The sequence below is a fragment of the Nicotiana tabacum genome, chromosome 7 (genome assembly GCF_000715075.1).
Source record: "Nicotiana tabacum cultivar K326 chromosome 7, ASM71507v2, whole genome shotgun sequence".
Taxonomy (NCBI): domain Eukaryota; kingdom Viridiplantae; phylum Streptophyta; class Magnoliopsida; order Solanales; family Solanaceae; genus Nicotiana; species Nicotiana tabacum.
The window spans coordinates 131,092,840-131,161,640 of record NC_134086.1 but is presented as its reverse complement, the minus strand read 5'-3'; the positions used below and the strand labels follow the sequence as shown (position 1 = coordinate 131,161,640).

At 37.7% G+C, this 68,801-nt stretch overlaps 8 protein-coding genes and 3 non-coding genes across 15 annotated transcripts; 8 read left to right on the top strand and 3 right to left on the bottom strand.

Moving 5' to 3' along the window:
- Positions 1-10,870: 10,870 nt before the first annotated feature.
- LOC142162297 (uncharacterized) lies at positions 10,871-13,717 on the bottom strand. The gene is made up of 6 exons (XM_075218633.1): positions 13,264-13,717; positions 12,868-13,167; positions 12,018-12,466; positions 11,425-11,447; positions 11,189-11,309; positions 10,871-10,960 (listed from the first exon to the last, which is right to left on the bottom strand). Exons 1-6 carry the CDS (start codon positions 13,715-13,717, stop codon positions 10,871-10,873), a joined length of 1,437 nt encoding a protein of 478 aa, XP_075074734.1.
- Positions 13,718-14,351: 634 nt separating this feature from the next.
- On the top strand, positions 14,352-14,458 carry LOC142162523 (small nucleolar RNA R71). Its single transcript, XR_012693773.1, has one exon. It is a non-coding gene; the product is annotated as a small nucleolar RNA R71 (small nucleolar RNA).
- Positions 14,459-28,492: 14,034 nt separating this feature from the next.
- Positions 28,493-31,605, top strand: LOC107827585 (uncharacterized). Its single transcript, XM_016654748.2, has 7 exons — positions 28,493-28,909; positions 29,617-29,735; positions 29,810-29,875; positions 29,971-30,168; positions 30,339-30,457; positions 30,697-30,802; positions 30,998-31,605. The coding sequence occupies exons 1-7, from the start codon at positions 28,681-28,683 to the stop codon at positions 31,574-31,576; spliced, it is 1,416 nt and encodes a 471-aa protein (XP_016510234.1). The 5' UTR covers positions 28,493-28,680; the 3' UTR covers positions 31,577-31,605.
- A 400-nt stretch (positions 31,606-32,005) lies between these two features.
- On the top strand, positions 32,006-39,637 carry LOC107827586 (F-actin-capping protein subunit alpha). 3 transcript variants are annotated; one of them, XM_016654749.2, is made up of 10 exons: positions 32,006-32,585; positions 32,728-32,843; positions 33,487-33,576; positions 35,228-35,292; positions 36,194-36,355; positions 37,285-37,363; positions 37,852-37,929; positions 38,838-38,912; positions 39,058-39,093; positions 39,277-39,637. In XM_016654749.2, the coding sequence occupies exons 1-10, from the start codon at positions 32,462-32,464 to the stop codon at positions 39,382-39,384; spliced, it is 933 nt and encodes a 310-aa protein (XP_016510235.1). In that variant the 5' UTR covers positions 32,006-32,461; the 3' UTR covers positions 39,385-39,637. The 3 variants fall into 3 exon arrangements, with proteins under 3 accessions (XP_016510235.1, XP_075073751.1, XP_016510236.1); XM_075217650.1 differs by having other exon boundaries at positions 38,838-39,093; XM_016654750.2 differs by lacking the exons at positions 38,838-38,912; positions 39,058-39,093.
- Positions 39,638-40,228: 591 nt separating this feature from the next.
- TRNAE-UUC (transfer RNA glutamic acid (anticodon UUC)) lies at positions 40,229-40,300 on the bottom strand. Its single transcript has one exon. It is a non-coding gene; the product is annotated as a tRNA-Glu (tRNA).
- Positions 40,301-42,453: 2,153 nt separating this feature from the next.
- LOC107827588 (putative U6 snRNA-associated Sm-like protein LSm4) lies at positions 42,454-48,281 on the top strand. 2 transcript variants are annotated; one of them, XM_016654754.2, is made up of 8 exons: positions 42,454-42,589; positions 42,807-42,843; positions 42,948-42,989; positions 43,503-43,601; positions 43,690-43,767; positions 46,385-46,424; positions 47,438-47,593; positions 47,884-48,281. In XM_016654754.2, the coding sequence occupies exons 2-8, from the start codon at positions 42,841-42,843 to the stop codon at positions 47,904-47,906; spliced, it is 441 nt and encodes a 146-aa protein (XP_016510240.1). In that variant the 5' UTR covers positions 42,454-42,589; positions 42,807-42,840; the 3' UTR covers positions 47,907-48,281. The 2 variants fall into 2 exon arrangements, with proteins under 2 accessions (XP_016510240.1, XP_016510241.1); XM_016654755.2 differs by having other exon boundaries at positions 42,463-42,557.
- On the top strand, positions 44,618-44,743 carry LOC142162503 (small nucleolar RNA snoR127). The gene has a single exon (XR_012693763.1). It is a non-coding gene; the product is annotated as a small nucleolar RNA snoR127 (small nucleolar RNA).
- Positions 48,282-48,656: 375 nt separating the features above from the next.
- On the top strand, positions 48,657-53,157 carry LOC107827587 (uncharacterized). Of its 2 annotated transcripts, none has more exons than XM_016654752.2 (13): positions 48,657-49,014; positions 49,924-50,061; positions 50,140-50,221; positions 50,646-50,722; positions 50,803-50,918; positions 51,003-51,120; positions 51,202-51,318; positions 51,442-51,533; positions 51,701-51,767; positions 51,850-51,931; positions 52,031-52,122; positions 52,457-52,600; positions 52,815-53,157. In XM_016654752.2, the coding sequence occupies exons 1-13, from the start codon at positions 48,868-48,870 to the stop codon at positions 52,959-52,961; spliced, it is 1,419 nt and encodes a 472-aa protein (XP_016510238.1). In that variant the 5' UTR covers positions 48,657-48,867; the 3' UTR covers positions 52,962-53,157. The 2 variants fall into 2 exon arrangements, with proteins under 2 accessions (XP_016510238.1, XP_016510239.1); XM_016654753.2 differs by having other exon boundaries at positions 48,783-49,014; positions 50,150-50,221.
- A 1,070-nt stretch (positions 53,158-54,227) lies between these two features.
- Positions 54,228-60,385, top strand: LOC107827589 (26S proteasome regulatory subunit 6A homolog). Its single transcript, XM_016654756.2, has 9 exons — positions 54,228-54,429; positions 54,529-54,645; positions 55,330-55,437; positions 56,064-56,447; positions 57,341-57,459; positions 57,602-57,689; positions 57,907-58,026; positions 58,148-58,288; positions 59,844-60,385. The coding sequence occupies exons 1-9, from the start codon at positions 54,313-54,315 to the stop codon at positions 59,919-59,921; spliced, it is 1,272 nt and encodes a 423-aa protein (XP_016510242.1). The 5' UTR covers positions 54,228-54,312; the 3' UTR covers positions 59,922-60,385.
- Positions 60,386-63,371: 2,986 nt separating this feature from the next.
- LOC142162296 (uncharacterized) lies at positions 63,372-65,199 on the bottom strand. Its single transcript, XM_075218632.1, has 3 exons — positions 65,133-65,199; positions 63,833-63,923; positions 63,372-63,696 (listed from the first exon to the last, which is right to left on the bottom strand). Exons 1-3 carry the CDS (start codon positions 65,197-65,199, stop codon positions 63,372-63,374), a joined length of 483 nt encoding a protein of 160 aa, XP_075074733.1.
- An 874-nt stretch (positions 65,200-66,073) lies between these two features.
- On the top strand, positions 66,074-68,546 carry LOC107827590 (translationally-controlled tumor protein homolog). The gene is made up of 5 exons (XM_016654757.2): positions 66,074-66,228; positions 67,531-67,604; positions 67,700-67,828; positions 67,913-68,070; positions 68,192-68,546. Exons 1-5 carry the CDS (start codon positions 66,201-66,203, stop codon positions 68,307-68,309), a joined length of 507 nt encoding a protein of 168 aa, XP_016510243.1. The 5' UTR covers positions 66,074-66,200; the 3' UTR covers positions 68,310-68,546.
- The last annotated feature ends 255 nt before the right edge of the window (positions 68,547-68,801 follow it).

Here is a 68,801-nt window from a genome sequence, read left to right as displayed (position 1 = left end):
TCACATTAGGCTCAAACATATAAAAACCAGATAATAAAATAAAAGCCAACTATAACTGTTATTCTAAGTTCGAATTCTAAACCCTGAACCAGAGATTCTGGGTTCTTGTCCCTAGCAGAGTCGTCAGAGCTGTCACACCTCCTTTTTACTACCCCGGGAAGGGTATAAAGGAGTTTTTCCAATTAAAGTGACATTATTCGAAATGAGATTATTTTATTTATTTTTCAGAGTCGCCACTTGGGATAGTTTATTTGGTGTCCCAAGTCATCGGTTTATTTTTAAATCCCAAATCAAGGAAAATCGACTTTATTTAAAAGTCTGCGAAACCAAAAATTCTAGATAAGGAATTCTGTTAATCCAGGAGAAGGTGTTAGGCATTCCCGGATTTCGTGGTTCGAGCATGGTCGCTTAAACTATTAATAATTGGCCTATTATCTGATTTACTACATGTTTTAAACCTATTGTGCATTTTTACAGCTTTTTAACCGTTTTACTATTTTTAGGAAAATTCAATATTATATAAAACACATCTTAAACCACGCTACATGAAATGCACCCGCGGTTCGTGACACGTTTTATTTAACATTGTTGGAAATTGAAGTCGGATCACATGAAATGTATACCCGGATTTTACCGATCACAACTACGTCACGGGAGCCGTACCGTAGCCATGATAATTTAATGTGGCGCACCTAAAGCAACTACGAAAATTCTTTTTAGTATCTAAGTTACAATATTTGTGAGGGCCATGGATGATCTAATTTATGGATGACACACCTCAACCCTTTTTTCTTTTTAAAGGAAATGTATTTAACTATAGCAACTACAAGTCTTAGCTCTTAACCTAATTTATGAGGGCCATGAGAAGTATGGAAAGTTCTTTGAGGGACTTGGACAATCTACTACTCCATAAAAATGGGCTAGCTATGTGTACTTAGTAGTATATTTTGGACGAACTTTGGCATGTAACTTAAGAAACCGGTCCACACCTCTAATCCAACTAAAATTATAGCCCATTTAATGTTCAAATTGGCATATCCTTCACAACCCATTAACATGTGAATCCATCAGACTAGATAAGAGAAGTACTGCCAAAGATAAAAGCTTAATTTTGCAATTTTCGAACTTACACTATTTGTCCTCAAATTATTTTGTTTAGCAATAAAATCAAATATAATATGATAATAAGTAAAAAATTTAGACATGCTCAAACACTCAGTAAACTTAGCCTAAAATGACAAAAGAACAAACAACTACAATAAGATATGGAAGGGAAAGGACTAAAACATAAAATATGAAATATTATTGAACATAATAGAAAAAAGAGTGAACCTTCACTAGCTGAGAATTTCTTCAATACAAAATGAGCAGAGATCTGCTAAGCTTTTGCACAAAACTGAATCGCAATCGGGACCCACAGAGGAAACCTCGACAGAGCTTTAAACTCGCCTCTCGAACTCCGTCTAACTTCAGCTGAAAGAACCAGCTTTTACCGATTTTTGGTGACTGTTTTGAGGTAATTTTAGTGGCTATTTTGACTGATTATGGGATGGAGATGAAGGCGAGCAACAGAAAGGAGTCATGGAAATCATCACACGAAGCAAAAAAAATTGCACGAAACGGAGAAGTCATTCTGGCCCACAGACGTATGGATGTAGAAGCTATCAAAATTTTGTTCTAAAATGGAAGATTGATGCGATTGAAATGAAAAGCTACCAGGAATTCCTAATTTGGTCTCTAGTGTTGTGCATGAGAATAACTCATGGCCATAGGATAGAATTAGATCAGTGGCCAAAGTTGTTCCCTTTATTTATATGTGTGTGTTGTGTAGTGCCACTGATTTTTGAGGGTGTGCGGCTGAGGTCTCTTCCATGAGAGGGATCTAGCTAGGTTTCCTTGTGTATTCGGTTGATCTCCCTAAGAGTCTAGGATCTAGGTTTTTCTTTTATTTTTGTTCAAAAAGAAGAGTCTAGAAGGGTCCCTAGGGTTAGCTTAATGGGTATTGGGTATTGGGCTTAATGGGCTAATCCTAATCGGGCCAAAAATTGGGCTCAAAGACTCCTAAAATTGTAATCCAGCACCTTAATTGACTCACTTTAATATAAGATAAAAAGACTATACAATACAAAAACTAATCCTAATTAATTAAACTAAACTATATTAAAACATGAAACTATATTTTTTTTTGTATTTTCAAGATTATATAAAGATAAAAATAAGGTACTATCTTTGTATATTTTTTTTAAATTATGAAAGGTACATGAATTAAAAGTAACTAGGTAAAATATTTTTATAATTTTCATTTTTGTTATAAAATAAAATAAAATAGTTAAAACTAGTTGAAATAGCGATATTAGGCCTAAACTAAATATTTACATGCTAAAATATAAAAAATCTTGGGGAGGGTCAAAAATCACATGTCTACAGCCGTCATTTTTATGAAAATCCTCGATTTATTAAATTATTGGTATGTTATCATTGGACCACTAGTAAGTGTCGAAGTCGACCTCTCGACTCTACTTCTTCGATATTAGACGGGATACTTACTGAGTACACGTTATTTTTGTACTCACGCTACACTTGTTGTGTATTTTTGTTGCACAGGAACATGTACCTCTAACCGCCTAATAGGTGTAGCAGCATGGATGATACGGAGACTTAGGCAAGCTGCATCTCTCGAGGCGACCCGAACCAGCATAGTCTCTTTCAGTGTATTGTATTTACTTCCTGTCCAAATCTATGTCCCAAACAGTTATTGTACTTTATTTGATTTCCTAGTGTTTGCTCATGCACTTGTGACACCGGATTCTGGGATGATTATGGGATATTTAATATTAAAAGTTGTAAACATTTTATTTATTCAGTGATGATTACCTTTTACTAGTTAAATTAAAGGAAATTATGATTCCTAAAATATCAAAATTAGAGTTTAATTAATTACTCAATGTTGGTTTGCCTGATCGAGGTGTCCGGCACCATCACGGCCTTTGATGAATTTTGGGTCGTGACAAGTTAGTCTTGCAAATGTAGCTTCCATATATGTTGTAATGATACGACTAGTCGTTTGGACTTTTAAAACTCCGTTCCCTTAAATAAAACTTCTCGCGCTTGCTTTAACTAATTTACGACTTGCGGGGATGGTTGGTTCGGGATTTGGAAGAGTTTGGAGTGAAATATGCTCATTTGATTCCTTAGGATTTTCTTAAAAGGCTAAGTTGGACTTTGGTCAACATTTTGAGCAAACGGATCCGGATTCGTGATTTGACGGTCCCGGAGGGTCCGTAGGAAAATATGGGACCTGGGCGTATGCCCGAAATCGAATTTCGAGGTCCCTAGCCCGAGTAATGAATTTTTATTAGAAATTGTTAATATGAAGTTTTAAAGATTCAAAGAAACTAATTAATGATTGATCCCATGGGTATCAGGCTCGCATGTTGGTTTCGGAGCCCGATACATGTCCAATATAACTAAGGGCGTTTCGGCTCGTTAGAGGGAAATTAAGAACTTGAAGTTCATAAGTTTGATTCAATTGGTTTTAAGGGGTTATTATTAGATTTAACGTTGTTTAGGACGTTCTGAAGGTTCGAGTAGGTACATTTCATGATTTTAGACTTGTCTGTATGTTCGGGCGGGGCCCGGGAGCCCCGAGCGTTAATCGGACGAGGCTCGAGTGAAATTAGAATTTTTGAGAAGTGCCGAAGCATCTTCTTCTGTCATAATCACACCTGCGGTTGGTTGACCACAGGTGCGAGACCGCAGAAGTGGTCCTCCTATCGCAGATGCGGCCAAGGCAGGCCAGGCTAGGAACCGTAGAAGCGGCTCATAAGCCGCAGAAGTGGTCCCAGCCCGCTTGGACCATTTTCATAGATGCGGTATTGTCCCCATAGGTGTAATAATTAAATTAACTGCTACTAGATGCGGGGGCTATGTACGCACTAGGTGACAAGAGTCTGTGTGTATCTACTATTATGTTAAGTCCGGATAGTCTAAGACCCAAAAGCATGCTCTATGTGATATTCTTGTAACTTGATGTTTAATTCAGATTCGTATAAATCATGTTGATCAAGGTAATGAGACTAGTAAGATGAACCTTATCTTCCTTGACCTTTTTAAAGAGAAATTGAATATTTCTGGAATAACTGCTTCTCGGATATAACACTATTGTCTGCTTGTTATTGAGTCTATTTATATTTTGACCGCGTTGCACATGTGATTCACGAGCAAGGTAATAGATGCATCTATGGTTCATGTCGTTCGACCCTCGGCAGTGCACAATTTACTTTTATGTTGGATCGGGTCGTACGTCCCTCGTTGTTACTAGCGCATGCTTTACTTAGTATTTTTCTGTGGACTTAGCTTCATATATGCCTTGAAATGTAAATGGATACCCACGATATTATCTGGAAAAAGAACTGTTATTCCTTGCCATAAAATATTAATTAATTGTGCTATCCATGCTTAGTATAAATTCTTTCTCATATTATTTGACCCTAGTACATATCAAGTTGACATCTCGTCTCTACTTCTTCGAGATTAGACGGGATACTTACTGGATACATATTGTTTATGTACTCATACTACATTTCTGTACTTAATTGTACAGGATCTAAGGTAGGTGTCTCTAGCTATCAGTCTGGTGCGCATCCTTGAGTGGATTTTGAGACTTCTATGGTGAGCTGCTTCCCTTCTCATGCCGTTCAGCAGCCTGAAGGAGTCTCTCTTATGTATTTTTGTTGTCTATTCTGTTTCGGATAGTAGGATAGTGTGATTCTTTTGTATATTCTACTAGTTGCCCACAACTTGTGACACCAGCTCTTGGTACACACATTAGTAGACTATTATTTTGGGATTGTATGATTATTTTTAGCTTTACTGATCATTTCTGATTTTTATTTCAACTTAAGGAATCATTGCAACTATTTTGGGTAATAGAAAATAAGAACTTATTTAGTATTTTCCACGTTGGCTTGCTGACAATGGTGTTGGGCATCATCACGATCTATTATGGAAATGGGTCATGAAAACATGGTATCAAAACACTAGGTTCACGTAGGTCTCACAAGTCATGGGCAAACCTAATAGAGTCTTGCGGATCGGTATGGAGACGTCTGTATTTATCTTCGAGAGGCTATAGGGTGTTAGAAAAAACTACTCTTTATTCATTTCCTATCGTGCAGTGGTTGGTATGCTAAACTTCCCTCTTTTATTCTATCACAGATGGTGAGGACACGCACAACTGATGTTCCATACCCGGGCGGAGCTACTCCCCCCATTACTAGAGGCCGAGGTAATGCCGGGAGAGGGCACCGGCCTAAGGTAGGGGACGAGGGCGTCCCAAAGTTATCCCAGTAGTACCACTAGCAGATCCCATGAGAGATCCTATCATCGAGGAGCAGGGAAAGGTGCCCGCAGCTGAGCCTACCCAGGTGGACTTTATGACAGCACCAGGATTCCAGGAGGTCATGGGCCGTATACTACGGTTCATGCATTCTATGACTCAGGCTGGTTTATTTCTAGCAGATCCAGCTATAACAGGCAGGAGGGGGAGCACATACCCTACTACTCAGGCTCCTGGATATGCAGTTGTAGTGTACCAGACTCTAGGTACACTACCTGTAGATGGGCCCCAGCCAGTTACTGCAGTGGTGCCCTAACTCAGACCAGCTGCGAACGGTGACCCGCAGAAGTTATTGGATAAATGGACTAGACTTCCCCCTCCTATCTTCGGGGGTGAGCGTCATGAGGATGCCCAGGATTTCATTTATAGGTGCCGGGACAGACTGCACAACATGAGAATATTGGAGTCGCATGGAGTTGACTTCACTACTTTTCAGTTGAAAGTCAGGGCCTATAGATGATGGCAGTCCTATGTTCTTGGCAGGCCAGCAGGTTCTCCTCCCCTCACCTGGGGATAGTTCACCCAGTTGTCCTTGGATAGGTATATTCCACCCTCGGAGAGGGAAGAGCTACGGTATCAATTTGGCATCTTGAGCAGGGTCAGATGTCTGTGACCGATTATGAGGCGAGGTTCTCTGAGTTGTCTCGCCATGCACTCATGATACATCCCACAGATGCAGAGATTTTTTACGGGGTTGCACCCCGATATTCGAGCTAGCATGACCCGAGAGGTGGAGATGGGTATTGAGTATCAACTAGTGGTAGAGATTGCTCGCAGGATTGAGGGGTATCGCCAGAGGGGTAGAGAGCAGATTCAGCAGGACAAGAGGGCCCAGTTTTCGGGAGAGTTCAGAGGCGCCCCAGCTAGGAGTAGAGGTCACTTTGGGAGGGATCAGCCCAGCAGACCCCCGTATTCAGCACCACCACCCCTTCCCCGAGGTGCTCCAGTGAGACCTTATTTCAGTGCGATGTCGGAGAGTTCATATCGCCCACCAGTTATTCAAGGTTACTCCAGCGGGTATTCTGGTCATCAGGATTCTTTCAGTGCTGACTTCAGTGTCGTGCTAGAGAGTTCATATCGCCCACCAGCCATCCAGGGTTCCTCTAGTGGGTATTCCGGTCAGCAGGCTCAGACTTCAGGGCAGCAGGCTATGGTACCGAGAGTGTGCTACGAGTGTGGAGATCCGGGTCACATGAAGAGGACCTGCCCCAGACTTCGGGGCAAGGCAGTGCAGTAGGGTCAGTACCCTATAATTTCAGCATCGGCTGCCTCGCCACCTAGAGGTGGAGGGGAGACTGGTAGGGGCCGTCCTAGAGGTGGAGGCTAGGTAGGAAGAGGTCAGCTAACTATTGTTCAGTCAGGTGGAGGCTAGCCAGCCGGTGCTCCAACCAGATTCTACGCCCTTCCGGCCAGGCCAGATGCATTGGCCTCAGATGCCGTCATCACATGTATTATTTTCGTCGGCAGTAGAGATACTTCGGTTTTATTTGATCCAGGGCCTACTTATTCATATGTATCATCTCTGTTTGCTCGTTTCCTGGTTATTTCCCCTGAGCCTTTGGGCACTCCTATTCATATGTCTACTCCTGTGGGTGCTTCTATGGTTGTGGATCAAATCTACCGGTCCTATGTGGTCACATTCTTTGGTTTTGAGATTAGAGTGGATCTCTTGTTGCTTGACATGATCGACTTTGAGGTCATCCTGGGCATGGATTGGTTGTCTCCATATCATGTTGTCCTAGATTTCCATGCCAAGACTGTTTCATTAGCGATGCCAGGGTTATCGAGGTTAGAGTGGAAGAGTTCCATAGTCGATACATCTAGTCGGGTTATTTCTTTCCTGAAGGCTCGGCATATGGTCGAGAAGGGGTGTTTGGATTATCTAGATTATGTTCGGGACGCCACCACAGAGTCTCCGATGATTGATTCAGTTCCAGTGGTTCGAGGGTTCGCCGATGTGTCTCCTTCTGATCTTTCTGGCATGCCACCGGATCGTGATATTGATTTTTGTATTGAATTGGCTCCATGCACCCAGCCTATATCTATTCCACTGTACCGCATGGATCCTAAGGAGTTGAAGGAGCAGCTTGAGGAGTTGTTAGCAAAGGAGTTTGTTAGACCCAGTGTATCACCTTGGGGTGCACCAGTGTTATTTGTGAAGAAGAAGAAGAAGGATAGGACTATGCGGATGTGCGTTGATTACCGCCAGTAGAACAAAGTCACCATCAAGAATAAGTATTCGTTGCCTCATATCAATGATTTGTTCGACCATTTGCAGGGTGCTAGGATGTTCTCTAAGATCGACTTGAGGTCCGGGTACCATCAGCTGAAGATTCGGGACTCGAATGTCCCGAAGACTGCATTCCAGACTAGATATGACCATTATGAGTTTTTGGTGATGTCCTTTGGCTTCACTAATGCCCCAACAGCATTTATGGACTTGATGAACAGGGTGTTTAGGCCTTATATTGATTCATTTGTCATCGTTTTCATTGATGACATCTTGATGTACTCCCATATCCTGGGGGAGCACGAGCAGCATTTGAGAGTAGTGTTTCAGACCTTGCGAGAGTAGAAGCTATATGCTAAGTTCTCCAAGTGTGAGTTTTGGCTGGAGTTAGTGTCATTCTTGGGGCATATTGTGTCAGGAGAGTGTATTAAGGTGGATCCCAAGAAGATTGAGGTAGTTCAGAGTTGGCCATGCCCTAACTCAGTGACCAAGATCAGGAGTTTCCTGGGGTTAGTAGGTTATTACAGATGATTCGTGCAGGGCTTTTCATCTATTGTATCACCACTGAATAGATTGACCCAGAAGGGTGCCCTTTTCTATTGGTCCGATGATTGTGAGGTGAGCTTTCAGAAGCTTAAGACAGCCTTGACTACAGCACCAGTTCTTGTGTTGCCTTCTGGTTCAGGGATGTATACGGTATATTGCGACGCTTCGCGCGTTGGATTGGGGTGTGTATTGATACAGGAGGGGCGAGTTATTGTTTATGCTTCACGCCAGCTGAAGGTTCATGAGAAGAATTATCTTGTGCACGATCTAGAGTTGGCCGCGATCGTTCATGCTCTTAAGATGTGAGGTTTATACACTATTGTCTGCTTGTTATTGAGTCTATTTATATTTTGACCACGTTGCACATGTGATTCGCGAGCGGGGTAATAGATGCATCTATGGTTCATGTCGTTCGACCCTCGGCAGTGCACAATTTACTTTTATGTTGGATCGGGCCGTACGTCCCTCGGTGTTACTTGTGCATGCTTTACTTAGTATTTTTTGTGGAGTGAGCTTCGTATAGGCCTTGAAACGTAAATGGATACCCACGAAATTATCTGGAAAAAGAACTGTTATTCCTTGCCTTAAAATGTTAATTAATTGTGCTACCCATTCTTAGTATAAATTCTTTCTCATATTATTTGACCCTAGTAAGTATCAAGTCGACCTCTCGTCTCTACTTCTTCGAGATTAGACGGGATACTTACTGGGTACATATTGTTTATGTACTCATACTACATTTCTGTACTTAATTGTATAGGATCTAAGGCAGGTATCTCTGGCTATCAGTCTGGTGCGCATCCCTGAGGGGATTTCGAGACTTCTACGGTGAGCTGCTTCCCTTCCCATGTCATTCATCAGCCTGAAGGAGTCTCTCTTATGTATGTTTGCTGTCTATTCTATTTCAGATAGCGTGATTCTTTTGTATATTCTACTAGTTTCCCACAACTTGTGACACCGGGTCTTGACACACACATTAGTAGACTATTATTTTGGGATTGTATGATTATTTTTGCTTTACTGATCATTTTCTGATTTTTGTTTCAACTTAAGGAATCATTGCAACTATTTTGGGTAATATAAAATGAGAACTTATTTAGTATTTTTTGTGTTGGCTTGCTCGGCAATGGTGTTGGGCACCATCATGTCCTATTATGGAAATGGGTCGTAACATATGCAAAGTGACTTTTGTATAGGTAGATTTAATATATGCAAATATGGAACTTGTGCTTCACTCTTGACTTCATGAGTTAGTCTTGCATATGTAGGTTCCATGTGTGCGAATGTGACCTTTGCAATATAGATTCCATGAATGACTCTTTTACTTTCATTCTTGACTTCATGACTTAGACTTGCAAATGTAGGTTCCATGTATGCGAATGTGACCTTCTGAATTCAGCTTTGATCAACAAGAACTTGCAATCTTCTTCCCTTGAATCTTTCAGAATTGATAGACTTATGATCACTTATTCAGTTAATATCATACTCTTGTCCATAGGTTTGCTCCTTATGTTTTTCTCCACTAATATAGGTTAAACACTGATTTTTAGAATCTTTCTAGGACTTTTCTTCGCTTGTAATGTTAGGCTTCAGACTGGTAGGATAAGAATATTTTTAGAGTGACTTCTTTTCCCCAGCTTGGAGCAAACATTTCTTGGTGTTCGACATTTCCTCCCTTTGATAACACTTTTTTTTTTTGGTTTTGTCTTTTTTTTTGTAATCTCAAATATCTTATATTCCCAAATTTTTTTCTTCCATCCTTTTTTTTTTGAAATATATACACCAATCTCTGCTTATTTTTAGCTGGAAGATCTCATGACTATATATGTATATATATATAATTACTCTTTTTTTTCTTTTTCTTCTTCTCTATAAGAGATCAAGGTGTTGAAAAAAATGGGATAAAGGCTCAAAGAAGGGTTCTAATGGAATATTTATATGTATTTGATTAGAAAATAAGAAGGCTAGAAAATGGTAAATCAAAGAGAGCCTAATTTCATTTTCCAAAAATCAGTGTCACCTATTATTTCGTCTTGAGAAACATTTAGAGCAAGTTCTAGCCAAGTTTATTGATTTTACCTGTTTTGCGATCATAATTGTTCTCAATTCCAATGATTTCCGGAGATAAAGATGCTTGCTCCTGCCTTCACAAAATCATAGATATGGAATTTACATGGTGAAGATGAAAAGAATTAATCATTGGACATATAGTAAAGAATTTATTTAGTTAATTAAAAACCTACAAATAGGATAGAGGAGAGAAAAATAATTATATATAAAGATATAAAGAAAATAGAACTTTATATAAACATATATATCTATTAATTAGATATCTATTAATTAGATTCATATATAACATATACTAGAAATGCATCAGAATATACCCCCTCCACACGTGAACTGTTTCATCCTCTTGGATAAAACACGTGATAAGAGATATACATATATAAGTTTTAATTTAAGGGGAAAAAAATTAATACTAATGTATATAAAATAAAATAAAAAATCTTTTTGTCTTTCAAATTTACAATCACAGAAGAAAGCTTGAAAGAAACTGTGGCTACACATGTTCTATGTGTAATAGACTGATTAATTTAAGACCTTATCAGTCATTTAGTCTTGGTTTAAATATAAACCAAAAATTACCTAAGCCAGCATTCGACTTTGAAACATTAAATGGTTAACCAACTAGTTACTTAGGCACACCGATCACCATGGAGTTGCTCCTGTGTAGGTGACTCTGTTTTTGTAGATGCCTTCATGAGATGCCCTGGTTGTATAGTAACCTGGATATTGAACAGATTAATTGGTTAAGCATTTAATTATCAAACCTATGTTGGACTTATAAGGCTCCCTTCCTTCACCCTCAATGACTATGGGTATGTTACTATAGCTCTGAGTTTAACGTCGTCAGCTCGACTAATTACCTGTAGAATTCATTAGTCTATCAAAGTGACCGATGAATGTTGCTCAAAATGTCCTCCAAATTACAATTTTAGTCTTTGACCATTTACCGTAAACTTGTCACCTCCATTCTTCTGTTGGATTTCAATTGCTCCATATGGAGTAACATTTGTTACATTGTAAGGACCTGTCCACCTTGATTTTAATTTTCCTGGGAATAGCCTGAGTCGACTATTGTAAAGAGGCACTTGATCTCCAATTTTAAAACTTTTTTTGTCAGATCAAATTGTCATGCCATTTTTTTGTTTTTTCTTTAAAAAGTTTTGCATTTTCATAGGCTTCCAACCTCATTTCTTCCAACTCATTAACCTGAAAAAATTTTATTTTTACCAACAGAGGCTAATTCAAAGTTTAATGCTTTTAGTACCCAAAAAGCTTTGTGTTCTAATTCAACTAGCAAATGACAAGCTTTCCCAAAGACTAATCTATATGGAGATGTTCCAATTGGCATTTTGAACGCCGTTCGGTATGTCTATAATGCATCATCTAACTTTAAAGCCCAAACTTTTCTTGAGATTCCAACCATTTTTTCAAGAATTCTTTTTAACTCACGGTTGGAAACTTCAACTTGTCCTTGAGTTTGAGCATGATATGGTGTTCCTGTTTTATGAGTCACACCATATTTTGTCAGTAATGCAGAAAATTGTTTATTCATAAAATGAGTCCCTTGGTCACTAATGATGACTCGTGGTGTGCCAAATCTGGTAAAAATATTTTTTTGAGAAAATTGCACACAGTTCGAGCATCATTTTTCCTTGTAGGTATGGATTCAACCCATCTTGACACATAATCCACAGCCACAAGGATATATTCAAAAGAATGAGAGGAAGGAAAAGGACCCATGAAATCTATTCCCCAAACATCAAATATTTCACATACCTGTATTGATTGCAATAGTATTTCATCTCTCTTAGTGATGTTACCTTTTCTCTGGCACCTATTACCTTGTGCAACATATGCTCGGGCATCTTTAAAGAGAGTCTGCCAGAAAAATTCAGCTTCCAAAACTTTAAAAGCTGTTCGATTTGCTGCATAATGACCTCCAATTGCTCCATCATGACAGTGATATAAAATTTTGTTCATCTCTTCTTCAGGCACACATCTTCTAATGATATTATCTGCCACCAAAAGCTTTACGATCTCCTTTTTCACTACTTCCTGCATTGCTAGATTCAATCTCCTTTGGGGCTGGACTATTGGCTTGTAGCTATCCTCCATGAGAATTTTGTGCATACAAACAGCTGGATTAATCCCTTTGATATCTTTTATAGTCCATCCCAAGGCTCCTTTGTGTACTTTCAACACTTCAATCAGTTTTTCTTCTTGTCCTGTAGTAAGAGAAGATGAAATAATTACTGAAAATAATTCTTCCACAAGATAAACATATTTTAAATGAGATAGGAGAACTTTGAGTTCAATTTTTGGTTGAACTTATTCTAGTTGCATCTCCTCCTCTTCAGAATCTTTTTCTAGTATTTTGGCTTCTCTTCTGATGATAGGATCATCATCTTGTATGGTGCCAGATTTGGCCAACCATCTTTCCATTAAGTCTGGAATCAATTGATCATCTTTGAATTCATCTGTAAGATAATTAAGCATGTCAATCGAAAAACATGAAGATGATGTCTCCTCTCCTGAAAATCTTAATATCTTTTGCTTATAAAAATGACTCTTTCTTCATCAACTCTCAAAATCAGTTGTCCTTGATGGACATCTATGATTGCTCTACCTGTGGCAAGAAATGGTCTACCCAAAATAATTGGTTCATCAGGACATTCCTTCATTTCAAGTACTATAAAATCTACAGGGAAAATAAATTTATCTACTCTTATGAGCACATTTTTAATTATTCCCTTAGGTTTCTTAGTACTTTGATCTGCAAGCTGAAGAGAAACACCTATGTCTTTCATTTCACCAAGATTTAATTTTCTAAAGATAGAAAATTGCATCAAGTTAATTAGAGCTACAGAATCACAAAGTGCTTTTTCAAAATATATACCTCCCAAAGTGCATGGAATTGTAAAACTACCTGGATCACCAAGTTTTTATGGTAGCTTATTTTGAAGTATAGCGTTGCATTTTTTAGTAAGCATCACCACAGAAACTTCTTCCAATTTTCTTTTACTTGACAAAATTTCTTTTAGGAATTTGGCATAAGAAGGCATTTGCAACAAAGTATCAGTGAAAGGAATATTAATGTGAATTTGTTCTAAAATCTCTAAAAACTTTGAAAATTGATTATCAAGATTTTCTCTTTTCAGTTTTTGTGGAAAAGTAATTGTCACAGGGAAAAGAGTCAATTTTTCAATATTCTTTTCTTCTTTTTTCTTGACTTCTTTATCTTCAGATAATTTATAGGGTATTTCAACATTCTTACCCTTGTTTACCTGTTGTTCTGACTGGTCTGCATATGGTTCATTAAGCTCCTTACCTGACCGTAAGGCGATGGCCTTAAGGTGCTCCTTTGGATTTTTCTCTGTATTGCTTGGAAAGGGACGTTGAATCTTTTCTGACACAAGAGTTGCCAGTTGACTTAATTGGATTTCCAAATTTTTGAGGGCTGAACCCTGGCTTTCCATGTTTTCATCAGTTACCTTAATGTACTTATACAAAAGGTCGTCAAGACTTGAATGAGATTGTTGAGGCCTTTGCTGATATGGCCCTGCTTGTTGATAATGTCTATAGTTTGGTTTCCCACGGTTCTGATTCTGGTATCCCGACGGACCTTGTACTTGTTGCTTCTGGAAGCTTTGAGAGTTCTCTGCACCATTTGGATTGCTCCATTAAAATCCTGGATGCTTTTGTGCCATTGGACTCCCAAAAGAGTACGGTTTATAACCGACAGAATGGATCTATTCATCATTATGATTGTTTGCTTGACATTTATGGTTCAGATGGTTTCCTCCACACATGTCACAAGTCTCAGATTGGCTTTGTTGTGTATTCACCTGAAAATATTCAAACTTTTGTGCCAAAGAAATAATTTGTTGTGTTAGTGTATTTAAAGCATCAACCTGATTTACCGTAGCAGCCTTCTTGATGATTACACGTTCAGATGGCCATTGGATGGCATTCTCAGAAATCTCGTTCAACAATTGCAATGCTTCCTCTGTGGTCTTTCCCATTACAGAACCTCATGCAGCTGCATCAATCACATTTCTAGTAGAGGGTTTTAATCTGTGATAAAAAATATACAGTTGCATGTGTACAGGAATGTCATGGTGTGGACATTTTCTTTACATTTCTTTTAATCTTTCCCAAGCTTGATAAACTGACTCAGTGTCAGTCTGAAAGAAATTAGAGATGTCTTGTCTTAACTTTGTGGTTTTAGCAAGGGAAAAATATTTGTTTAAAAATTTCTGAGTCATTCGATCTCATGTGGTAATGGAACCTTGTGGCAAACTTCGCAACCAAGTCTTGGCATCTCTTTTTAAAGAAAAAAGGAAATAACCTTAACTTGATAGCTTCAGGAGGTACTCCATTATACGTAGTTGTTTCAACAAGTTTCAGAAAGTCAATTAAATGATTGTGTGGATCTTCACTTGCGTCTCCAGTGAAGATGCAAGACTATTGAATTGTTTGAATCATGCCAGTCCTAATTTCAAAGTTGTTGGCTTCCACTTGAGGTTTTCTGACACTAGATTCACAGTTGAAGCGGTCGGGTCTAGCATATTCCCTTAGGATTCTGTTTGCTGGCCTTGGTGCTACTTCATCAAACTGATCCTCCACATGGACTAGTGGTTGAATGTCTTCTACTCCTTGATTCTCCATTCTTTCACGAGCTATGCTTTGAGAAAATGATGTTTGTATTTTCCTGCACAATCGAAGAGATTTTTCAATTTCTGGATCGTAACTAGCCAACTTTTTTGTAAAAGAGCGGGTCATAAACTACTTACAATTTTAAAGAGAAAAAACAATAACAATAGTTTCTGAAGCAGTACTAGTAGTTAATAAAGTAAACAAAGAAATTTTTAAAGATAACAAAAATAGATAGAAAAAAAGTACGATAATATATATTAAGTATAAGTAAAGTTGGTACTAGTAAATAATAGTAATTAGAGATTAAGTTAGAATAGTATTTGTAGATAAAAGTACTAGTAATATTATACTAAGTATTCTAAAGGAAAACTAACGATAGAAGTAGTAGGAAGTGCTTAATTGTAGATAGTGAAAATACTGACAGAAATAAGAATAATAGTAAAAATAATAATAATAATAATAAAAAAAAATTCTCAAATTAGTAACAAAATATTTAATCTGAAGTAGATGTATACCAATCCCCGGCAACGGCACAAAATATTTGATGAGTCCAATGTGTATTGGAATTTTCTGCTCGTACTCTGTCAAATTCTAATATAGTTTAAGATATCGTCCCACATAGACTGGATAATCTATGCTACAGATTTGTAATATTTTAACTACTATTTAACAGAATCAAATTGATGAAAAGTGAGTGAGATTTAAAACTTGTTATATACTTAAACAAAACAAATATTTTTGGAAGATTTATAATTTAAAAAGGAGTTGGAAATCATTGAATTCACTTGATAATATTACTATAATAAAATCTCAATTTCTATATTTATTTCTCTAAAGAATAATTACTTATTTCTAATACAATTTTATTTTGCTCACTAAGAAATAATCAATTAATAACACTCCGTGAGAATTATGTTAATTAATCAATTTAAGACTAGTGACGTTTAAACCGAAATATTTTTCTTGCTTGAATTGTGCTAAAAGAAATTAAAAACTTCGTGAGAATATTTTTACCAAGGATCAATAATCTTGCCTATAACAATTCCTTCGTGAGAATTAAAACTAAGGCAAGCAAGATTACTGACTTGAAATAATAATTTACTGAAAAATTACTTTCACACTACTATTTTATTCATCAGTTATTATATATTAATTTTTCTCCACGAGAATTACAAAATTAATATCTGAATAACTTAGAGATAAAATATATACATGTGATGATAGAGTAATTAAAAACCATCATTTCAACACAGTATGAAATGTAAATAAAAAGTTTCAAGCCAAGAATATATAAAAACTAAGATAATATTATAAAATATATCAAGCTTCATCAACTATCCGAACAAAAAGAAATTACTCCATTATGAAGTAAGAAAAGCTAAAAAAGATATTTAGAAGACTAGAAATATTTAAAAGACTAAGGAAATATTTTTACTACAAAGAAAGAAGATCAAGACTAATTCTTGTCTTACAAATATTGGATATCCTTATACAAAGAGAGCTTGCTATTTATAGGAAAAGATGAGTAGCTTTTGTCTTGTTCCACTTTTGCGAATGTGAAATCCATGTATGCGAAGTGACCTTTGTGTACGTAGATTCTATGTCACGACCCTAAATCCGAACTCGGTCGTGATGGCGCCTCTCGTGAAGACAAGGCCAGCCACTTAAACCCAATTTACCTTTTTAAACAGTTAAATAATATAAAAACAGTCTAAAACATGATATAGCAATACCAAGTAGCGAATAATGCCAATAAAGTGCGGAAGTACAACCCAACACAGTCCTAACCAGGGTATCACAAGTCACGAGCATCTAACCATACCAAATCCTCAAATGTAACTACAAAGTTTTAAATACTGAACTAAGAACATAAGGAAATAGATAGGGAGGAGCTCCGGGCTGCGATTGTCAACCGCTACCTAAAAACTCCTCGAAGATCCGTTTGAAGCTGGAATGAATCAGCACTCGGGAGCGGGACCAACTATGCTTTAATCTGCATACAGGGTGCAGGGAGTAGAGTGAGTACTCCAACTCAGTGAGTAACAAATGTAAATAAAGATTGAGAGTAAGAAAACATGTAAGGCACAAGGCATTCTATAATGAAGCAATAAAACCATTTAAAAGCAGTAAGACGGTGAAAAGTCAAGTAAAATCCTCTTTCAAGTAGTAAACAAGTAATTGACAGGTAATTAAGGTAAAGTAAACAAATAGAAGTTTGCCCCTCGGGCACAATATCAATAAATCCGCTCCTCGAGCAACATCTCAGAATAGTACCAGCCACTCGGGCAATCACATAGAATAATACCAGCCCCTCGGGCTCATTCTCACATCACAATGGGTACCCGCACTCACTGGAGGTGTACAGACTCTGGGAGGGGTCCCTTACGGCCCAAGCGCAATAACAAGCCATCTCGTGGAATCAAATCTAGGCCCTCGGCCTCATATCAATCAAGTCACCTCGTGGCGTATATATGTATCTCAGGTCCACGGCCTCATATTAGTATTAGTGTATCCTCACAACTAGGCCCCTCGGCCTTACTCAGTCCGAAAATCATCACAAGCCCCACGAGCAATAGTAAAACAGTATTTCTCAGCCCAAAATATCATTTAAAATATAATTTAAGTCTCAAAACTAAGTAAAAATGGTTGAGTAGTAAAACAGTGGAAGATAACATGACTGAGTTCAAGTAATAAGTCAAAACAGTGAGGAAATAGCAATAAAAATCCCCGAAGGGTTCAAATAGTTGGCACGAAGCCCAAATACGGCGATCAGCCCAAATCATGAGGATAGTAAATAAGTTTCAATCAAATACGCGGTAAAATCATCAATCGGGACGGACCAAGTCACAATCCCCAATAGTGCACGACCCCACACTCGTCATCAAGCGTATGCCTCACCTCAATATAGCATTACGATGTGCAATCCAGGGTTTTAAACCCTCAGAACATCATTTACAATCATTATTCACCTCGAACCGGCTAAATCTCTAGATTGCGACGCCTTTGCCCCTCGAATCGGCCTCCACGTGCATCTAATCTATCCAAAATCAGAACGAGGACGTCAACATATGCTAAGGGAACAAAGCCCAAGTGAAAACAATCAACAAAGGGCACAAATCTCGAAATTACCAAAACCCGAGCCCTGGGCCCACTTCTCGAAAATCAGTAATTTTCACATCAATAGATTCCTCATCTCCCCACGAGTCTATGCATATCAAGAATACCAAAATCGGAGGTCAAATGGCCCCTCAAATCCTCAATTTAAGGCCTCTTAAACTCAAGCCCTAATCCTCTATTTTTTAAGTCTTTTAATTCCTTTAATTTCAGCCTTAATCCATGAAATTCTACCATAGAAATGTGTTTTATGTCCAAAATCCTTACCTTAATGAAGTTTCCTTGAAATACCTCTTCCAAATCGTCCAAAAGCTCTCAAGCTGAAGTTAAAAATGGTGGAATAACTCAAACTCGCGAAATGAAATAACTTATATGTTCTGCCCAGACCTTTCCGTATCTGCGGCACATTAACCGTATCTGCGGTACCACATTTGCGGTCTACCCTCTGCTTCTGTGGAAATCACTTAAGAGACCAGATTCCGCATCTACGATTCACTCTCTGCATCGCATCTACGGCACATTAACCGCATTTGCGGTCTACCCTCTGCTTCTGTGGAAATCACTTAAGGGACCAGATTCCGCATCTACGATTCACTCTTCGCATCTGCGACTCCGTAGATGCGGCTATCCTGACCGCTTCTGCGGTCCCTGACAAATTCCTCCTCGTCCAATTTTGCGGCCATTCCAACGCATAAGCGGTGCCACACCTACGGTCCCCAAACCGCAGGTGAGAAAATACCAGAAGCAGCAAATTTTCTGCAATCTCTTAAGGCTCAAATCTTCCCGTTAACCATCCGAATTCACCCCGAGGCCCCCGAGACCTCAACCAAAAGAACAAACATAACCCAATACCTTATTCAAACTTGTTCCAATCATCAAAACGCCTCAAATAATATCAAATCTACCAAATCACATCGGATTCAAGCCTAAGTTTCTATAATCTTCCGAAAATATGCTTTTGAGCAAAAACCAAACCAAACCACGTCCGAATGACCTGAAATTTTACACACATATCCCAAATGACACAACAAAGCTATTGCAACTCTCGGAATTCCATTCCAACCCCTATATCAAAATCTCGCCTATCAACCGGAAATCGCCAAAATATCAACTTCGCCAATTCAAGCCCAATTCTACTCCGAACCTCCAAAACCCATTCTGATCACACTCCTAAGTCATAAATCACCTCCCGAAGCTAACCGAACCATCGGAACTCACATTCGAGCCCTCTAATACATAAGTCAACATTTGTTTGACTTTTCCAACTTAAGCCTTCTTAAAAGAGACTAAGTGTCTCAAACCATAACAAAACCACTCCGAACTCGATCGGACCAACCCGATACCACAAAACACGGATAACGAAGCATAAAGAAGCAGAAATGGGGGAAACGGAGCGTAACTCATTAGACGACTGGCCGGGTCGTCATATCCTCCCCAACTTAAACAAACGTTCATCCTCGAACGAGTCAAGAAACATACATGAAGCCTCAAACAGGTGAGGATATCTGCTCCGCATCTCCCGCTCGGTCTCCTAGGTAGCATCCTCCACGGGCCAACCTCTCCACTGCACCTTCACTGAAGCTATATCCTTTGACCTCAACTTTTGAACTTGACGACCTAAAATAGCTACTAGCTCCACATCGTAGGTCAAATCATCATCCAACTGAACCGTGCTGAAATCCAAAACATGAGGCGGATCCCCAATATACTTTCGGAGCATAGAAACATGAAATACTAGATGCACACTCGACAAGCTGGGTGGCAAAGCAAGCTCATAAGCCACCTCCCCAGTCCTCCGGAGCACCTCAAAAGGCCCAATGAACCGAGGACTCAATTTCCCTTTCTTCCCAAATCTCATAACACCCTTCATGGGTGAAACCTTAAATAGAACCTTCTCGCCAATCATATAGGACACATCTCGAACTTTCCTATCGACATAACTCTTTTGCCTCGACTGCGCTGTACGAAGCCTCTCCTAAATCACCTTCACCTTCTCCAAAGCATCCTGTACCAAATCAGTCCCCAATAGCCTAGCCTCACCGGGCTCGAACCAACCAACTGGAGATCTACACCGCCTCCCATACAAAGCCTCATATGGAGCCATCTGAATACTCGACTGGTAGCTATTGTTATAAGCAAACTCTGCAAGCGGTAGAAACTCATCCCATGACCCTCCAAAATCAATGACACAAGCACGCAATATGTCCTTCAATATCTAAATAGTACACTCGGACTGCCCGTCCGTCCGAGGATGAAAAGTTGTGCTCAACTCCACCTGAGTACCCAACTCTTGCTGCACAGACCTCCAAAACTACGATGTAAACAGAGTACCTCTATCCGAAATGATGGAAACCGGAACACCATCCAAGCGAACAATCTCTCGGATATATATCCCTGCTAACCGCTTTGAAGAATAGGTAGTACACACAGGAATGAAGTGTACGGACTTGGTCAACCGATCCACAATCACCCAAATAGCATCGAACTTCTTCATAGTCCGTGGAAGTCCAACTACAAAGTCCATAGTGATCCTCTTCCACTTCTACTCGGGAATATCCATCTGCTGAAGCAAACCACCCAGTCTCTGATGCTCATATTTCACCTACTGACAATTGAGACACCAAGCTACGAATCCCACAATATCTTTATTCATTCTTCTCCACCAATGGTGCTGCCTCATTACATCTTCGCGACACCCGGATGAATGGAATACCACGAGCTATGGGCCTCCTCCAGAATCAACTCCCGAATCCATCCACATTGGGCACACAAATCCGGGCCTGCATCCTCAACACCCCATCATCACCAATGGTCATATCTCTAGCATTATCATGCTGAACTTTGTCCTTAAGGACAAGCAAATGCGGATCATCATACTGGCGCTCTCTGATGCGATCATATAAAGAAGACCGAGAGACCACACACGCCAATACCCAACTGGGCTCCGAAATATCCAACCTCACAAACCGATTGGCCAAGGCCTGAACATCAACCGCAAGAGATCTCTCCCAACTAGAATATATGACAAACTCCCCATACTCACTGCCTTTCGACTCAAAGCATCGGCCACCACGTTGGCCTTTCCCGAATAGTACAATATAGTGATATCATAATACATAAGCAACTCCAACCATCTACGCTGTCTCAAATTAATATCCTTTTGCTTGAGCAAATGATGAAGACTGCGATGATCAGTGAATACCTCACAAGATACGCCATACAAGTAATGCCTCCAAATCTTCAACACATGAACTATGGCAGCCAACTCTAAATCATGAACGGGGTAGTTCTTCTCATGGGGCTTCAACTGACGAGAAGCATAAGCAATAACTCTACCCTCCTACATCAACACACAACCATCCCAACTCTCGAAGCATCACAATACACGGTATATGAACCTGAAGCTGATGGCAAATCCAACACTGGAGCTATGGTCAAAGTTGTCTTGAGCTTCTGAAAGCTCTCCCCACACTCGTGCGACCATACAAATGAAATACCCTTCTGAGTCAACTTGGTCAAGGGCGATGCGATAGATGAGAATCCCTGAACAAAACGGCGATAATAGCCTACCAAACCAAGAAAGCTATGAATCTCCGTGGCTGAGGACGGTCTGGGACAAACTCTGAACCACCTCTATCTTCTTCGGATCAACTTGAATACCCTCTCTAGACACCACGTGCCCCAAGAAAGCCACTTAACTGAGCCAAAAATCACACTTGGAGAATTTTGCATAAAGCTTCCCCTCCCTCAATCTCTGCAACACGACTCTCAAATGCTCTGCGTGCTCTTCCTGACTACGTGAGTACACCAGAATATCATCAATGAAAACTATGACAAATGAATCAAGATAAGGCCGGAACACGATGTTCATCAAATGCATGAACGCTGCTAGGGCATTGGTCAGCCCAAAAGACATCACCAAGAACTTATAATGACCATATCGGGTACTGAAAGTCGTCTTAAGAATATCTGAATCCCTGATCTTCAACTGGTGATAACCCGAATGGAGATCAATCTTGGAGAACACCCTCGCTCCCTGAAACTGGTCAAATAAATCATCAATACGAGGCAAAGGATACTTGTTCTTAATTGTTATCTTGTTCAATTGCCTATAATCAATACACATCCTTATTGTGCCATCCTTCTTCTTCACAAACAGAACCGACGCACCTCAAGATGACACACTAGGCCGAATAAACCCTTTATCAAGGAGTTCCTGAAGTTGTTCTTTCAATTCCTTCAACTCCGCTAGTGCCATACGATACGGCGGAATAGAAATGGGCTGAGTGCCAACAGTTAAAACAACAGTAAAACAGTCTAAGACATGATTAATAATACGAAGTAGCAGATAATATTGATAAAAATGCGGAAGTACAACCCAACGCAGCCTAAACCGGGGTGTCACAAGTCACGAGCATCTAACAATACGGAATCCTCAAATGTGACTACAGAGTTTTAAAATACTGAACTAAGAACATAAAGGAAATAGATAGGGAGGAGCTCCAGGCTTCGAACGCCAATAGCTACCTAAAGACTCCTTGAAGATCCGCCTGAAGCTGGGATGAATCAGCACTCGGGAGCGGAACCAGCTGCGCCTGAATCTGCACACACGGATGCAGGGAGTAAAGTGAGTACTCCAACTCAGTGAGTAACAAATGTAAATAATGACTGAAAGTAAGAATACACGTAAAGCACAAGGCATTCTATAATGAAGTAGTAAAACCACAGTAAAACAGTGGAAAGTCAGGTAAAATCCTCTTTCAGCAAGTAAACAAGTAACTGACATGTAATTAAGGTAAAGCAAAATAGAAGTTCGCCCCTCGGGCACAATATCACCACTTCCGCCCCTCGGGCAACATCTCAGAACAATAACATCCCCTTGGTCTCAATCTCACATCACAATGGGTACCCGCGCTCACTGGGGGTGTGTAGACTCCTAGAGGGGCCCCTTACGGCCCAAACGCAATAACAAGTCATCTCGTGGCATCAAACTAGGCCATCGGCCTCATATCAATTAATCCACCTTTTGGCGTACATATCTCAAGCCCTTGGCCTCAAATCAGTATCAGTGTTTCCTCACAACATAGGCCCTCGGCCTTACTCAGTCAAAAATCCTCACAAGCCCCTCTGATAATAGTAAAACGATGTTTCTCAGCCCAAACATCATTTAAGTATTAAAACTGAGTAAACATGACTGAGTAGTAAAACAGTGGAAAATAACATGACTGAGGTCAAGTATAAAGTCAAAACAGTGAGGAAATATCAATAAAAATCCCCGAAGGGTTCAAATAGTTTGCACTAGGCCCAAATATGGTATTCAGCCCAAATAATGATGATAGCAAATAGTTTTCACTCAAACACGCGATAAAATCATCAATCGGGATGGACCAAGTCACAATCCCCAATAGTGCACGACCCCATGCTCGTCATCAAGCCTGTGTCTCACCTCAATATAGCACTACGATGTGCAATCCAGGGTTTCAAACCCTCAGAACATCATTTACAATCATTACTCACCTTGAACCGGTCAAATCTCTAACTCGCGACGCCCTTGCCCCTCGAATCGGCCTCCACTCACGTCAAAATATGCTAAGGGAACGAAGCCCAAGCGAAAATAATCAAAATATGACACAAATCCCGAAATTACCAAAACCCGACCCCTGGGTCCATGTCTCGGAATTCAATAATATTTAACTCAATAGATTCATTATCTCCCCACGAGTCTATGCATATCAAGAATACAAAAATCGAAGTTCAAATGACCCCTCAAATCCTCATTTTAAGGCCTCTTAAACTCAAGCCCTAATCCTCATTTTTAGCCCTTAAATTCCTTTAATTACAGCCTTAATCCATGAAATACTACCATATAAATGTGTTTTAGGTCCAAAATCCTTACCTTAACGAAGTTCCCTTAAAATCCCTCTTCCAAATTGTCCAAAAACTCTCAAGCCGAAGTCAAAAAATGGCGAAATAACCCAAAAATTCGCGAAGGACTTTTTTAATTCATCTGCCCAGTTGTCCCGCACCTGCGGCAACTTTTGCCGCTTCTGCTATACTGCATATGCGGTCTATCCACTACTTCTGCGGAAATCACTTAAAGGCTAATTCCGCATCTGCGGTCCACTCTCCGCATCTGCGACTACGCAGGTGCGGTCCAACTACTGCATCTGCGGCTACATACTTTCCTCTTAAATTCGCTTCTGCGGATCTCCTTCCGCACATGTGGCACCACACCTGCGGTCCCCAAACCGCAGGTGCAAAAACACCAGAAGCAGCAAAACTTCGGTAGCTGCAATGACATCTCAACTTCTCCGTCAACCATCCGAAATCACTCCGAGACCCCCGGGACCTCAACCAAAAGTACAAACATAACCCTATACCTTATTCAAACTTGTTCTAATCATCAAAACACTTCAAACAACACCAAAACACCTTGGATTCAAGCCTAAGTTTCTAAAATCTTTCAAATTCCGCTTTTGATCAAAAACCCAACCAAAGCACATACGAATGATATGAAATTTTGCACACACATCCCAAATGACACAACGGAACTACTGCAACTCTCGGAATTCCATTCCGACTCCTATATCAAAATCTCGCCTACCAACCGGAAATCACCAAAATATCAACTTGGCCAATTCAAGCCTAAATCTACTCCGGACCTCCAAAACCCAATACGATCGCACTCCTAAGTCATAAATCACCCTCCTAAGCTAACCGAACCATCGGAACTCATATCTAAACCCTCTAACACATAAGTTAACATTTGGTTGACTTTTCCAACTTAAACTCCCTTAAAAGAGACTAAGTGTCTCAAACTTTGCCAAACTCATTCCGGACTCAATCAGACCAACCCGATACCACAAAACATGGATAACGAAGCATAAAGAAGTAGAAATGGGGAAAACGAAGTTGTGACTCCTGAGATGACTGGCCGGGTCGTCACAGTCGCAGTACCCGACTAACGGAAAGCGGGGGTGAGATCCTTTACTTTCTTCGGAGCCCTTCGACCTAAAAGCAAGGAAAACCACATGAGTGAAAAAGAAAAACGATATTGAGGTCGAGGTGACTAAAGATCAGAACTGGACTCACCGACCAAAGAAGGTTGGGGCCCAAATTTCTTGTTGAATGATGACCACTCACGGATCCCCACCGTGTGGGGCAAAATTTGAGCCACCCAGTCGTGATTATCGGTGACCAAGGTAGGAGTCTCCTTCTCAACTGCACCATTAAAGAACGATTAGGTAACAAAAGGAAGACAATAAACGACTAGTCAACAAAAATACTTACGAGCGAAGTTTCGCTCCTCGGGGAACCCAGTAGGGTTCGCCACCACGTGCTCAGTTTTGACAAAGAAAAAGTCGACCCAAAACCTACAATTGGTCTTATCATCCATTTTCACCACTAGTCCCTTGGCCCCTCGGTGGCGAAGGTATATTATCGTGCCACGGTGAAAGCTTAGAGCAAAAAGATGTAGCAAATGGCTGATAAAGATTCCACGGTCGGCTAGCTCCGCGTACTTTATCAACATAATGAAAAGTTTGTAAATATAGGGAGAGAGATGGGTTGGACAGATGTTGTAGCAGCAGCAGAATTCCTCCACTAACAGGGAAAGAAAAAAGAGAATATCCCACTCAAAATAGGTACACGTAAAATGCGCAGTACCCAGGACAATGAATATGGACCATATTGTTCTGGCGGGGACCAGGCCAATGAAAGTAGGGATGTTGTACTTGGCCATAAGCTCAGAAAGATGGGCCACTCCCATCTCAAATTTCACAGGCACGAGATCGTCATCATGAGGCTTCGAGAAGTCCAACCTGGCCTTGTCACTACGAGGAACAATCTTCTCTACTGTGGGAAAGTTATCATCTTTTGCAATAATGGCCTCCCCTTCATCACTAAAGGGCATGGCCACTAATATTGGAGGCGGGCTGAGAATCTCCTCAGAGATCGAAGATGCACTAGCCATTTGTATAACTATATAGGAGCAAAAGAATTGGAAGTGAAGAAGAGATAACAGTGGCGACAGAGAAAGCTGTAGAAAATGGGAACTCATAAAGAACAAGAGAGGCAGATAGGCAGGCTTAGGGAACTCTAAAGTGTAAGGTTTCGATCGAAAAGGATTCTCCCCTTATTTATAGAGAATAACGGCATACTAATCGAGAAAATCAATTGCCACACGCACTGAGATCAAAGCGACATGTTCACAAGAAATGATGCAGCGCATCGTGAAGATGCAGAATTATGACCCGTGAGGCTGTGACGTCATTCTGAACCATCATCATTAAGCGTAGCCCTCAAAGCGCCACATCACCATCTCGGCCATGACTACCACTACTAGACCTCCCCATCCAAATTTCTTAATACCGTAGTTGATGAAGTCCGTTCATCAAGGCCGACCAAAAGACGACTTCGATAAGCGAAGGGACTAACTGTATGGGCTAAAATTCGACCGAGAAAATCTGGTATGAAGAGGCGATTATCATGACGATTACGACTCGGTGTAGGGGGCTTGGCCGAGGTCGAGCAGTGATTAACGAGAACGAATTATCACGTGGCACACCTGGGCCGAAGTCGAGTAACAGGAACGGAAGCAACGGTCGGTATAGTCTTGGAACTTTCAAAGGGAATATTCCTGAATATTCTCTCTGTTGTACTTTTAGGGTTCTTTGGGAATATTCCACAAGGATATATAGAGTAAGAGAGAGAGAGAGAGAGAGAGAGAGAGAGAGAGAGAGAGAGAGAGAATAGGGGAGGGGATTGTTTTTGGGAGATAAGAACACAATTGTAAGATAAGCACTCAAGAAAAATACAAGAAACCACTTTTAGTAGAGATTCGATCTTTTTGTGAATGATTCTATTGTCATTTCCATCAAATCCAAGAAAATGTACAATATTCTCTAACGCTCGTGTCATTCAACATTGTCAGGGAAAAGAGTCATTCACCCTCTTCAATATTGGGTGAATATTCCCCTCTATTTACATTTATTGTCATTTAATATAGTCATTATTTATCATTTCTCTTTCACTCACTCTTAACTGCATCATTTAATACCCATTGGATGAAATTGGGTTGAAGGCACTTTCATGTCACTCATATAAATATGTTCAGATCTAGAGTTTATTACGTTTAACTAGGATTTATCCATTAGTCTCTTGTTTAATTAGTTTAACAAAATTGTTCATACTTTACGCATTGACCTTGTCCCCAAATCCCTCTTGCACACCTGTTAAAGATGTGAATAATATTACACACCAAAACTTTTAAAGGTGTGTCAATTACACACCGCTTTGGTGTTTGACCACATCTGCTTAAAAATTGCTATTACACGCGCCAATCAGCGTCTCACACGTGTCATAAATCGAAAAAAAAAAGGAAAAATTGAAAAAAAAAACCTCTACCCCCACCCCACTCCTCATTTTCCCAAAAGAAAAAAATACAGAAAAAACCCCACCCCTTCCTCATCTCCCCAACCCCATCATCTTCTCCACCACCCCATACTACCACCAACCCTTCCACTACAAGCACATTCTTCCTCAACTATAGATTCAATTCTTTGCCCGATTTTTAACAAGTTTTAACAACATCCATCACAGATCCTTATAAAAATTTCAAAATCAAGCTCAAACCCAAAGCTTCAAACTTGTTAACGGTGTTTTTTGAATTTTATTAAAATTAATCACCTAAATAAATTTTTATTCAACCATAACCACGAATTCAAACTAATTTTCTAGGTCACAGAACACCAAAATTAACAAGACTCGATTAAATTTTCAAGCTTTTTCAAATGGTCAATAATGGTAATTTTTACAAGACCCAATAGCTCCTCTTTTTTTTTTTCTTTTTTTTCTTTTTCTTCTTAATCATGGGCATTGAAGAGATAAAATATGAGGGGGTAGACAAAACTAGGATGGAGGTTGGGGAAGAAGACGGAACAAGGGGGGAATCACTGGGCTGTGGGTTGGGGAAGAAGACATGGGTTATATTTTTTTCTTTAATTTGTAAAAAAAATAGTTAAAAAGGTAAAATAAATAAAAAACTTAATTTCAGATGAATTTTGTAGTTTTCACGTGCCCCTTTTATGTGTAATACACGCGTGTGACACATGACAAAAGAAGTGTGTAATTGATACACTTTTAAAAGTTTTGGTGTGTAATATTATTTTTGTATTTAACAGGTGTGTAAAAAAATTTTGAGTATAAAATCTATGCGTAAAGTATATATTTTGCCTTTAGAAATCAATAATTTGAGACGAGGGAGTACCAATAGAATAATGTTAACAAAGAAAAGACTAAAGAGAAACTTCCCTAATACGTAAGAAATTTAGGCGATTGTTCTAGAATAAAAACGAGTGGCGCTCTCGACAAGTCAAGCCCTGTCGAGCTCGAAGGTATCTGCCACGTAGACTTTGCGGACCCACAAAAGATATTTAAGGAACTCCTAATATTATCCGTTTGGGCAAGATGTGCGCACTACCAACCCTGCGCATCTTCTTAAGGTAAAAGAAAAACAAACCTACTAGTCGAAACCCTTTCTTTTCGATCAGGCTACTCTCACGCTTCTCTACTCCCTCTGCATAAAGCTTGGATCAACCTCACTGCTCCACCCACCCAAAATACTCATATAATAACACATACATATAATTATAAGAGGTGAATATTGAGAATGGTATCAGGGAGGTGGATTGAAACAGGAGCGGATCTGTGGAAAGATAGGGCACGGTCCCTGCAGCTTCGTCTAAGAGACCGCCTTAGGGTCGCCGTCGATCATCACCGTCGCCGTCCTTTGATCTCTGACGGCTACTTCTCATCTACCGTCGAACGATGGGTCCAGCGCTTCAGCGATTTCCGTAGAGATGCTCTCCCTTCTTCTTCCACTTTCTATCGTAAAACAGGTCAGTTCAACATTATACGAATTTGTAAAACATAATGTGACACAACCGCATCTAATTTGATCTATCTTCCTGTTCGCTAACATCATCAGTTATGCTACACGGAAAATCTTTATACCGATTTTTCATATCTAGGATTTGCGAAATAGTTAGACTAAATAAAAAAGGACTTTGACAAAGAATTAAGGAATGTTTTTAGTTTTATAATTGAAAAATTAGGGAATGTGACTGCACTTCAACTGTATAAAACCTGTTAAAGCAATAATCTATGCTTTACGTAACCAATGCTATCAATTAACATCTAATGAGCTCATGGTATTTGCAAGGAGAAATTGGGAAAATCTACTAACCTAAATAGCAGCTACCTTAGCTGCTTTCTGCCCTTAGACTTCCAATCTCTGAGCTAGAGTTACCTCCTTGATACAGCGAACAGGTTTCTTCATATGTTAAAAGATGTGATTTGAAAGTTAATTATCTCGACTGAAATTAGTTGCTAGAATTACTCCTGGTACCAATATTTATCTACCTTTGATGAATTTAGGGCAGTTTATCCAACTTTCTGGGATTCTTTCGATATGTTAAACCTTGCCTTTGTGTCCTTCATGAGTTGGAAGGTTCTTTCCACTAAACTCTCCAGTCACTTGTACTTGCTAACCTTTGGGGATTTGAGCTCACGAAGTAGTTATAATTCTGAATCCCTATGACTGCAGTTAGCAAGGATATTGATCCAGAAGCAGATTCAGTTCTGACTCGCATGCTTCAAGCTGTGGCTGTACCTGTGCTTGGAAATGTTTGTCATGTGTTTATGCATGGTCTCAATCGTGTTCAGGTAAGCTAAAGATTTGGTGAGTTACTATTTCAGCTGTTGCCTAATTGGGAGAAATAACTCGATGACTTTTGCAGATATACGGTGCAGAAAAATTACATCAGGTGCTGGTCAACCGAGCGGAGAATAAACCTCTTATTACAGTAAGCGATGTTCCTGAGCTACTTCTAGTTCCTTGCTTTAAGCCTCGCACCCCATGATTATGCCTTTTGATATATTACTGTTTAAATGAACTCAGGTGAGCAATCATGTTGCTGCTATGGATGACCCACTGGTTATTGCTGCATTGCTTCCCCCCAGTGTTATGTTGGATGCACAAAATTTGAGATGGACGCTTTGTGCAACTGATCGGTGTTTCCGTAATCCAGCAACGTCTGCCTTCTTCAAACATGTCAAAGTTCTTCCAGTTTCCCGTGGTGACGGTATATATCAGAAGGTATTTTCTTTGCTGAGATGCTGTTGAGATAAAGTTGATCTAATATTCTAATTGTTTATACATCAGTATATATTTCTTGCTTCTCCAGTCTGAGATGTTTTCTTTGAAATGGTAAAAGAGACTGTGGAGGTTACAGCTAATTGTTCAGTCTATTCCTGCATGTACCACAGGGGATGGACATGGCTATTTCAAAATTGAACCGTGGTGGATGGGTACACATATTCCCAGAAGGTAGTCGCTCTCGAGATGGTGGCAAAACTATGGGTTCTATTAAGAGAGGCATCGGCAGGTACTCATTCTTTTTAATTAATAAGTTGTGAATTGTATTGTTATCGTTAAGTAGGTAAGTTGATATCAATAAGGATACCAGTTCAGTGGTTTAATAATTTTGTATTTGGAGAAGAAAAAGACCAAGAGACAATGTATTGATAGAACTATACAGAAACCAGGACCAGAATTAGATAGTTTTTTTTTCTCTGTTGATTAGCCCCTCGTTTTCCGGCTTATGTTTTTCTTTGTCCTTAATAGATTGGTTCTGGATGCCGACAATGTACCAATAGTCGTCCCATTTGTGCATACTGGAATGCAAGACATCATGCCTGTAGGTGCCAAGCTTCCCAGGATTGGAAAGACGGTATGCATTTTTTATTTTGAGGGTGGTGAATAGTGCAGCTACATATATGGTGTGCCAATATTTATAGTAGAGAGTAGGGCAAGTAAAGAGGTTAAACCTATTACAAATTACTCTCTACTTTGAAACATTTTCATTTCCTGGTAATTATGATTTATAATTTCCTAGTATACTCTTCATGAGCTGTAAAAACTGCAGGTGACTGTTCTTGTTGGTGATCCCATCGAGTTTGATGACTTGCTTGCTGCGGAAGAAAAGGATAATATGCCAAGAGGAAAATTATATGATACTGTGTCAACAAGAATTGGTGATCGACTACAGATGCTTAAGGCCCAAGTCGATAAACTTGCTGTCCAGGAAGCACTACAATCACAATACTACCATGACCGTGTTGGTGAACGAGCTGCTGGGATTGTGCAGCAGATTGACTGGGAAGCTCTCGGCATGGACAATTACTTGAGCAACGGGGAGGATCACGTCTCTCCTCCAAGGCAAGAACCTATTAGTGAGCAGACATTAGTTGATAAGAAGGTGGAGGAGAATAGTCAGGATAGGTACTTTAGGTTTGGCTTCTCTAGGGAAAATGGAATTGTGTCGAGAATGAGAGGTTACATGGACTCAACCGAATTAATGCTATTTTCTGCTAGATGTTTAGTTAATAGTAGGGTAAAAGAAAATTTTGGGAATACAGAAGAAATTGGCCCACTGGAGGCTTGGAACAACTTTTGGATGCCGATGTATGAGAGTCAGGTTTGTAACCGGGAGATTTTACATTAAATGAAGAGTTTAACTGGTTTTGGTCTAAATAGAGAGTTTAATTTTTGTATATTGGTCTGTGCCGCATATAGTTTTTTATACACTATTACTAACTCAAGTAATAAACTTATTAATACTGTAAGTTAAATGTCTTGTCGCATGATTTTGCTAAAAATGATATTTCCGATGAAGGTTTGCATGATCTGTTGTGTCAAGGTAGGCCTTGATTATTCTTCTCATTTGGCCTTCTTGTTCAAGTTTGGACGTTATCGTTTCGAGTTTCTGCCACTTTGGGGTCCTACGGAGTGTGGTCATCTGTCACTATTTAGTACCGTAATGCTTCCTACTGGTTGAAGCCAAAATTGACTCTTGAAACTTCTGGGTCAAAATAATGTAATTCAACGGATCAAAATGTTATATTAAATTGAAAAATTAGGCTAACTCTACTAGGACTATTATTTATTTGAGAAATTTTGTAAAAAAAATCTGAAATTATCTTACAATGCATTAGAAAAAGAGTTAATCAATCAATTTGAATATGGTGAATAGTATCATTTATTGTGGATGTTATCTCATGAAGATCAAATTGGCCATAAGTTGCAACGGAATATATTTCTGAAAGAAAAGAGGAGTAATCCAACGGTTAAAATTACCTGAAAGAGCAACAAAACATGCATCCGACGGTGCTCTGAACAATCAAACTCGAATGAGACCCCACAGTCACCTCAGCTTTGCCTTTACAGATTTATATCCGGGGAGCAGCAGGGATAAAAATGGAAAATAAGAAAACTGGTAACTCCACTTGAATTTACATTTAAAAAGAAAAGAGAGCGACTCTGGTGGGGTTAATGGTATCTTCATTGAATTCAATGGGGAAGAATATCTGTTAGTAATAAGATTGCTAAAATGTTAGAAGAAGAGGAAGATTCTCTGGAATCAGAAACTGAACTCACCGATGAACAGAAAATTGAGATTGCCAAATGGTTCCTTCTTAACTCCCCCGCCGGCGAAATTCAGTACGTCGCCAAAGGTCATTTTCTTCTTTTCTTCTCTTTCGTTTGCGGATTTTTAGCTTTGAAGGTTTTTCGTGATTGAAATTGTAACCGCATTGGTCTTCGTTTGCGATCGGCGGTTTATTGTTTTTTTTGAGTTTTATTCGGTTTGATTTACAGATGTTAGAGCGATTTTGAAAGACGAGAATGTATATAGGAAAGCGGCTGAGGAGGCATTCCCTTCTTACAACAAATCTCACTTGATTTGTCTCGAATTGCCCAACAGAAGTGGCGATGTAAGTGTCTCTCTCTTGCTTTCTTTTGGTTTGCAGTTTGTTAGATCTTTGAGAATGTAATTTAGGCTAATCGTGTCCTTCAACTTGATAATTTTAGCTTTTGATGGTTTTCAGTGGTTGAAGATTTGTGAATGAAGTTTAGCTAAGTTGTTGAAGGTTTAAAAATGAAATATTTTGTAAGCAATACTTATTGTGCTGTGTTGTAGTTTTCCTTAGTTGAAGGTTAGAAAGTTGAAAGACTGAAGGGAACGATAAAAGTTATGCTTGAGAAAATCATTTGTCTTATTGTCCATTAAAGAAATAAGATTACTCTAGTAATGCTCCAAATAAGGCTTTTAGGATAGAGATATATTCCATGGTACTCGGCAATGCTATCCACGAAAGAATTGTGTTGTTTGTTGAGCAGCATGTTTATGTATAGGTTCTCTACATTTGTACACCACTTGTATAGAGGGAATTTCCACCACTTTTCAATAATCAAAAGAAGAAAAAACATTTTCCAACGAACTGTTCTTTATGAAGTCTAAGATTTTGTTCCGCTTTTCTAAAAAGACAGTAAAATGCTTCATGGATGTAGTAATGACCGGTTGGCAGATATTTTTATTATCTTGCTATGTAAAGTTGCTGCTCACTGCATTTGCAGGTATTGGTTACGTCTTTTGGTGAGGTTGATAAGGATGAGTATCTTGATCCTCGCACTGCCCAGGTTGCCATAGTCGACCATGTCAAGCAAGTATGTTGTTTAGTTAGTATATAATGCTAAACGTAACTTTTGGATTTAGTTGGATTTTTTACTATCTGGTGTATTGACATTCATCTTGTTGATAAGATTATAAGTTTTCATTGGATGAGCCACCGAAGAGGTGCCAATTGCCTATACAATAACAGATATACAACAACTCCCATGTGCCACCCACAAGCTACCTTGGAAGTGCAAAACAATCGAAACTATTTACTAAGATCTACATTGACATTCTAGTGTTTGACTTTCTTCTTATTGCAGAAGTAGAAATAAAGCCACACGGGGTTTTGGGGTGGGGGACAAGACTTCCAATTTCACTTTTCTAGTTGATTTATGCAGGCTAATTCGCATGCGGGTTTAAAGAAGCTAACTCCCCTAACCAAGATAGAAGCTTTCGTGTCACTTTTTTGCCTAAAACACAAAAGCACCAAGAGTGGTGCTGCAATTTAGCCTCAAATGAAGAGGAAAGGAAGAAGTCACTGTAAAGGAAGACGACATTTACCTTTTCCATTGAGTCTTTTAATGTCCTCAATAGCTACATGATATATAAGTTTAAAGTTTCTAATGAAGGGAATCCTTTTATGACTTCTATTATCTTTTCTTTTTTCTAATTGTACAAGGTCCACCCTCATATCTCCTATCAGCTGAGAAGATATGACTTAATAAATGATCAGCTTAAGTGACAAAGAAAAGGTTTTTTTTTTGTTTGATTTTAGGGGGTGGGGTGGGGGTGGGGGGTGGGGGGTGGGGTCTGTAGAAGAGGAAGGTATGGATGCTAGGTTTGTAAAGGATAAGTATTTAGTTTAGAAGGTAATTCACCAAAGCAAAATAATATGGACAGACATAAACAACCTTGTAGAAGTTAGATACTGTTAGAATGGTAGGATGATATCCAAAAATGTGCTTATTCTAAAAGAAAGGAAAAAGAAAAGTAAAAAGAACAAGACAAAGAGAGAAAAGAAGAAAGAGATGCTTCATATAGTGCTTTGGTATACTCGTTTTTATGCTGTGCATTAAATATCTCCACATAATCTGGTTTTATGCTCATATTTGTTGATCTATAGTTTAGTTCTTTTAACATCTTCTGGCTGGTTGGAACTTGAATTATTAAACACATTCAGGCATTGAGACAAAGAACAAAAGAACCAGAGTGAATTGTGTTAACTGTTAAATTGGTTTATATGATGGAAGTGGCTATGATGAATGAAGATATTGTAAACTTGAAAAATGTGCTTGATATAGCAGGTCCATGATTATCGTCGTTACTCAATAGTTATGAACTTCACATAACATGCATTTCCGTTCTATTCTTGTTAATATGATGGAGTGATGCCAATTTTAAGTGAAAGAAGGCTCCTCTATATAACTTGTCCACGGTTTTATATTAATCCTCATTACTCAAGAGTTATGAACTTCACATAACATGCATTTCTTTTCTATGCTTGTTAATGTGATGGAGTAATGCAAATAGATTGGTAAGGTGAATTAAGTCTCTGTTGATATAACAAGTGCATGAGTTTACTCATTATTCAAAGGTTATGAAGTTCAGTTGTATTTCCTTTTCTTTTCTTTTTTCCTAGTTTATTGGTGTCGAGTAATACTATGTGTGACCTTGTAAGTTCATGTTATGTATGTGTGCTAGGCCTGTAAAGAAGTTAGGCCAGCAAGAGATGAAGAACTTCCATCTGCTTTCGTGGAAGAGTATAGGTAAGCTTCTGTTGTAGCACATACATTTCTCGGTTTTAACATCTGTGGTTTTGCTTCCCTTTTTAGTTACACTCTACATTCTGCTTATAACCATTGAGATGTTGAATTTTTTCTATGTTGTTATGACAATGCAATTACTTCACCTAATTGAGCTTATCTTTGTACCATGCTCAACAAGACTTGCAAATGCAACCTCAGTTTCTTGATGACGCTCAAATACATTGTTGTGAATGTAGTTTAACCTAGAGCAAATTTATATGCTATGACATTTGCATTTCTTGTGGAAGTGTTCTTTTCCTGCTTAATTGGAAGAAAAACTGCGTGATTTGGTCAGTGCTTACAGAAAGCAGTCTGAAAATAAATAATTTAGGTATATCTCCTTAGTCTCCTCTCAATCAGTACCATTTCTTCTCTCAGCTTCAACATTACTTTCTGTGTCTTTTCTTTGGAAATATTCGTAGTAATCTGCAGTTCACGTGTTAATAATTCATCCTACGTCATGATTCACGTGCATGTTTATTCCAGTAAGAATCTGACTCATAATACATTGGTTTACCTTTCCGCTCAACTTTATCTGTGAGGAACAAATGTTTCCAAAGTAATGAATAATGGCATCAACGTCAGATACTAAGATGGAAGCATAACACCTAAATTTGGTATTGTTAGGAGACTTTAAGAGTCTAAAAAGATGAGATTCTGAGGGAGCAATAAATTCTTCAATAATTCCTAAGTCCTAACGCTGAACATGCAGATTATGTTGATCATGTCTTTGTTTTATGTGAATAGTTCCCTTCTTTACATGGTATGTTATTCTTCTTCATTAGGGGCTTTGTTTCTGAGCAATGACTTTGTTATTACCATTGCTTGCCAAATTCTCCTAGTCATGATATTTCTTGTGTAGGTCTGCCATGGATGCAGAAATTATGAAGTATGTGAGTGAAGCGTATCCAAAAGGAATCTGTTCAGTTTACTGTACCAAAGGAAAGGATGTGGAAGATCCAGGATCGGACTTTGAACTCGTTGTGGTGATTTCAGCTGCTAGGCATAGTCCTCAGAATTTCTGGTGTGTTGGATTTATCAAAACTCTAACTCTGACTTATATGTGCAACCCTCTCTTTGATTTTGATCATTTCTACGATAAATTTGTGACACACATCACAACGTGGTGCATTTTCGAGAGTAATTTGTAACCGTCTGAGATCATGTATTCATGTTTCTGTATATATCCAATCCTCAAAGATGGACCAAAGGATATGCTGTTATGTGGTCTGAAGGTGTGAGTCCTTTGCAACACGGGTATTTGTTAAATGGCAGTCATATAAAATGTGTGATGCATGTTAGTAATGATCGGGCAATTTTAAATAGATTTTACCAGGAAAACCTATAAGGTGATGTCTCTGATTCCAAGGTGAGAAATACATTAAGGCCAGCTTTCGTCATTGATAGCCAACTTTGTCTTAACCCACCAATTTGCCTCCATTATGTGTCTTCGCTAAAGATCTGTCGTCAGTAAAGCTTGCCCTTTCAGTTAAAATTTGTAAAATAGAGTTCCCAATCCTTCTTATTATGAAGTTGCAATGACCATAGGTTTTTCTTCTAAGACATCTTGTCCTCCTTTGGTTGTAGTCTGTCTGGATAGAAGCAGAGTTTTCATTTCTTGTTAACTCCCAGTAATTACTATGTCTCAATGTGTTGAATTTGCTAGAACACATGCCATTTACATGTTAAATCTATGGGTGCTTTTAAGATATAAGCTTCATTCACTTCTCAATTACAAAAGTGTCAGTATGCTCTAGGTTGGTTTACAAAAGTTGGGATAAACAAAGAATGAGGGATGTCTGTTGACTGTTGCCTATTCTTCATCTCGTCTCTATAGCACACTTGTCACTTGAGTCAATGATATCTTGTTATAGCACGTCTAACTCACTTGAGCCGACATACATCTTCTTATAGCATGTCTAAAGAACCTAATGCTATCTGCATCTTCTGTAGCAATGGAAGCTGGCGATCAATATGGAATATTGAATTCAAGGATGAAATTCAATCTGTAGAAGTGAGGGGGAAGATGCAGGTATGCTTTCATTAATAGTTTGAGAATATAGTGTTTGCCTTTTGGTTTCCTCATCTTTGTTTTTGGCTTCACCGATTTTTACGCATGAAGTTAGACATCAGTACTAATTTATTTTTCTATGCGGCCTACTGGTTGATGATGTCGGAGAAGATCCTGAGATCTCATGATCAAATCCCAGTGGAGGTAGAAAAACACTAGGTGATTTCTTCCCATCATCCTAAGTCTTGGTGGGCAGAGTTATCCGGTACCTGTGCTGGTGGGAGGTAGCAGGTACCTGGTGGAATAGTCGAGGTGCGTGCAAGCTGGGCTGGACACCATCCGACCACTGTCATAAAATAGTTAAAATCTTAAATCTTGATGTTTAGTTATTGTTGGATTGAGCCGACCCCTACTGTTGCCAGTTTAGGGGTGACGGTAGTTGTTACTTTTTTGTTGTATCAAAAGCTTCAGTATTCAAACTTGTATATCCTTTCCCGCTCTCAATTCAGGTTGGCGCGCACTACTTTGAAGAGGGAAATGTGCAGTTAGATGCACAACATGAATGTAAGGACACAACATTAATTCAGGTAAGTGACTATTGCTTGTCAATGAACTTCTCTTTCTTTATTGTCGTCAGTATCCTTTTCCTGGTCATAACTCATAAGGATACAGAAGCTGTTCTCTACTGTAGGTTGCGCCACTTCTTTTGTTTCTATCTTTCTTTTGTTTGTTTCTGAGCCAGTGTTAAGTGTTAACACAGCTGAACAACGTGTAGAGACTTTAGATTGATCCCTTGTGAGGTACTCGGAGAATGCAGTGAGTTTAAATCTTTTGGCAATAAATCATGATAAATTTTCTCAAAGAATTGTAAGGGAGCGGTCTCTGGATCAGCTATCACCTCCCTTCTGCAATGTGAGACCATGGATGTTGATAATAGTTTCTAACAAGGAATTCGGTTAATATTTGGCATCTATTGTTTTCAAATTACCATTTCTAGAGCAAAATTGTAAGCATTACTATCCAACTTAGCAGTATAACAGACTCCGGATACGATTTCTTTTCATAATTTTTCTTTCATTTACCATGATTAGCATGTTAAGAGTTAAGACAGGCAAAAGAATAAAGGATGAGACATAACAGTTTCTGGAAATCCTATCTTTTGCTGGTCTATTGTTGGAAAAGGTTAAGCTAAAAACAAAACCTTTTTCGTTGAATAATCTTATTAGGAATCATACAGGGAAAGAAAAAAAGTAGCATGGTCAAACAGCCAGAAAGAATAAAAAGTGAGAACTGTTTCTGGAATTCCTGTTCGTTTGTGTAACTAGTGTAACAAGTTGAAGGTCAAGCTAAAGCAAAAGTTTCTTCCTTGAACAATCTCATTAGACATCATATGTATGACGAAGAAATAAAATTTTGATTACTATCTTGTGATTTCGGTATACATTTTACAACAATTTAAGTTTGAATTATTCTGATTTTGTGGTGTCTTTCTTAGTCCCCAGATGATTCTGCAATTTCCTTGGTTAACATTATTCGCCACCATGAGACTGAGTATCTGGCATCTCTTCAGGTTGTTACTTTGTTCCTACATCATCCTCCACCCTTTCTGTCACATCATCTAACACTCCCCCTGTTCCCACTCTTCTACCACTTTTCTATTAAGTCTCCATTGCTGTTATTTTGTCCCAAGTTACTGATAGCCCTTTTACTGGCAGACATCTTACTTGAAATTGCCTGATACCACTTTCAAGGTACTCCTTCAACTTCAAAACCTCTAACATGTTCAAATATTTTACATGAAAAGACGCATGAGGGCTTATCGCTACAATCTCACAGCAGTCACGTATTCTCACTATGTCTTAGCTGGGAGAAACATCCCTCACCACCTTGCACCATGAAAAGGAAGCAAATAAATAAATCTTTATCTTTTGCAGGACTTGCGGAGGAAGCTTCCTGTTACTCGTACGTTGTTCCCATGGCACAACACTGCGCAATTTAGCCTTACAAGGGACATTGAAAAAGAACTTGGAATTGGAAAATAGAAATGTTTCATGCCTTCTATACAAGCTGAACATGTATACACCATTACTGATATGACAAGCGAGTTTACTTGAGATTGCCATCTTCGGCTCTTTGTCGTCTTCTCCCTATTGTATTTCTTTGAGAGGGATCTTCATTTTTTGCCTTTTTACCATGGTTGTTAATGTGGGAATTGTTCCTTATTTGCCAATTGGCCTGAGAGAGTTGTGTATGCTGTGAAGAGCTGTAAAGTAATGAATTGGAAGTCTTTCTTCATGGTTTCTTCCCTTGGAATGACTGTGAACATGCTGGTAAAGAATGACTCTTGTTTAATGTACTTTTTAAAGCGTCTGAAAGGTCGAGGCGAGTCCAAACATCAAATTGTTCGAACTTTGTTTTGATTTCATTTAAGCTGTCCCTTTAAGATTTTGGATCATACAGGTTTGTGCTTGGCTTGATGATATGAGTTGGGCGTAAAGAAAGAAGTGGGGGTTCACATGTCAACCCCAACTTTGTTTGCTGTTGTTGTATACAGATTTGTGTTTCCTTGGTAAGACTAACCTAATTATGCGACTTCCCTGAACATTTGAATCTTTGACCGGTTAAAAAGTACCTGAGCATTAATTATAGCATGATCCGTTGCAATTGTATGATCAAACATTGGGTGCATAGTGTGACCGACAGTAACAACTTGTATCAATTTACACCAAATGAAACCTTAATTCGCGAAATTGTTCACTAGTGATTAGAGATTGCATAATAAAACACTTTCCTTTTCATTCGTGATGGTTGGCTTTCACTTCTCTTTTCGTTGATGGCCGGTTGAAACTTTAAAAAGCGAGAATGTTGAAAGGTTATATTAAAAAATTCCGTTACCGGGAATCGAACCCGGGTCTCCTGGGTGAAAGCCAGATATCCTAACCGCTGGACGATAACGGATTTGTTATGCTGAGGCGTACTTACAAAACTATAAATATGACTTTTCAACAAAATTATGGATTTTAATTTAAATTTGTCTCTTCAACAAAATTATGGATTTTAATTTAAATTTGTCTCTTCAACAATATTATGGATTTTAACTTACTGATATGACACAGATATTTTGTAGGCTTATTCATACAGTAATAATTAAACAGTGATAAATTGTTAATAACACATTCCCTCGTAATTTCTAATGCGAGAGCTTAAATATTTATTATCCTAAATTCTTCCACTTCCATTATTTCTTTGCTTTATGACTTTAATTGATTGGAGAAAATAGGTTGAATATATGAAATTCATACATTACTTGTTTATCAGTAAACTATCTTCTTTTCTTTTCTCTTGGAATATAGATAGATAAAATAACCTTTTTACATTATGTTCATTCACAAAATTATTGTAGTCATTTTCTTTCAATATTTATTAATGTGTTTTTCATATTTTGATCTATATGATGAATCACCATAGCGCACAACTAATACAGTAAACTATATAAAAAATACAAGCGTTCAACAAAATTAATAAGTGGTTCAGCACAACACATTCTTGTAAGTTTGTACTGTGAGGTTACAATATTTAACATGAGTCCAATATGACATGAGACAAGCACCATGATATTATTCACTATTAAAATTTTAAAAAATTAATGACATATTATATTTTAAAAAATATTCATAAAGGGCAACCATTAGTAAGAAAAAATATTGAATGATGCACTTGAAGAAGAGCACATACTTTAAAAGAAAAAAAATTCCAAACTTCTTAAAAATTTAAGCTAGTAATTAACAAAGATTTGACGAGGATGTCACACACCGTATTGTAGCGGGATGGATGAAATAGAGGTTAGCATCCAACGTCTTGTATAATAAAAATGTGCCACCGAAACTTATAGGTAAATTTATAGAGTAGTGGTTAGCCGGCCATGTTGTATGGGCAGAGTGTTGGCCAGTAAAGAATTTCCATATCTAGAAGATGAAATTAGCAAAAAAAAAATAGCAGAAGATGTGCGGGCACATTAGGTTGGATAAGATTAGGAATGGAGATATTCAGGTGAAGGTGGGTGTGGCTCCTATAGAAGACAAAATGCGGGAAGCGAGACTTAGATGATTCGAACACGTGCAGAGGAGAAGCCTAGATGCTCGGTAAAGAGGTGTGAGCTGTTAGATTTGGCGAGTATGAGAAAAGTAGAGGGCAGCCTAAGAAGTATTGGGGAGAGGTGGTCATGTAAGATTTGGCGCGGCTCCAGCTTACACAGGGCATGGCCCTTGATAGGAATGTGTAGAGGTCGAACATTAGGTTGTAGGTTATTAGGTAGTTGAACGTTTTTATACTCCGTACTAGGTGTAAAATTAGTCTAATAGTGTCCTGTCCTTGAATGATGGTGGTACATGTTATGCTCATACAACTTTTTTCGTTCGAGTTTCCTAGTACCTTGTCATTGTTACTGGCTATTGATATTGCTTTCAGTTATTGTTCTGATTTTTTGGTTGTTGGTATTATTTTTTTTGCCTTTGTTGTTGTTTTTGTTCTATTATCTCTTTTCATTTTCTTGAGCCGAAGGTCCATGAGAAATAGAAATACCGTAATACGCCATGAGGAATTCCTACCAGCAAACTTTCCTGTACTCAAAATGAATTATCTAAGTGCTCTCATTTGTCTCATTGTTTATCTCGTAATCATTCGATTCCGCCCCTAAAGCTAGCTCCTACTCCTCCTCCTCCTCTTTTAGGATAGATTCTCCTTGGTCCTTTTTACAAAACACTCTCGGCCGCCCAAAGGACCGGCTATCTTTCTCTTTATATGTAATATCTTGAAAGGCAAAGAAAAATATCTATCGCCCATGGTAGGGATAAGGTTAGCGTACACGTTAAAATTTGTGGGATTATAAAATAGTTTAAAGCAAAATAAAAATGGGAAACACCAAAAAAGAAAAAGAAAATAGAGGCATAGTGGAAAGTGAGGTGTCTGTAATGACCAAAATACCTCATATAATTGAAGTAGAAAGTCGAAACCTGAGGGGGATTTTGAAATTAAAATATGGTGAAAGTGACAATAGCACTTAGGATCAATTTACAGTCCATGGAGCGTGACAGCGTGTCACCCAAGTCATACTTCATTTTGGCAACGGCGTATAATGGAAAATTTTCAATTTACAACAAGCTCGACACTACTTAATAGCCACTTTGAAGGAACCCTACGTTTTCGTTATTTTCAGGTAAGTTGAAGAGAAAGACGAAGATTAACGAGGTAAAAGGCTTTGAATATCCATTTTCAAATCTCTATAATGGATTCATTATCTGTATTATCACGTATTTTTGCGCAAAATTCATGTAGTGTCAAGGCTTTGATCGTAAAAAAGAGAGAATTTTAATGATTTAAGTGCTTTTTTCTTTCTGTACATTGTCTCGGCCAAAAAAGGGATCAGTTTGTTTGATTGGTAATCCGTGTGTTTTGACTTTTGCAGGCAATTTTGAATTCGGATTTTCACGCATCTAAATATGGTACGTTTAGCATTAATCACTTTCTGAGGTGTAGGGTTAGGGTTTTGAGTTCTAATATGTTGTGTTATGAAGCTCTAATTTCTATTTTTCTTTTTCTGTCTCAGCTTCCGCTCTCTTTGCTCAAGACTGCACAGGGGCATCCCATGGTAAGCTTTTGAACCCCCCCATGTAGGGGAGACTCATGCCTTTTTTTTTTCTTTTTCTTTTTCTTTTTTTTTTTTTTTTTCTAGTTTTATTGTTTAGTCCAATTCAAGTCTTTTGTGAGATTTAATGCAGTTAGCTCAATTAGGTTTCTCGAGTTCTGCATATTTTGAATGAACCTGAACTTAATGAATAAAATAGTTATACGAATTCAGATGTATAACTCTAGTTGATCGCGAAACTAAAGAGCGAGAGAATAACAACAATCAGCCCTTATTTTGTCCTTTTGTTAGCTGACGCTTTTCAACTAACATTATCAAAGGCAATAGATTTTGTTTCAGTATAATTTATCAGTTTCTGCATATTGGTATAGTACCTTAAAAATAAGCCTCAAGTCTCTGGATTCCACATGAAGTAGTCGAAACTCGTAACACCCGATGGGTTTATTAGCTTTTGATTACTTGCTTGTATTCATTGAATTATAACAATCTGGAAACTCTTTTTTTTTTCTAATACAGTTGGTGGAGCTAAAAAATGGAGAGACTTATAACGGACATTTGGTGAATTGTGATACTTGGATGAACATCCATCTTCGTGAAGTCATCTGTACATCAAAGGTAAGTCGTCTTTCCGTTTTAATGTTATTGTAGGTTTTCCCATGTATTGGTGGTGTAATGGCACCTGATTTCTTAAAAATTAATGCAGGATGGAGATAGATTTTGGAGAATGCCAGAATGTTATATTCGTGGCAATACCATAAAGTATCTTAGAGTTCCTGACGAGGTTAGTTTATTTTTTTCATTGTTATGATTAGTAATGCCTTTGTGTAGTATTATTTGTTTTTCACTGCCAATAGTGTGTATGGCATTCTTGAACCTTGAACCAAGGGGTCAAAGGCCTGTGCACATATCTTGTAGTTATATGTGTCATTAAATGGTTGCTTTGCTTGGGTGATTGTAAAATCGTTATACTATGAGGTAAGCTTGCCTTGCATTGTCTGCTTATTAGGAAAGAGAGCACAAAAGCCATAGAGAACTGGGGAGAAAAAGTTCAAGGAAGGATCAGCAGTAAAACTTGTCTTCCAAAGTTCACTAACTGATAATTTAAACTAATGATTTGCCAACTCTAAAGAAGTGTAAGCAATAATAACGGGTGGGAACTAAAAGTTGAAACTCCCAGACCCCACGGTGTGGGATAAGACTGGGTATGTTGTTTTTTTAACTAAAGGTTGAAACTTCTAGCACAACTCTAATGTTACTAAGGCTAAATATGAATGTCCCCATAATCATGTTGCCTCTTTACTATTGATAACATAGACTTCTTAAATGAAATTATTGATGTGGATGGAACATTAGTGTTTTAGATGTGGAACCTGAGTGTTTTTTTCAGATAAGATGTGTAACCAAATGGTTTTCAAATAAGATTTGGAACTTAGATCATTCCTTGTTTTTATTTATTTTCCACTATTACAGGCTTATTTTATATCAGATATCATATAATAGAAAAAGATATAAAGTGTTAGAAATAATACGGTCGAACCATTATTGATATTGTTCTTGCTTGCATGGCTGTAGTTCACCGTATATTCGTTTTCCTGTGAGTTACATTTCTGTTAGAGGAGGTGTGAATACTTTGGTTGTGATGCAGTTTAGCCAAATCAGACGGAGTTGTGCTTCCTAAGGGCCATCGAATCTGACACCTTAGGTAGAAGTGCAATTCTATGAAGATGACAATGCGAGTTTGTTTAGTGCTGACCCGCTTGTGAATCCACCCCCTTGCAATTTTGTGCTAAATAAAACAGCAGTGCCTGCTTTCTGCTTTTACTTGCTTCTTTTAGAGCGGGGTATGCACTGTTCGGCTCTGATATTTCATAATTCATGACAGGCACATATGGGAAGTTATCCTAACCTTGTGATGTATAACTCTCTCTCTCTCCACACGTGCGCGTGCGTCTATCTTCCACACACACACATGTATAGTGGATTTAGGAATAGCCTGAGATTCTGGAGCTTAGTTGCACTTCCTTTTTTCTTGATCTTTTATAGGAGTACCAAGAAACCATCTTTTCCTTTTGTTTGTTAGTTTTTTTCCTTTTTTTTTTTTGCTATCATCTTTTGTCATTCGTCTCGGCCTTCACTTTTATGCTAGGAAGAGAGATGGATGGACGATGATGTTTGTCAAAAGCTGTTAACCATGTCTGTCCAGTTCCCTTAGTTTGTTAGGAGGGGGAGTCAAGCTACTAGATAATCTTGGTGTGACCGTACTCATGGAGCTATTTGTCGGATTAATCATTTAATCGAAACCAAAGCATGTAAAAAGAGAGATGAACTTGTTATAAACCTTTCCCAGTGTGCTTTTAGGGATGCAGTTTGTGCTATTGTAAATTGAAGTCATGATACTAGCTTCTCTCTATGCGTCCTTCCACACACATTCATAATTGATTTAGGAATTACCTTGATTTTTGGAGCTTAATTGTGTATCCTTTTGTTGATCTTTTAGGAGTATCAAGAACCATCTTTTCCTAGCGTTTATTTGTTTGTTTCCTCTGTTAGATGCTTTCCTTTTTGTTTACTAGCTAGACAAGTGAAACGGAAAGGATGTTTGAAAGCAGCCATTATCCTAGTTTGTTGTAGCTCTTCCTTTGTTTGGACACAGGGGAAGGCGCGTTTGAAAAGGAGAGGTAGGGGAGAGGAGTGTTCGTGAGCAGCTATCATTTTCTTGAAAAAAGTCATTAAGTTAAGTGGTTCTCCTTGTCAAAAGGGGAAGTCTTTGGGGAATTCAGTTCAATTGATGTTAAGAGTATGCAAATGTAATTCATGTTGGATCACTTGTTACACATAATGCTTTGGCTGTTGAGACTTATGGCAGTACCGGGTAGCATCATGTGTTCTTAGCTTGTGAGACTTTCCTTATTGATGTATAATGTTCACAACAAATTAACAGATACGAAGTGCTGTCAAAACCATAGTTAGGTAGCTTATGAGATTTGATGTTTGCCAAACATGGCATACATCATTATTGTGCTGTAGTAAATGTTAATTGAAAACCTCCTATATCCCTTAAGCCGTGAATCGAAGCTTTACTTTCACAAAAAATGGAAAAGATTGCAGTTTGCCTTTACTTTTATTCATGAAATAACTGCAGTATTGCAACTTTAGTTTCTGAGAGCTTAGGCTTTGTAGATATTGTTTTTGTGTGTTTATATGTATTCCTACGTATGGACATATATACATGTGTTTACTGGTTGGAATAGTTCATTTTTATCACTGGGGTTGGAGACTGAGTTCACAGTAAATTATAAATTCTGGAAGCTTGGTCTGCCCTTGGCTCTTTGTTTGACCGAGTTAATAATCCCTCTTAGTGCTGTTTGGTTAACTATACTATTTGCATTCTTTTCCAGGTGATTGATAAAGTTCAGGAAGAAGCAAAAAGCCGTGCAGGTACTACTTTGGACTAGTAATTTTCAGAAAGTTTATAACCACTTCTATTTTAGCTTTTGGATCAGTATGGGGTTTGTTCATCATACAATTTTTCCTGCTCGCGTAGGACTAGTTTTTCAACATTCAGCTTAATTTTAGGTATATTAATTGTTTCCTCCAACCAGAAGTTGTAGACCCAATGCATGTGTATAATGAAAAGAATATTTAATTTTCAATTCAAGTATAATTTGTTGGGAATCAAATTGAAATAGTAATATTTTAGATGTTTTTCAAGAAAATGGTAAAAGGTAAAAAATATGAGATATACGCTGAGAAAGGTGTGGAAAATTATTAATTTAACCTCATAATTATTTAAGTTGTAAGAGCATTGCTGGTAAAAGAAACGAAGATAGTTAATAAGGGATGTTTAGGCTTTATAAAATATATAGATTATTAGGCTTTTGGATCGTTCTCATCTCGATAATATAGAGCTTCCCACATGGTAATCTTGGCATGGCATGGTCACATGCTGTGTTACATGGATCCTCCATTTACTTACGTCGATTGGTATTGACACAACACGACACGACACCAATGCTACTCTGTGGTGGGGAAGGGTCAAGAAGTTCCTTTTGTCCAATCTAAGTTTCATTAAAATAGTACTTGTGAACTGTATTGATCTTTTAAGCCATATTATTGACCTGTCATACTGGTGGATAAATAGAATTTTGGATCACATTAACATGATCTTTGATGGAATGTAGATATTGGGGATCATTAGTCTGTTTGGCGGGATTACTTATTGGTTCATCTTGTACTTGCAAGTCATTAACTCTGCGAAGTTGTTAGACTGGGGTTATTTGACAAATATTAAGTAAACAGTGTATGTGGTTTAATAATAACATGCATCTTTTATTTTGCCTCTTTTTAGAGAACCTTCTACTATGCATGAACGTGCTCTTGCTCCATGTTGGTTAATTCCATAATATAGTATCTTGTTAATTCTTTTTGATTTACTCCTTAAACTTTTGCAGATAGAAAACCACCTGGTGTAGGAGGACGAGGAAGGGGAAGAGGTAGGGATGAAAGTGCTTCTGGAAGACAGGCGAAAGGCATTGGGCGTGGAATGGAAGATGCAGGTGCCAAAGGCCGGGGCAAAGGAGGACCTAGTGCCAAGTCTGGTGGAAAAGGTATGAAGTGTTCAATGAAAGTTTATACCTAATTTTGTGCTTATTCTCTTAAAAGTTTATGTTATCCCTAAGTTTCAATTCGAGGCCTGGCATTTTCATGTGAGATATTTTATTCATGCAATGCATTTATATCTAGCAATACACCTAAGCAGAATGAGGAGACTGATTGCCATGTCAATGCTTGAAACAGTCTCCTTAGAAGAAGTTTCTAACAGTCATCAAGTAATTGAGAACTCACCATTTATAGCCATTTGCTAATCAGATGATTCTGGATCGGATTTCTTTTACAGGTGGAGGCCGTGGACGTGGCTAGTCATCTTCATTTAGAGGCAATGAAACCAGATGACAAGTGTCACTTTAAAGGCATATTAGATATGTTGTATCTAATTTTGTTTATACTGCCAAATTATGAAGGTGGTTCTAGGAGGAAAGGCTGCTTCCAGTTAATTTGAGATGGGAGTGTATTTAGGCTTGAAATGCTCACTCTCAGATTGATCAGTGTTTTTCTCTTTTGAGTGAAGAAAAATGTTAGCGAGCTCGTGTCTTGAAAATATTTGCCCATCAGTATGTGTGTAATCTTAAATGAAAACTGAGCTAGTTTTCTTTGCCGAATTCGAGGTATTGAGGATCTAGTTAAAGATGCTTTTCACTTTAATACTGGAATGCTAGGACTAGACGAAACCATTCAGATCTTTAATGTTGTGATTTTCTTTCGTTTTTCCTCTAGTTTAATGGTATTATTATTGTTATTATAATTATTTGGGGGGCAAACTTTTTCTCCTTTTTGATGAAAGTAAACTTTATTTTACTGTTATTTTTCAAAAAATGTAGGCTTTTTATTATAAAAAGTTGTGATTAATGAATCTTTATATAGTTTTTAAGCATGCAAAATTTGGACGAGCTCGTTGAAAATATGATATTTTTACTTGTATTTTTGTTTCTTCATTCATTTGCCATGAAGCATCTTTCTGGATTAACGTAGTGGGGTGCGACGGGTTAGGTTTTTTTGTTTGAGGTTTCACGAAAGACTTCAATTAATAGTACAATGGGTCCAAGAAAACTTATCCTATAATTGAATCTAGTCGAGGACGGTCACGCAATCGTATAAAGACAAACTGATTGTCGAATACAGACAAAATTAACAAATCGATTCTAGTTGCAATATCTTTTTTGTCTTCAAAAGATTCCTATCCTCATTTCTATTGAGCTGCTGAGTTACTATTCCCTATTCCCTATTCCCTTGTGTCAATTGTCATAAGCCGTTAGTGTAGTTGATGATGGCTGATATCAAAGTAGATATGGCTCAACATGACCAGCAGCAGCATGTCATAGTTGAAGCTCCAGAAATGGAGAAACAAGTTAAGCCTCAAAAGACAAAGCGAGTGGCTTCCCTTGATATTTTCAGAGGCCTCACTGTTGCAGTAAGTTTGGCCATCTATTTCTTCTAATGGCTTTCTTGGCCTGGACTCTTGAAACCATCAATGTTCTCTAAAATAGACTCATACAATAGTTGGGATAACAATTAAGTTTTGGTGTAGAGGACTCCTGCACTCATGGTTTTTTTAACAATGGCGGCGAATTTAGTATATATCTATATATTTTTTAAAAAGAAATGTTGATTACAGTTTACACATAAAACTCGAGTCCAAGGGACTAAGGATTGCAAGCTTTATCTGCGTAAACATAAAGAGGGCAGTCAACTTCATATTTCTCTCTACACCCTAGCATTTCTGTTGGGGGGTAGACAGATAGAAATTTTACTTTACTTTGTTGGGATAACAGACTGAATTGGTCTCTCTCAGCTTGACCAAGCTTATCTCATTTTATGCTCAGATAATGGCCGTAGAATAATTAAAAATGTACACCTCTGATTTATATTAACAAGTTAAACTTTTTTGTTGGTGTGACTGTATTGAGCTATCTTGTGCTTAGTGATGCGACTACAAGCATATTTTAAAACTAATTTATACTGGCTTATTGTGTTTACCAGAAGTTTGTTTCTTGATTGAGGTTTCTTGCAATTTCCAGAGGATCCGTAAACATGTTTTAATAATAATCTACCCTCCTCCCAACTTACATACCAGACTATGTCCGCGACAGGGTTCAAAAAATAAATAAAAATATTCTGTATCCTATTTGTCCTGTGCCCTATAGTGACCTGGAAAATTTTAGAGTGTAGGAATTTCAATAGTTATCTATTTTTTCATTAATTTTCTTAGTCCCATGATTTGCTTGGACTAAATTATCGTAATCTGCTCAGTGGATGTGGAAGTAAATCACATATTATCATTGTTGCCTTGAAAACTTGCTGAGGTTTGTCGAATTTGTAGCTGATGGTGTTGGTTGATGATGCTGGAGGAGAATGGCCTATGATTGGGCATGCACCATGGAACGGTTGCAATCTTGCAGATTTTGTGATGCCATTCTTTCTGTTTATTGTGGGAATGGCCATAGCACTTGCTCTCAAGGTTCTCTCCGCATTTTTGCCCATTTATAAGAATATAAACTCAGGAAGTAGTTCATACTCATTGGTGCTGATTGTGTAGAAAATACCAGAAAAGCTAGTGGCCATCAGAAAGGTGATACTAAGGGCTCTCAAACTTCTATTCTGGGGCCTCCTTTTACAAGGTTACTTCTCTTTCTTTCTTCTTTCTTTTATTCTCGCTTTTCAATTTGCAAAAATTAAGGAGAGATGCATTCTATTGATATCCAATATAGCATATAAAATCTAGGCCAAGTGTTAGCAAGCTTCTGTTTCTGCCAACTTTTGCTATTGCAACAATGTATTAGCTCGGATGAATTTACAAATCCTTTATCCTTTAAAATGGCCATGTTTGGAATTTGGCCATTCATTCAGAACGAAGGATCAGTAATGACTTTTAGTTGTTAGCTTCCCTTTAGGAAACAGAATTGTGTTTGGCTACGAATAGAAAGTCTCGACCATGTGGTAACTGTCTTAGGGAAATAGGCAGTGGGAATTCACTGGTCTTGCATCTCATCTTTCTTCTTCCCAAAGTCATTACGAGCCTAACTTCATCTTTGAATTGTGAAGGAGGTTATTTCCAGGATCTTGACAAGCTAAAATATGGTGTCGACATGAATAGGATAAGGTGGTGTGGCATTCTCCAGGTAGTATTTGATCCCAACCCCTTTTTTTGAATGCTAATATCTTGTATTGGTGATAATTTTTCTGCTTTTTATCTTTCTAGAGAATTGCTCTCGCTTACTTGGTAGTGGCAATAATAGAAATAACAACCAGACAAACCCAACCCAAGGAACTACCAACTCGATGGTTCTCCATATTCAAGATATACTATTGGCAATGGTGAGTATTTTTTCGGTGTTGCTAAAGTGGTGATAGCATTAAGGATAACTAAGTTAGAACTTAACATTTCTTTCATAATTTCAGGGTTATTGGAGCATGTGTCTTAATAATTTACTTGGCCACATTATACGGAACATATGTTCCTGACTGGCATTTTGTTGTCCAGAACCCGGATAGTGTTGATTTTGGGAAGATTTTGACTGTGAGATTTACTCATCCGTGTTCCAAATTCAACTCTAGTATTTCTGTCATCAGAAGTCAAGATATTCCATTTTGGTGTTAGGTTACTTGCAACGTGAGAGGAAATCTGGATCCTCCTTGCAATGCAGTGGGTTATATTGACAGACAAGTACTTGGAATCAATCACTTGTATCCACGTCCTGCTTGGAAGAGATCCAAGGTGATTAGTTCTGTACAAAGTTTATCTGTTCGCTTAATTCTTATGCTTCTTTATCAATCTATCTATTTTTCACTCAGTTAAGTTCACCTGGTAATTAATATATTGTTGATCTTTATTCTGCAGGCTTGCACTAAAGATTCCCCATATGTGGGACCTTTCAGGGACGATGCTCCATTATGGTGTTTTGCGCCATTTGAACCTGAAGGAATTCTGAGGTAGGACGCTTATACCAATTCTTCAAGGCTCGTTAGACTGGAAATAACTTCTCTCTTTCCTAGTTTTCTACTTGATGAATAAAAACTTGTAATGCTGGATACCTTCATGCTGTTTACTAATGTTCCAAGTTTTCCTGTCTGGTAAATTTTTCTACTTATGACTACAGCTCGATTTCTGCTATTCTCTCTACAGTCATTGGAGTTCATTTTGGACATGTCCTTATCCATATGAAGGTTAAGTCAAAATCTTCTAGACATGACCATCTCACCAACTTACAGCATAGTTACTGATATTCAGATCTTGATGAAATTTCAGGATCACACATCCAGACTTTTGCATTGGGTTGTCATGGGCATAGCTCTTTTGGTTTTAGGAATTATTCTCCATTTCACAGATGGTAAAATTTGGATTATATGAAGTGGACTCAGGGCTAGCTATTTTTACCTCTTGTCTCTTATCTTTCTCATTTTTTCTTTGGTGGTGGTGTTGAATACAGCTATTCCTTTAAATAAGCAACTATACACCTTCAGCTATGTTTGTGTAACCTCAGGAGCAGCCGCGTTAGTGTTCTCTGCTTTCTACATTCTGGTACACTAGTCTTGTAAACTCTGATCACTTGTATTATTATTCTGTGCTACAAATTGAACTCATCGATTTGGGACATTAGAATTTGGGATGTATAGACATTTACAGCTAAATCATACTTGCCTCTGAAATGCATTATTAGGAACAAAAATTCTCAAGGTTCAAGTTGACATTCCAAGTTTTCAAGTCTTATGGTTTTCATAATGAGAATGTAGCTGGAATTTTGAAGAGTTGTGTAATTTTTAACAAGAAAGCTTCGAATGACAACATTCTGATGCATGATTACTGTTGCAAGATTCTCAAATTTTAATTCCTAGTCTTTTCTTTTGCGATACAGGTTGATATTTTGAACTTGAAGTATGTATTTCTGCCACTGGAATGGATTGGAATGAATGCCATGCTTGTTTATGTAATGGCCGCTGGAGGAATATTTGCAGGCTTCATCAACGGCTGGTATTACGAGGATCCTCACAACACACTGGTGCTTCTTTCATTACTCTTCTCCCTTTTGATATTCTGCAGTTCCTTTGTCTACAGATAGTTGGTGAGACCTTAAATTATCCATACACAAATGGCATGATAGCAAACTTAATTTGACAAATAAAACTGAAAGTAAACGAGATCTTGGTACTATATTTATCCTGTATCAGTTCATTGCTGTTTAAATAAACTGATTGAACTCTCAACAATTGCAGATATATTGGATAAAGAAGCACATTTTCATTGGAGTATGGCATTCAACAAGAGTGGGAACTCTTCTTTATGTAATCTTTGGCGAGATTCTGTTCTGGGCTATCGTTGCTGGCCTACTTCATCGATTAGGCATATACTGGAAGCTTTAGTTCTGATGAAATCCTGCATCTTCTGCTTGCTTATCTAAGATAAGATATAGTAAGTAGTTTTGTACTAGCTAGTTATGGAGAGCAAGTGGCTAGAAGTTCAATACATCTTGCTGTACAAATGTATAATACAGATTTCATTGGTTATTGCTTGTAAGAAAAACAATATTTCCATTGGAATTCATGTCAATTCTTCAAGTTTATTTGGACTTTCTTGTTGAATTATCTAACAAAATGACAGAAAAGGGATTGCTTTCATCCTTGGTATTTCTTGAGCTTTCTGATAAATGGTTAAAAAGAAAAAGTTTCACTTAAAATTGAAAAACTTCCTTAGTTTAGATGTCTCTGCACTTGCAAACGTGTAACTAGATATGATGTGAAGTAGAGGTATTGCCATCAGTAATTCTAGAGAGAGAACCAACTTTAACAGTACTCCGATATAGCCAGTGGCGTAGACATTTTTTTTATAAGTGATGTCAATGTTTGAAAAAATGAACAAAAGAACAAATGACTATAATGATAAGCAGTGTCATTTTCTATATTTATACCCAATAATTTCATCTTTCTATATGTATATTTAGTAAAATTCTGGACACATGACACTGCTTGGGAAAGGGTGTGAACGCCCCTGAATATTGCAACAAAAAAATGTTCGAAAAAAATTAACCTATTCTAAAAAAGTTTGACTATAATTAACTAGCGCATCAAAAGTTTTCAATTTTTTTTTAAACTTTTTCTCTACTCTGATCAAATATAGTCATATAAAAGAGAAACGGATGGAGCATAAACTAAGTGGGCGTTTGGACATAAGAATTGTAAAATTCCAAAAAAAAATGTAAAAAAAAAATTCTAGTGAAAATGGTATTTGAAAATTAGAGTTGTGTTTGGACGTGAATATAATTTTGGATTGTTTTTGAAGTTTTGTGAGTGATCGGAGTGAAAATTTTGAAAAATAAATTTTTGGAGTTTTTTTATATTTTTAAAAAAATTCAAAATTCATCTTCAAGTGAAAATTGAAAATTTTATGGCCAAATACAGATTTCGAAAAAAATGTGAAAGTTTTTCGAAAAAAAAAAAAGAAGAAGAAATTTTGAAAAAACAAATGATCAATTTTCACTTGCCGTTTGCTTTTAACGGGCCTCTACTCGTGGGTTGGGCCAATAATAGACCAACTCGAACTGTGTTGAGACGGCCCGCTAGGCCCTAATTTTTCTTGGAGAAGAAGACTGACGATGAGAAGAAGAGAATATAAAGGTTTCTGATTGTACAAGTTACACAGATCGACTATCTAACTCCGTTTTCTACCCGGATTTCTCATAAAAACACAAGCTTTATTTTTTCTATAGAAGATACGATGGCAACGGCGATGGCTGAGGATAGCAACTTCGAAGACGATCAGCTCCATGCTATGTCCACTGATGATATTATTAGGGCTTCTCGCCTTCTGGACAATGAAATTCGAATCATTAGGGTACCTACCGATCTCTCGGAGTTAATATTCTGTTTGTTGAATGCTTTTGTTTTTACGGCTTCGATTTTTGACTATTTGACTTGAATGGTGAATTTATAGGAAGAGCTACAGAGGACGAATCTAGAGGTGGATTCGTTCAAGGAGAAGATAAAGGAGAATCAAGAGAAAATTAAGCTCAATAAACAACTTCCTTACTTGGTCGGCAACATTGTTGAGGTCAGTCATTATGTTTTTCTCAATATCTTGCTTTGACGCCTATCTTTAGCAAGTTATATTTACATATAGGAAAAAGAAAAAGGAATTGTAGAGAGTTTTGCACCGGATATGGCGATTGGCTACATTACCTTTTCAACTAAGAGGCTTTACAACTCGTAGGATGTGCTATGGATTCTGATTTTGATGTATTTCTTTTGCCTGGACTAATTTATTGTCACGAAAACTAACACTGTACCGTTACTATGATACTATGGACTAAAACTCACCCAATTAAGATGCTGACATGCTATGTATGCATATACTGTATATTTGTATTTGATTGTCTTTGCAGTATTATATTGTTCAATTGATTGGAGAGTTCAAAAAAGAAAATTTATCTAGTGTCAATTTAAGTGCGGAAATTGCATTTTCGGGATCAGATAGATAGGGAAATAGGAAGATGGTTTAGAGGAACATAAATTGGGCAGGACAGAGGACAGTGACTGCTGTGCTTCCTTTTCTTGAGTGCTTGAATCTGTTTCCCAGTAATCTCAGTTTTTTTTTTTTTTTTAACACGTTGAACTGTGAGATTGCAAATTTTGATGCTTTTCCTTTTTCCTTTTTTGGTTATTAAGAATATGTGTTCATGGAAGAAGTAGTAGAGAAATTTAACTTTGAAGCACATCTAATTCTGGTATCTTACAGATTTTGGAGATGAATCCAGAGGAAGAAGCTGAGGAGGATGGTGCAAATATTGATCTCGACTCACAAAGGAAGGGAAAGTGTGTTGTACTGAAAACATCCACGCGTCAGGTGAGGGGTCGAATCATAGGATTATGTCATTTGCTTTATAGGTATATATTGTCGTTATTACTATCCAAACTCTCTTTTTCTACTTCTCCTGGATGGAGCCCAACTTTCCGTAAAAATAGCATGGGCTAGCCAGTTTTCGGACTAGTCATTCAAAAATAGCCAGCATTTGCAAAGTCATTAAAAAATAGCCACTATTTTGCTGCAACACGAAAAGTTCCAGCATAATATACTGGAGATCGGTGCACCTGTGTATGAACTTCCAGTATATTATGCTGGAATTTCAACACGCAGAAACTTCCAACATAATATACTGGAATTATGCTGCAAGTTCCAGTATATTATGCTGGAAGTTCACATGTAAAATATTCAACTCCAGTATATTATGCTGGAATATTTTTCGGATTTTGAATAGTGTTTTCGTTCAGATTTATCTTTACATGAAAAATGGCTAAATTTCGATTACTTTTGAAACTGTGGCGATTTTTGAATGAACACTTGTAAATCGGGCTATTTTTTAATTTCTCCCTTAGTATATATACTATTCTGCTTAATCCTTCTTCGACAGGTTCTTTAAGTTATATTCTCTTTAGATGCTAAATTGAACTGTTCCCTATTGCCAATTACAGACAATTTTCTTGCCTGTCGTTGGCCTTGTTGATCCTGACAATTTGAAACCTGGTGATCTGGTTGGAGTAAACAAAGACAGTTATTTGATATTGGATACTTTGCCATCTGAATATGACTCTCGGGTTAAGGCAATGGAAGTTGATGAAAAGCCAACTGAAGACTACAATGACATTGGAGGCTTGGAGAAACAGATTCAAGAACTTGTCGAGGCAATTGTTTTGCCTATGACACACAAGGAACGATTCCAGAAATTAGGCGTTCGTCCTCCAAAGGGAGTCCTTTTGTATGGGCCTCCAGGGACTGGGAAAACACTCATGGCTCGAGCCTGTGCTGCACAGACAAATGCTACTTTTCTTAAGCTAGCTGGACCCCAGCTCGTGCAGGTAGATCTTTTTCGGCTTTTTAAGCCTACTGTGTTTAATTGCATTAGATTTATTTGAATTTTAACTCTCTTGTGCCGGATAGGCGAGAACCTAGTTTTTTTGCTCTTTTCATTGGTCCTGGCAATTTTGACTAAGAATTGCTGTAAAGTATACTTGTCTCTTTGAAATTACACCTATTCAGATCCTAGAGCTCTGGATTTGATTTTGTCTGAAACGTGAGGATTAGATCTACTTCCACAAAGCTCCTCACTTATCAAAAATAAAAAGATCTACTTCCAGAAAGCATTTTTATTATTGATATTATGCTTAAAAGTTTGGTCATGGCATGCGTTCTCATTTAAACTTACTCGTGATTATTTGAAGGAAAAGAAAAAGCTTATGACTTTGTAAAAACTTTAGGTTGGATTTACATGCAGTTATTACAGATATATAAGTGATCCTAGGTATAAAGGTTAGTGTACAGTCAGGATATTAAGTAACCATAACCATCTACTAATTATCCATTATCCATGGTGGTTAGGGTATACCATCTCCCTTTTTGCTAGTATTCTTATCAGGAACAGGTTGTATCTATATCACTCATCTTTACGATTTGGTATCTCTAGTTCTAAATACTGAACATGTCAGCATTTGTTTTTGTTTTTCTGATTGGTAAGTGATGACACGTTAGTTTAAGCTCATCAAATGATTTCCTATTGTTAACTGTCCAAAATGACAAAATTTGAATTCATGTTGTGAACTTATGATCACGTAATTATTTGGCATTTATTATATTATTGATTGGCTTTCTGAAGTTTACTCTCAACTGCTACATCGAAAATTTACAATTTTGCGTACACAATTTGAAGTTTTTACACAATTGGGCTGCTGATTAATGCTTGTGCTAACTTTAGATGTTCATTGGAGATGGCGCAAAACTTGTTCGTGATGCTTTCGAGCTGGCAAAGGAGAAATCACCTTGCATTATTTTCATTGATGAGATTGATGCTATAGGCACAAAGCGTTTTGATAGGTACACTATATACTTTGATTTGCTTTGCACAAATATGTACTTAACCTTGCATGCCATAATATCCCCCGTCTCAGTAAACATATTAGCTAAGGAACTATGTTGGAGTTACTTAATCTAACTACGTAATGTTGTTATTTTGCAGCGAAGTTAGTGGGGATCGAGAGGTCCAACGAACTATGTTGGAGTTACTTAATCAGCTCGATGGTTTTAGCAGTGATGATCGGATTAAGGTTCTTGTCGACTTATAACTATTTATGCATACACCTTTTTTTTAAGTCCAACTTTGTGGTTCAGATCTTGAGCATGATTTTCCTGTCCAAAAAATTACCTTGCAAGTGGTTTCAAGATTTTAGCTGAGAATAACTGCAAAGGCTAAAAGAAGAGATCTTCAGTTTTCTGCTTCTATACATTTTTATTAAACTGTTTTGGTCTCTTTGTTCACTTCAGGTAATAGCTGCAACAAACAGAGCTGATATTTTGGATCCTGCTTTGATGAGATCTGGTCGATTGGATCGTAAGATTGAGTTCCCCCACCCAACAGAGGAAGCCAGGGCTAGGATCTTGCAGGTGGGGTACTCTGCTAAACATGTCTCAGCTCATTTCTCTTTTGCTTGCCTTGGTTAGCTACTATGAAATGAGTTCTTGAGTATTTTGCTTTTAACATCTTTTGGTTATTTTCCAACTGCAGATCCACTCCAGAAAGATGAATGTTAACCCAGACGTTAATTTTGAAGAATTGGCTCGATCAACAGATGATTTTAATGGGGCACAATTGAAAGCTGTATGTGTTGAGGCAGGCATGCTAGCACTTCGTCGCGATGCCACCGAGGTCTCTATTCTCTCTCCTACTCTCTCCTACATTGTGTGCCCCCCCAAATATGTGCATAGTTGGGCTGATGGTCTGGCTATTATCTTTATGATGTTTGACTTAAGTTCTGCATCTCATCATGTTAGGGGGTTAAAAAGCTCAAGCAGTTCAAGTTTTTGATGATACCAGAAGCTTGAGAAATTTAAATGATTTTAAAGATGAATAAGTTTTAAGAATTGACACGTGTTTTAAGAAATTTCAAGTGCTTTGGCTATAAGGTAAAAATGAAATCCAATTGCTTTTCCAAAAAATATTATCCTTCCCAACAGTTATATAGTTACATAAAGCACATATTCTTTTTTAAGCACATGATAAAGTTTAGGCTTCTACCCTGGTCTCAGAGACGAATTTACGTGGAGAGGGGTGGGGTACATGCACCCATGCTCCCTTCCCTAAGCTATGTATAAAATACTAATTTTTTTATTTATGTGGTTAAATATGTTTGTGGCCACCCATGCTCAAGTGATTGGTTTGGTGCATTGGTGGCTAAGTGCCCCTCTTATCTTCTTTTTGACCCCAAGGTGAGGGGTTCGATCCCCATACAATTCTTTTTGATTAATTTCTTTTATTATTAATTACAGTAAATAAATTTCCATTTTCCCACACCCTTTTCAGTTAACAACATAATCGTATGCCCTTTCTTTCTTTTCAATTAACAAACAAATACATTTTTTTTTACTTCTTTAAAAAGAAAATTCCTTTTTGCCTATGGCTTTTTTATTTTCTTCTTTTAATCATTCTCTTGAGCCGAGGGTCTCCTGGAAACAACCTCTCTGCCCCTCGGGGTAGGGGTAAGGTCTGCGTACATATTACCCTCCCCAGACCCCACTTGTGGGATTACACTGGGATGTTGTTGTTGTTGTTGTTGTAATCATTCTTTTGAGTACAAAACTTTGAAATCCCTAAAAACAAAGTACTCATGACTCGTCTCTCTCGGCTCGGAGGCTCTCAGTGGATTCAAAGCAGGAAAACCTCGCCTCAATATTAAGCGCCGCTTTTAAAATCTTTTTTAAATGATTGTTTAGTTTGTTGTATAGGGTGTAAGATATTTAAAACTGTAAGTAATGATGTTATTATTGACCATTTTCAATAAAAACTCGTCGAGGACAATTGTATAGTGAATGATATTTTTTGCGAATATAGTATTAATATAGTTTGCTTGTCAACTTGCGGCCATCATAAAATTTTATGTAATGGAACCAAATATCTATCTTAAAGATAATAGTGCACTCATAGTATTAAAATCCTGAATCCGCTCTACCTGGTCTGATATATTATATTCATAATAACAGTAATTGAATTGAACTGGTCCATTACGTCTGCCCTTCTTGCAGTTCACTGGTGACTAATACATATGATGATCTATATTTCATAATTAAAAAAGATATGTGATGCTCTCTCTATACTTGTACATGTCTGAAGTTCGTCTTGGGGAGGCTAATCAACTGTGGCAAAACAGAATCCCCATTCTTTTTAGGTTTGCAAGCCATCTAATTCTGTGTCCGCTCTCTTGCAGGTTACGCATGAAGACTTCAACGAAGGTATCATTCAAGTTCAAGCCAAGAAGAAAGCCAGCTTAAACTACTATGCCTAAACTGATCATAGGCGCCAAAGAGAGCTGCATTTAGCTTTTCAAAGTTGATATGGCTGCTGAAATGCCCTACACCACCTTCCTCTTCTCTTTCCCTCTTGACGTTGCAACTGCCATGCCCTTCACTGCCCCCTCCCAACCACTTTGCTTTCACTGTTCTTTCTTTCTGGAGAGCGGTTAGGGGGAATGAATGGAAGACTTTCTTGATGATTGTTGATATCAGAAAGGTTCTTCTAGTGTGTGAATCTCTTCTTGAATTTGTTCTTTTTATATTTTCCTATTGTATAACTTAATGACCCAGACTCTCTGAGTAGCCTAGAGCTATATTGGCAATCTTTTGAGCTATATTGGCAATGTGTTAATTAGAATTTATCCTTAGCTTTGGACGAGAGCTACCCAAAAACTTAAGATCTGTTGTAGGATCTTCTACGTGCTTATGAATTATGATTGGGGATGATTTTGTTGCAGCTCCAACCTTGTAGATTACCAGCATTCGTTGCCACATGTGATAGAAGATATTTCACCAGAATGCATTTTAATTCTGATCTTCTTGACGCTTTCAAGAAGGATTAAAATGTGTTCGAACAAATAAATAAAAATCTAAAATTCCTAACAAAATGAAAATATTTAAAAGGTGCATTCGTAAAATTTCTAACTAAATAATAGAGGAAAGTAACTTTTTCAAGAAGGAATCAAATTTATTTCAATTTTCAAAAGTTCTTATTGTAAATAAAAGAAACAATATACTTTTTTCAAGAAAGAATCTAATCGTCTTTGTTCCTAAAATACATTACAGCAACAACAACAAGCCCACCAATTTCTCACAAGCGGAACGTGGGAGGGTAAGATGTACGCAGCCTTACCCCTACCCTATAAGAACAGAGAGGTTGTTTCCTATAGACCCTCGACTGGAGAACGAATGAAAAAAAATAATGTCAACAAGTAGGAATAACAACAAGATAAAAAAGATCGAATCCAAAAAAGTAGTTAACTCTATGTATTAATAGTAATTTATGAATAAAAGAATATCATACTAACACTAATGTTATCGGACTGGGTAAGACAAAGATAAACGCTCGACTACCTACTAACATTCTATCCTAATCCTCGACATCCACACCCTCCTATCTAGTAGGGATGCTTATCGGGTGGATTGGACGGATTATTATGCTTAACGGTTCGGCTATCGGTTATCGGATTATAAATGTAATAATTCGCTAGCCATCCAATAAGACAATTGGCGGATTGGTATCAGATTTATGATTATCTGACGGTTATCGAGCGATTTATCGCTAAATCAAATAGAATTTTTTTGAACGCTAGTTCTTTTGGTTGCATAGCTAAGAATATTTTTTTTGCAAGTTGTCAGATTTAATTACTATTGGTATATTAAAAAACACTAAAAGAAAGTGCCTTTTATCCCTTACTTTTTAGGACAATCATACAATCAAAGAATATGTATACCAACAACAGAAGAAGAAAGAAGAAATGCACGTAACTTCTTAAAATACATCATTCTGGGAACATGTTTTTCAATATGCTATAAACATAACATGTTTTGACTGCAAAAAAAAGGGGAAACAATAGTTGGGAATTCAAAAGAGTGCCTTGAAGTTCCCAAGAGTACCTTAGGGTTCAAAAATTACTTTATATACATAGAGGTAAAAGTATAAATATAGAAATTCTTAACGGATTAATGATTTATCCGATAAGGAAATTGAGTAATTCGTCCCTAAACTGTTAAGCCGATAATTATAAAATCTCAATTCGTTCACCAACAGTTACCCCGATAACCCGATTCCAATAAGCCAATAAGCCATTTTTTCGGTTCAGTTAATGGTTACGGTTGGATTTGAACAACCCTACTATCTAGGGCCAGGTCCTCAGTCAGCTCCAGCTGCGCCATGTCCCGCCTAATAACCTCTCCCTAAGACTTCTTAGGCCTACCTCTACCCCTCCTGATACTCACTGAGACTAACCTCTCGCACCTTCTGACTGTGGCTTCTATACTTCTCCTCTTAACATGCCCGAACCATCTCAATCTCCCTCCCGCATCTTTTCCTCCATAAGGGCCACTCCCACCTCATCTCGAATAACTTCATTCCTAATTTTATCCAGTCTGGTATGTCCACATATCCACCTTAACATCCTCATCTTAGATACTTTTATCTTCTGGACATGAGGGTTCTTGACAGGCCAACACTCTGCTCCATACAACATAGTCGGTCTATCTACAACCTTGTAGAACTTACCTTTAAGTCTCAACGGCACATTCTTATCACACAAGACACTGGAAGCGAGCCTCCAGCTCATCCATCCTACTCCGATACGGTGCATGACATCCTCATCAATCTCCCAGTTACCTTGTATTATAGATCCAAGGTACTTGAAACTACCTCTCTTGGGGATGACCTGTATTCAAGCTTCACTTCCATGTCAACTTCCTAGGTAATATTGTTGAACTTGCACTCCAAGTATTCTGTCTTGGTCCTGCTTAATTTGAAACCCTTAGACTCTAGGGTCTACCTTCAAACCTCCAGCCTCTCGTTAACATTACCCCGCGTCTCGTCAATTAGAACTATGTCATCAACAAATAACATACACCGTGGCACCTCTCCTTGAATGTGTCGCATCAATGCATCCATCACCAAGGAAAATAAAAATGGGCTAAGAGTTGGTCCTTGGTGCAACCCCATCACAACCGGAAAGTGTTCCTAGTCTCTTCCCGCTGTCCTAACCCGAGTCTTAGCTCCATCATACATGTTTGTAATCATCCTAATATAGGCTACTGGGACCCCTTTAGCCTCTAAACATCTACAGAGCACCTCTCTCGGGACTTTGTCATAAACTTTTTCTAGGTCAATAAACACCATATGCAAGTCCTTCTTCATCTCCCTATACCGCTTCACCAATCTCCTCACAAGGTGAATGGTTTTCATAGTTGAACGCCCCGACATAAAATCGAACTAGTTCTCAGAAATGGATACATTGCTCATCACCTTCACTTCAACCACCCTCTCCCGAACTTTCATCGTATGGCTAAGCAGCTTAATCCCCTTATAGTTATTGCAACTTTGGATATCACCCTTGTTCTTATACAATGGAATCATCGTACTCCACCTCCATTATTCGGGCATCCTAAAAATAATGTTGAACAACCTAGTTAGCCACTCCAAACCCGTCCTACCTGTATTCTTCCAATATTCCACATGGATTTCGTCTGGCCTGGTTGCTCTACCCCTGTGCATCTTGTGCATAGCCCTCTCGACCTCCTCTACTCTTATACGCCTACAATATCCAAAATCAACGAATCTCGGAGTGCTCCAAATCGCTTAGCACAATGTTCCTATCACCCTTATCATTCAGGAGTTTATGGAAGTATGTTTGTCATCTTCGTCTAATCTGAGCCTCTTCCATAAAAAATGTACCTTCCTCATCCTTGATGCACTTAACTTAATCGAGATCACGAGCCTTCCTTTCTCTCACCTTGGCTAGCCTGTATAACTTCTTGCCCCTGCTTTTGGCCCCAAGCTCTTCATATAGAAGCCCAAATGTCGCAGTCTTAGCTACAGTAACCGCTAACTTCGCCTCCTTCTTAGCCCTTATATACGCCTCCTTGTTCATCCTCTTTGCCTCCTCGTCCATGCTCTCTATAAACTTCAAGTATGCCGCTTTCTTGGCTTCCACTTTCTCTTGTACCTCTTCACTCCACCACCAGTCACCTTTGTGGCCGCCAGAGAAACCCTTCGAAACCCCTAACACCTCTCTCACAGCTACTCTAATACACTACGATGTCGTGGTCCACATACAGCTCGCGTCCCCACTGCTCCTCTGGGCTCCCATAGCCAACAACTTTCCTCCCAACTCATGCGCTATGTCATACATCAAGTCACCCCACCTGATCCTAGGTTGACCTTACACAACCTTCTTCTTCCTCTTCCTCACGATCTCTAAGTCCATCACCAATAACCCATGATGAGTCATGAGATTCTCGCTTGATATAACCTTGCAATTCATTCACAGACCCTTATCACTTCTGGAGGAGTAGATAATCAATTTGAGTCTTGGCCAGCAATAAAAATACATTATAACGTAGATAAAAAAGTAGCTTTTCAAGAAAAATCGTTGTCTTCAAATGATAAATAAATTCTTAACAGTGTCTGAATTTTAAATAAAACTAAAAAAATTGAGTTTCTGAAAATAATAAATTAATATCGATCGTATTTATCTAAAACCTTAAAATAGAGTGTTATTACCACGGGCGTAGGCACCTTATCTCAAACAATATCACATGATACCGCTTTGTAAAACAAAACGTAAATATATATGTATAGATCATAAAAAATGAAAATATTTGGTATAAATATGACACCGCTTATTATTATAGTGATTTATTTATTTGTTTGCTTTTTCAAATATTGACACCACTTGCAAAAAAAAATTTGTGTATGCCACAACTGGTTATTACATTGATGTTGTAGTTGAATACAAAAATGGCAAAAAAATATCTTTGGACTTGTAAAGATGAAGAATTTAGTTTAGTTATTTCCTTCATACAAAATCCTAAATTAAAGCTAAAAAAAAGTTTGTGACAATGCTTATTTACAGAGCACTAAAGAATTGTAGTGACCTTCAAAGTATAAATTTACCATAAAGAAAAATTAAAAGAAAGGTCCCAACTACCATAATAACTAATATATCTATTCAATCAAATCTCTAAAATTGACAAATAAATAAAGAATAATACTTTGGTTGCATTAACAGCCAAATCAAAGGACAACCGTTGACGTTGTTTAGTCTTGTAGAGTACTCCTAGTTGCACATATGCATTAGAAACAGAATCCTTGATTCTTCTTGCTCGTTCCTTTTCTCTTGACGCATACTTTAATACTTACATCTCTAAGGCATAAAGAGCTTGAACTCCTTTTCATGTCCTTGCAAAGTATTTTCAAGATTAGTTCTAAAACAAACCGTGTATAAACAAATCTAAAAAATACATAAAAGGTGATAATATTGACATTAAATCCAATTTATGGTTATAAATATATAATTACACACCTAATAAGAAAAAAATATATTATAAAGGGAGAAAAATACGATAGAACATGAGAAGAGATCTTTTAAGTCTTTTACATATCATACAGTTTGGGCAATGAATTAATAATGTAAAGTAAATTTTATTAGAGTTTACATAGTGATCTCTATGTAGTATACTCTTGTTCACCTCTTTTGGAGTCCCAAAAAGAAGAGTAACAATATTCACGCGGACCATGTCATCCATTGCTACATGCGTGCTTCCTTCTCCATTGTCGTCTTACGGGCCATCAAATATATACGTATTATATTTATTGTTGAATTTAGATATTTTTTCAAATAAGAAAAGGATTAGTATATGGTAAAGTTTATTTAAAGTCCTACATATCTGTTTAAATAAGGAAAGATTTAATAAGAAATTTTTTAGTTGATTTAAAAGTCTAAATATTTGAAAAATAACTTAATTGCGATTTTCTCCATTATAAAATCTATTTTTAAAGGACAAAAAATGCGAACGATATTTCACTAAGGGTCTTCGTGCTTTAATATAGTACATATATATCAGCATTATTTTTTATTAGTTAGTTTCAAAAGAGATTGACATTTTTCAATATTTCTTTAATAAGAAGCATTTACAGCCACACAAGTGATATGACAGGTTTCAGACCACAAGTTTCAAAAGTCTTATAGTCACACAAATATTATGAATTATTTAAGACCACATATCTCGAAAGGTTTATCTTCTTTATTAAAGTTTATGTTAAGTCAAACTAAGACAATCTTTTTAAAACGGACTAACATTATTAGTGGGGAAAAGCATCTTAATTCAAACGGTAAACATTATTTTGGGTCTCGTAATTTCGTAACTGAATATTTTTTTTTTTAATTATTATTATTATTATTATTGGATTGGATTGTTGTTGTCTCTGTTATAGACTGGAGACTATAATGTAAATTGGCATTGCGTCAAAGTTAATTAGAGTACTTTTGGGACATGGTGCGGCGGTACCCAAAATGGGTAAAGGCAAATACGGTAATTTCTGGATTCAAGTCGGTTTATTTTGGTCTTTTCTCATGTTCCACTCGTATACCGCAATCCCGTGGAATTCTGCAGCTATAAATACCCGTGCGTGCACCACCTCAAACCCTCCCACTCGCGAGCCTTCGCTGGTCTGTTTTTTTCCTCGTCTCTCTTCTTGTCATCCTCCTACTTTTTAGAGAGAGAAAGCAAAAGAATACGCTTACATCATGTTGGTTTATCAGGATCTTATCTCCGGTACTCATCTTTCCCCTTCTTTCGCTTATATCTATTTCTCTTTTTCTGCTAATCTTTTGTTGTTTTGAAGGTCGAGTCGTGTTCTATGTTTTTTTTTTCCTGGTTCCAATTTTCTGCCGCTCAGTTATGTTTTGTGTTTAACTCCTTGCTAGAAAGTTGTAATTTTGGAACCGGAATAATGCTGTTTTAGCTATATGTGGTGACTCTTGTTGAATGATTCGCTTGTATCTTCTGGCTTTTGTTTTATGACATGATTTATTGTATGAATTTCAGTTTTTTTGGTGTTTGGGACCATAGTTTTCAATAAGATCTGGTTGATTTGACTGCTCTTAATGTCTATGTGATTTGCCTAAGCTATTAGCGCATAGTTTTTTTTCCTTTTTTGTTTGGGAATTGAATTGCTAGATCTAATCTGATCTTATATTTCAACATCATTTTGGAGGATTTGATCATTAAAGTTTATTTATCTATACTTTTATGATCTCTTCTTGAATTTTGGAGTAATATTGGAGCGATTTGGATCCAATCTTGATCTTTCTAGTTTTTAGTTTGGCTAGACTTGTGACACATTCACACATTTAATTTTGGAAATCCTAGTTGTAAGTTTATGCAACAAACATAAAAGGACATGTTTGTGCAACAAAAACCAGGTTTGATTTCAGTAGATCTGGATTTGCTTTGTGGATTCTAGTGATTTCGAGATCAATTAAGCATCTTAAAGTGTATATGGTGCATGGTCTAAATAAAAAGATGCTACAGAGGCTCTTTTAATGTTTAATCTTGATTGTTCCACGTTTCTTCTGGTTAGTTATTCCATCAAGCTTTTGTTGTTATATGCACCTCCGAGTTGCTCTAAGACCTAAGTTGCTTCATATGCTCAAGTTCACTGTTTAGAGTGTTATAACAGTGGCTTTGGACTAACTGTTTAGATTCTACTTTGCTTTTGTGCACTCAATGAGGTTTCTTATCTATAATAGAGTCTAGATAAGCTACAATTGAGGTTGGTTCCTAAACTGTATTCGGAGTATTTTGGGGATTGGTCACAAAATAAAGCAGTGTGATGAGGGAATGAGCTTTTTAGCTGGACTTATAGATTAAAATCAAAAGGAAAAAAAAGTAGCTACTTAGCTCTGGACTGCTCACTATCTCTTACCTATTTGTTGAAGTATTGAAAAATATCCTTATATTTTATGGTGCTGATCGCAAGGACGTTTTGCCTGTAGAAATTTCTTATTTTCGTTTTTGCCCCTTCATGATGGTACGTTGTTGTTATTCAAATTTAACACATTAAAATCATTGCAGGTGATGAGCTTCTCTCAGATTCATTCCCCTACAAAGAACTCGAGAATGGATGTCTTTGGGAGGTTCAAGGGAAGGTAATGTATTTCCATCTGTTAGAAACCATATTTTTTGTGGACTGATATCTAATATAAGGAAAAAGGAATAATGTGGTGTGTTGGTCACATTACAGTGGGTTGTTCAAGGTGCTGTTGATGTAGACATTGGGGCGAATCCTTCTGCTGAGGGTGCTGATGAAGATGAAGGTGTGGATGATCAAGCTGTCAAGGTTGTCGATATTGTTGACACTTTCAGACTTCAGGTTTGTATGCTCTTTTATGGAACTTCAGTCGTCGCTAATATACCTGTTATTTTATGTGAATTCGACTTTATTTTCTGTTTGCAGGAGCAACCTTCTTTTGACAAGAAACAATTTGTTACATTCATGAAGAGATACATCAAGAACCTGACTCCCAAGCTAGAAGGAGAAGCCCAAGAAGCATTTAAAAAGAACATTGAATCAGCAACTAAGTTCCTCATGTCAAAGCTCAAGGACCTTCAGTTGTATGTTTTTTTCACTCTTTATCACTTCATAACATTGTTGTAGCTAATTTTGACTCCTTTTTTCCTTAAATATACTTTGTGCCTATATATTGAACATTATACTAAATGTTTTTGCTGGCAGCTTTGTTGGCGAGAGCATGCATGACGATGGTGCCCTGGTGTTTGCGTACTACAAGGATGGTGCAACTGATCCTACCTTTTTGTACCTTGCACCTGGCTTGAAGGAGGTCAAGTGCTAGATGTCTGGTGGAGATTTTGAGCTACAAAGTTTCAAATTTGAGACATTCCATGTAGTTTTAAGTTTTTATCCTTTTTTGCTCATTTATGGTAGTGTCTTATGAACTGGTTTACTTGTTTAAACCAGTACTTCCTGAACTGTTTCTTAATGTTATAATCTCATTATGTGGGACAGCTAATGATCCTGGTTGAGTTGAAAGTTCTCTTATTAAATCCTCTTTTAGCAGTTTTGCCTATTCAATCAGTCTCATTGTTGGCAGATATTTTACTTTAGTCCAGCTATCCTATTAGTGAACAGTGGGAAAAAGGATTCTCTTTGACTAGTGATAGTGGACGCGAATATAATGAACAAATTGTGTGATGGAGAAGATTTTTCATTGCAGAGGTATGGCTCTGCTAGTGGAAAAAATTTATTTAATGCGGCATTTACATTAATTTAATGAATATATGGAGTATTTTATTTTCACTTTATTATTATAGTTTATTAATATACA

Excerpts from the sequence above, each read along its gene's own strand:
- LOC107827585 (XM_016654748.2), top strand. The coding sequence starts at position 28,681 with ATGGTATCAGGGAGGTGGATTGAAACAGGAGCGGATCTGTGGAAAGAT. Across the intron at positions 29,736-29,809 it reads ATGGTCTCAATCGTGTTCAG|ATATACGGTGCAGAAAAATT; the intron begins GTAAGCTAAAGA and ends TGACTTTTGCAG. Across the intron at positions 30,169-30,338 it reads GTGACGGTATATATCAGAAG|GGGATGGACATGGCTATTTC; the intron begins GTATTTTCTTTG and ends CATGTACCACAG.
- LOC107827587 (XM_016654752.2), top strand. The coding sequence starts at position 48,868 with ATGATGGCTGATATCAAAGTAGATATGGCTCAACATGACCAGCAGCAG. Across the intron at positions 50,723-50,802 it reads GGTGGTGTGGCATTCTCCAG|AGAATTGCTCTCGCTTACTT; the intron begins GTAGTATTTGAT and ends TTATCTTTCTAG. Across the intron at positions 51,534-51,700 it reads GAACCTGAAGGAATTCTGAG|CTCGATTTCTGCTATTCTCT; the intron begins GTAGGACGCTTA and ends TTATGACTACAG.
- LOC107827588 (XM_016654754.2), top strand. Across the intron at positions 42,990-43,502 it reads CTGCACAGGGGCATCCCATG|TTGGTGGAGCTAAAAAATGG; the intron begins GTAAGCTTTTGA and ends TTTCTAATACAG. Across the intron at positions 43,602-43,689 it reads AAGTCATCTGTACATCAAAG|GATGGAGATAGATTTTGGAG; the intron begins GTAAGTCGTCTT and ends AAATTAATGCAG.
- LOC142162297 (XM_075218633.1), bottom strand. The coding sequence starts at position 13,717 with ATGGAAAGCCAGGGTTCAGCCCTCAAAAATTTGGAAATCCAATTAAGT. Across the intron at positions 11,448-12,017 it reads TACTATTGCAATCAATACAG|GTTAATGAGTTGGAAGAAAT; the intron begins GTATGTGAAATA and ends AAATTTTTTCAG. Across the intron at positions 11,310-11,424 it reads AATGAGTTGGAAGAAATGAG|TCGACTCAGGCTATTCCCAG; the intron begins GTTGGAAGCCTA and ends TCTTTACAATAG.
- LOC107827590 (XM_016654757.2), top strand. The coding sequence starts at position 66,201 with ATGTTGGTTTATCAGGATCTTATCTCCG. Across the intron at positions 67,605-67,699 it reads TTTGGGAGGTTCAAGGGAAG|TGGGTTGTTCAAGGTGCTGT; the intron begins GTAATGTATTTC and ends GTCACATTACAG. Across the intron at positions 67,829-67,912 it reads TTGACACTTTCAGACTTCAG|GAGCAACCTTCTTTTGACAA; the intron begins GTTTGTATGCTC and ends TTCTGTTTGCAG.
- LOC107827589 (XM_016654756.2), top strand. The coding sequence starts at position 54,313 with ATGGCAACGGCGATGGCTGAGGATAGCAACTTCGAAGACGATCAGCTC. Across the intron at positions 54,646-55,329 it reads TGGTCGGCAACATTGTTGAG|ATTTTGGAGATGAATCCAGA; the intron begins GTCAGTCATTAT and ends GGTATCTTACAG. Across the intron at positions 57,460-57,601 it reads GGCACAAAGCGTTTTGATAG|CGAAGTTAGTGGGGATCGAG; the intron begins GTACACTATATA and ends GTTATTTTGCAG.
- LOC142162296 (XM_075218632.1), bottom strand. The coding sequence starts at position 65,199 with ATGGATGACATGGTCCGCGTGAATATTGTTACTCTTCTTTTTGGGACT. Across the intron at positions 63,924-65,132 it reads TCCAAAAGAGGTGAACAAGA|GTTATATCAAGCGAGAATCT; the intron begins GTATACTACATA and ends ATGAATTGCAAG. Across the intron at positions 63,697-63,832 it reads GAAGAAGAAGGTTGTGTAAG|AGTAGCTGTGAGAGAGGTGT; the intron begins GTCAACCTAGGA and ends GTAGTGTATTAG.
- LOC107827586 (XM_075217650.1), top strand. The coding sequence starts at position 32,462 with ATGTTAGAAGAAGAGGAAGATTCTCTGGAATCAGAAACTGAACTCACC. Across the intron at positions 35,293-36,193 it reads GCTTTCGTGGAAGAGTATAG|GTCTGCCATGGATGCAGAAA; the intron begins GTAAGCTTCTGT and ends TTTCTTGTGTAG. Across the intron at positions 36,356-37,284 it reads CATAGTCCTCAGAATTTCTG|CAATGGAAGCTGGCGATCAA; the intron begins GTGTGTTGGATT and ends CATCTTCTGTAG.